Below are 66,569 nucleotides of genomic sequence, written 5' to 3'. Positions count from 1 at the left end.
TAAGCGTGTGTATGAGTTCAAAAAAGCGGTGGACGTGGGTAATAACTTCCCGATGTCGGTGCTGATTGCCGGGTGGGCGACTGCGGGCCGGCGCAGGGCGCGGCGGGTGTCTCGTGGCTGTTTGCGCTGATGGACCAGAGCGGTCTGCAGAGCCGCCCCCGCCCGGTCCGCTTGTCCTGAGACGTCGTGCGGGGAGATCAGGACGTGCTCGGCTCCTGCCCGTCCATTTCCAGGCGGCAGAGGCAGGACTCGGTTTCCCTTCAGGCCTGCGCGTGGCGACGTCTCCTTTGTCGAGCACCATGAGCCCGTGGGCTCCCGCACGCGCCCTGGCTGCCGTGGCCCCCCGCTTGCCCTGCTGGCAGCCCGCCCTCCTCGTCACCGCAGCGCCAAGCCCCTCCCTCTGGCCTCGCGGAGCCGGTGCAGGTGTGCCCGGGGTCGGCGCTGCCGTACCTCGCGTCCCATCTCCCGGGCCCTCTGGAAATGGTCATCCCCTGTGAGCCAGGTGACCGTAGCCTCTCCTTGCGCCGAGGCCACTGTCTGCACTTGGATCTCCTTCCACCAGCTCCTCCTGCTCTTTCTCTGTGTCCTTCCGCCCTGAGACCCTGGCTCCGGGTCTCCAGCATGACGGTGACTCCCTGTCTCCTCCCAGCCTCCTTCCTGAGGAGCAGGTCCCGCGCTCAGCTGCTCCTTGCCCTGGAGAGGCTCCAGGCATCGCAGACAGAGCGGGGCCCTCCTTCCTGTGGACCCCACTGCAGTCTCCCCCAGGGTCAGGATGAGCCCTCAGGGAGCCCCGCCTTCTGAGCAGAGTGAGGTTCTCAGCCCTTGCCTCGCCCACACGCCTCTGCTGTCCCCACGGCCCATCTGCTATCACACCCTGCAGGCAGGGGCCCGGCTCTTCCGCCGCCTGGGCCCCCTCCTGCGGGGTGCAGCAAGGATTCTGTCCCAGCCAGGCTGGGGGTCGGAGCCACCCCTTCGTGCAGTCGCTTGGGAGATAGGACCCTGCTGACCGGTGGCCTTGGTCAGTCTGGTGACACGTGTCCCCTTCCAGGGCCTTCAGCACGACTGGCCCCTGCAACGCCGGGGAGGTTTGGGACTCCTGGCCCACCAGACACCATTCTGCGGTTGGGGCGCCTCGTCTTGTGAGCTGTGACTTCGCTGCCTGGCCCTCGGCCCCTCCACAGCTCAGGGCCCCAAGGGCTTGTCTGTGTCTCTGGTGTCAGCCTTCTCTGTCCGTTTCAGCGGTGGTTCCAGCGGGAGTGATGTGGACCGGGCAGGCATTTGTGTTGGGTTACCTCTTCGGACCATGGTGGGGCTTCTGGAGCCCTGAGTGCCAGTGTCCTCGGGGGTGGTGCTGGCCCCAGAGGGCGGAGCAGGTTCTCCAAAGAGCAGAGCCAGGGGACGGCCTCACAGAGACTAGCGGCCTGTGCTGGGGCTCCTCCTCCTCGTGGCATCATCACGCCTGTTTCCTTGGGCGTCAGGTGGCCATCAACTTGGTGGGGGACACAGACACGGGAGCTCTGCCTCGTGCCACTGTTCCCATGTTTGTCTCCGTGCCACAGGAGTTCTCCACCCCGTCACCTTGTCGGGGGGCCAAAAAGAACATCCACCAGGATACTAAAAAGTATTTTCGCGTATCAGGCAAAAATTAAAAGTTCATTAAAAATACTTTCTAAGGGGTCGCCTGGGTGGCTCAGTGGGTTAAAGCCTCTGCCTTCGGCTCAGGTCATGATCTCAGGGTCCTGGGATCGAGCCCCGCATCGGGCTCTCTCCTTGGTGGGGAGCCTGCTTCCTCCTCTCTCTCTGCCTGCCTCTCTGCCTACTTGTGATCTCTCTCTCTGTCAAATAAATAATTAAAAAATCTTTAAAAAAAAATACTTTCTAAGAAAACTTTCTAGATGTTTTACTGGAAAAGCAACAATTGAATGAATTTTTGAATTCGTGATTTTGTTGGTACAGTATTTATATAAATTGCTGATTTGTGTGTGTAATTTGACACATTACAATTTACAAGAATAAATACATTCAAGGTTGCTCAACAAATATATACAAAACATTAGCAGTTTTTCAGTTTTTTAAGAAGATTTTATTTATTTATTTGACAGAGATCACAAGTAGGCAGAGGCAGGCAGAGAGAGGGGGGAAGCAGGCTCCCCGCCAAGCAGAGAGCCCCATGTGGGGCTCGATCCCAGGACCCTGAGATCATGACCGGAGCCGAAGGCAGAGGCTTCAGCTACTGAGCCCCCCCAGGCGCCCCTGAGAACCTTGCCGTGGCCGCGTGTTGACTGTTCGCACGGCTGTTTGCACGCCGAGCCCGAGTTGCTGTCCGGCGCGTGGGCTGACGGGCGCTGTCTGCAGACTGGGCGGGTGGGAGGAGAAATGAGCTGCTCGCTGCAGGCACAGCGATGACAGACGGGCCCAGAGGGCCACCTGCCCCAGCCGGTGCGTGGCTGACATTGTTTTGGAGTCAGTGTGCCCCCCTTGTAAGCATGAGCCAGGTGACGGTTGACAGTGTCCCTTACGTGTCTCTGACCAGGACTCATCGTTCTCTAGTCTCCGAGGCAGGATGACGCGCGTGTTTGGGCGTGACCGCTCAGCGTTTCTTCCGTCGTCGTCGGCAGAGGTCAGTTTGGGGGTTAGCCCTGAACTTCCGTGCGGGCGTAAGGCAGGTGCTCCCGACGACCTTCCCCGCTGGTCTCTGAAGCGGTCGGGCCTGTGTTGGCGCCCAGGCTCGTCCACGGTGTGTGCTGCGTGGACGGGCCTGTGTGGCGGCTCCCGGGGCAGCGGGCGCGGTGTTTCGTAAGAAGCCAAGCGCCATTTCCTTCCTTTCTGGTGAGGTTGACGTTTTCTCCTGGCCTCGCACGTTCCATGTACAGAGCGGCTGTGAGAGTGCGAGAGCTCTCACGTCTCTGCGTCTTGTGTGAGGTCCCCACGTCTGACGCCAGCAGGGCACGACTGTTGTCACCAGAGACTGGCTTTGCTGCGTGACCGCTTGCTCTGGGCTTTATTTGGATGCCATGGACCCTTAGTGGCCTGCTGTCTGGGCCCATCTCAGACTTGCCTTGTTCTGGGGATTTGGACTGTCTGAGGACTGCGGTCAGGGACGTTGTAGCCTGTCCCTCAGGCAGGAAGAAGCCTCAGGGCGTGGGGTCCTCCTCGTGGCTTTTCCGGAAGCTGGTGTCCCCCCTCCTGTCAGTGCTGGTGTTGGCGGGGGGCTCAACGTCTATCCCTTCCCATGTTTTGTTTGCACTGTTAATTTATGTTGTAAAAACCCTAGTTTCATGGCTATGGTTTCACAGTTGAAAAGTGGTTGAGAAGGAACATTAGATATTTGATCTTTTTTTTTTTTTTTTTTTTTTTAAGGTTTACTTATTTGAAAGCAAGCGAGCAGACACGAGCACAGCGGGCCGGGCAGGGGAGGGAGGGAGAATCCCAAGCAGATTGCGCACGAGCAAGGAGCCCATTGTGGGGCTCAGTCCCAGGACCCTGAGATCAGGACCTGAGACGAAATCAGGAGTCAGAGGCTGAGCCAGCTGCACCCCGGGCGCCCAATCTCTTACCTGTAGTACAGTTTTATCCGCACCTTCTAAAGGGGCGTATTCTCCCTGAAGAACACCCCGATGAGCACAGCAGAGAGGGAGCATCGTTCTGCAAGTCCCGGTCTGGGGATGGGATGACGGGAAGCAGCGGTAGAGCACACCCCGTCACCGCTGTCGCTGCCGACACCTGCGTGGCTGTCCCTGGTGTGTCCCCTCAGAGCTGCATTGTGTGGTGCGGAGGGAGTGGTTATTTGTCAGGATAACTGAGAATCTGATCTGTGTGCACTGATGTTTCGCGTTTGGTTAGCCTGAGTCCCTGTGCGCGCCAGGTCGCCCTCACGGGAGCGGGCAGAGCTCACCACGGCCGCTGCAGGCGGAGGCTGGGAGGCCAGTGGCCGGTTGGCAAGGCAGCATCCGGCCCCATGGACTGGGGAAGAGCTCTGGCTGGGAGTGTGGTTCGCATGTGCGCACGTGTACCCGTCGTGACCATGGGCGTCGGTCGGATAGCCGCCAGGCCAGCCGCAGCATCTCCGCCGTGCGGGAGGGCATGCGGCCTCCTTTCCAGGGCGAGCCCTGGGGTGAGCCGAGCGGCACGCTGGGGGAAGGGCACCTGCAAGGCCCTTTGGGAGCCAGGGCTGTCCTCACCTGGCAACCCTGGGCCTCCCAGGCCCCACTGCTTTTCCCTTGTGTCTGTAACGAGTACATGAGCCCCCCGGGCTGCCCATTGCAGACACAGAGGTGCGAGGGGCCCTCCTCCCCGGGTGCCTGAGACGGCCCGGCGTGGGGTGCAGCCAGCAGAAGGGGCGCTTGCTTTGCAGAGAGAAGCATTTGGAGCACCAGGCTGCTGGGTGCCGAGCTGGGGGCCGTGGGAAACCGGAGACAGGCGTCTGGGAGTGGCTTTCGTTCAGTTTCAACACCAGGCCCGAGACGGGGCCTCGAAGGACAGGGACCTAGAGCTTTCTGAGGACGTTTGAAGTGAAACAGCAGAGAAATGCTTTCCCATTGGTGCTTGTGACCTCAGTCTGGAATCCTGCGGGACCCAGTCTTCTGGGACCTCCGCAACACAGGCCTTAGTGTGCACGTGCGGTCCCTAGTGGCCACCGTCAGTAATGCAGTTCGCCACAACTCGCTGAGGCGCGGGGGCGTTTCCTGAAAATAACGCTCCTTCGAGGCTCTCCTGAATCCCTGGTGACGTCCCCAGGCTTGAGGAGGACCCGGGCCCCCTGCACTGTGGTCTGCTGCCCCCTCCCGCGGGGCTCTGTGGCCAGCAGCTGCGTCCACCGTGTTTCCCCGGGCCGTCCGTCCGTCCTTCCGCCCGGAGCCTCCAGACTCTGAGCCCGCCCTGGCTGGGAAGAGCGACGTGCAGGCCGCCCCCCATCGAATACCCCGCGGGGCCTCGCTCTGCTGTCTCCGCAGGGGAAGCCCCATCCGCGGTGGCCGCTGCCTCTTCCTGGAAGACAGGCTCCTGGGAACCCTTGGGGCCTCTGTGCAGTCCACCGTCTGGCGCATCCCCGGCCCCGTCTCTCCGAGGCAAGGCAGCCTCGTGGACAAAGGGATCAGCAAGAGGCCAAAAGGGGAGGTGTTTGGGGCTTTGTGGGGTCTTTTGGGCCATTGCTGGTTTGAGCTGTGGGTTTGCACACAAGTAGAAATCCAAGCTTCCGATTTTGTCTCACTGCTTGCTTTCAACTGGGGCCTCGCAGCTCACAGGCGTGGCTCATCCCGGTGGCTGCAGGGGAAGCCGACGGCGGACACGTGGGTTAGGGTGTGTGGCCCCCGACCACGGCCCCCGCAGAAGCCCGGTGTGCAGCTCCGTCCACTGCTCTGGCGATGACGTGGCTGGGCTCCTGCCCCACTAACGGTGTGCTCTCCCCGAAGGTGTACGTCGGCGAGCTGCCGCAGGACTTCCTCCGCATCACGCCCACGGCCGCGCAGCAGCAGCTACAGCTGGACGCGCAGGCGGCGCAGCAGCTGCAGTTCGGAGGCGCGGTGGGCGCGGTGGGCCGCCTCAGCATCACCGTGGTGCAGGTGCGCGCGGGGCTCCCAGGGCGGGGGGCCGGACCGCACTTTCCGTGGAGGCGGGGCGCCTCTGCTTTGTTCCGGAAGCGCATCTGGTAAAAGATGCAGGTGATTCCGCGGCTTCTGCCAGAAGCGGCAGGATCACCGGGGAGGGGTGCGGGCGCGCGTGCCATGTGCGGCCCTGCTCCTGCCGCTCACGCCTTTCCCGACCCCACGGCTGCTGGCGAGGTGGGGGCACGGACCCCCAGGAGAGCCAGAGGCACGGTCAGGGCCTAAAGTGGTTTGGGTGTCCGTGGCTTTCTGTGAAACCAGGGAGAAAGGGGAGTCCCTGGGACGCAGGCAGAGTCACAGTCCGGCCTCACGAATACCGTGGGTCTTACGGGAACTGCGTCCCAGACACCTGGCCACACTCTCGGGGTGACGGGGTCACCGCAGATCCTCAGGTGTTTCCGAAAGTTCGCCCTCTCGTGCGCCTACATGAGCAGCGGGTCTGCGCCCTGCTCACTGTCCCCCCAGCCCTGTGCAGCAGCTGGGCTGCTCGGCATGGCCCGTGGCTTCCCACTTCCTCCATGATAAGCCTTTCCCCCGTCTGCGGGGCCCCACTGTGCTTCTGGGCCACCCCACCGCCTGCTTTCCTGGTGGTTCCTGTCCATGGAGCGCCCCGCCTCTCCCCTTCCTGTCCCCGCGCCCGGCCTCCGCCCGGCTGCAGCTGGAAGCGTCCACGGCACGTCCTACGGGGCCTCCATGGGTGCCCAGCAGGTGTGTCCTCGGCCACCCGCGCGCGAGGCGTGGGTGCTGTGCGGCTCAGCACAGGGTCGGTCTGGCTGGGCTCGCTGGGGTTTGAGCTTATGTCCCCATGACGGCCGGCGGCCCGGAGCCAGCACGTCCCCCACGGGTCTTCGCCCACATTCCACTGGGCTGTGTTCTCGTCACTGAGGTTTGAGAGGCTCCTCTGTCCTGCGCATGGCGCTCCGTCCCACGTGTGTCTGCTCGTGCCCCTCTCGGCAGACACGTCCGGGCCTGAAGGGTCGGGGTCGGTGGGTGGCAGGCACCGCGCTCCTCTCCCAGGCTGCGGGGGCGCTGGAGTGGTGAGATCCACTGGGAAGGCTGTTTGCAGACAGAGACCCGGGCAGCCAAAGCCTTCGCTTTTCGTCAGTTCCTGCGCTTTCTTAGTGCCAAGGAGGCCTGTCCGGGTGACGGTCAGGCTCCTCAGGGTCCATGCCCGCAGCAGGGGACACAGACCAGAACGGGGAGCCTGGCGACAGCTGGCCCGTGGCCTGAAGTTGCGGCCCCACTGCTCCAGGCTGGCTCTCGGCTCTGGCCCAGGACAGCCCACCCATCACCCTGCCCTGCAGCCTCTTCTGAGGGGACGTTGGAGAAGGAGCTACCCCGTGTGGCACCATGGCTCCCTTGACCTGAGCAGGGACCGGGCACCCAGAGCACAGGAACACAGTGGTGGCCGTATCTTCGTCCCTGGGGAACGCCAGGGTTGGTGACTCGGAGTGGGTGGACAGCGTGGTGAGCACGTGTCCTCCACTCCGACACCGGCCGCCCTTCGGTCACGCTGGTGTGTTTCAGGCCAAGCTGGCGAAGAATTACGGCATGACCCGCATGGACCCCTACTGCCGCCTGCGCCTGGGCTACGCCGTGTACGAGACACCCACCGCCCACAACGGCGCCAAGAACCCCCGCTGGAATAAGGTTATCCAGTGCACGGTGCCCCCGGGCGTGGACTCCTTCTACCTGGAGATCTTCGACGAGGTGAGCGGGCCGCCCGTCGCTGGTCCGGGGATGTGGGCCGCCTGTGGCCTTCCTCCACGGAGGCCGCCCGGGAGCTGCAGGCCTGCCCAGACACAGGCCGTTATTGCCTTGTGATGGGCGTCCTGGTGTCCCTAGCAGCGCACAGGACACGGCCCCACACGGGTCTGTTGACCAGTTACGTGCAGAAACGGCGTCCCGGGGCCGGGGACCCGGCACTCTGGGGAGACAGTGTTGGTCACAGCCCCTTCTGTGAGCCCCAGGACACATCCCCAGGCCAAAGGCCCGCGGAGGCCAGCTCTTGCGATCAGGTTGGGTATAAAGTGGCTTAGACCCCACGCTGGGTGGAATGGGGTTCTTGGGCAAATTGCCAGCCCCCCAGGTGTCCCTGGGAGGGTCAGAGGGATGCCATGGGGCTCGTCCTGAGCCTGGTCCTCTGGGCATGTGCAAGGGGCCGCCCAGCCCGCTCTGGCTGGCCAGGGAGCCCCAGGGGCTTGGTTGGCAGGGGGAGAGGTCGGAGGCTGGGGGTTGGGCAGCAGGGCCTGAGGTGGGCCCCCACCTAGTATGGTGCCCTCTGCCCTCTCTTTTGCCTTCTAGGTTCCTCTCTCCTACTTCTTCTCTCCTTTTGCTCAGCACGGGGGATAGGAGGGGGGGCCTGCTTATTAGCAGGGAGAGGGACTTCTTCCCTCTGTCCGTGCCCACTAGGCTTTGGACCTGCAGGGGACCCCGAGGGGGCGGGCAGAGGCCCTCCTGGCTTCGTGGGGCTGAGGCTGGGGATCCTGTGTGTGTCGTGGTGGGGGGGACCAGGCGTTGGGGTGGGGTTGGGGGGTGACTTTTGGAGGAGGTGGGCCCCCAGGGCAGGGTGAGGGGTGGGGCTGTGGCGGGGCTCCGGGGCTGTGAGAGCGCCTGGAGAGGGGGCGGCAGGGGCGGGGCCTCGGGGCGGCAGCACGTGTGCCCCATGTCCCTCAGCGGGCCTTCTCCATGGACGACCGCATTGCCTGGACGCACGTCACCATTCCCGAGTCCCTGAAGCACGGCAAGGTGGAGGACGAGTGGTACAGCCTGAGCGGCCGGCAGGGTGACGACAAGGAGGGCATGATCAACCTGGTCATGTCCTACACGGTGAGGGCGGGGCAGGAAGGCGGGCGGAGGGGCAGCCTCAGCTCAGTGTGGCTGTTTGCTCCTGAGGGACTGGGACCGTGGTGCCTTCTGGTGGGGGGAGCAGCATGGCATGGTGGCCTGTCCCTCGGGGTATGGCCTCCCCCGTGGCCAGAGAGGGCCTGCCGTGTGGTCCGGGGTCGGGGGGGAGGGTCTCAGGACCACACGGGGTTTGAGGGAACTGCTTCTGGCCCTCTGGTCCTCGGGTCCCCTGGCTCGTGCCGGATCTGGTCTGCAGCCCACTGCTCTCGGGGTGGGTGGCATTCTGGGACCTTTGTGTCCCCGAGGCGGTGGTGGTGTCCCTGCTGTTGCATATCTGCTTGGACGAAGATCCCTGCAGGTGTCCCAGCCCGGCAGACCTTGGTTCTCCTCTTTACCCCGGGGCTGTTTGAAAGCAGGCCCTAGCGTTCGTGTCGTCTTACTCCCAGACGTCTCATGACACGACCGGTGTTTTCACGCGGACTCACAACCCCGACTGCGTTCCCTGAGCGGTGGCGTGCTAGAGGCAGTCGGGAGGCGTTACCCCATAGGGCCTGAAAGTACTTGTTTGCTTCCGGGGACCGCGTTCCCTTCTGATGGGTCCGTCGGCCACAACTCCGGAACAGCCCGTAGCCAAGGCCTTCCACCAGGTGTGTCCAATTCCCCGTGTGCTGTGTTCTCCTGTGACCCCGTGATCGTCTTCCGTGTGTTCCAGTCGCTGCCAGCCACCGTGATGGTGCCGCCCCAGCCCGTGGTCCTGATGCCCACCGTGTACCAGCAAGGCGTCGGCTACGTGCCCATCACAGGTGTGTGCCCGTCCCCTCGCCAGCGCTGTCCTCGGGGGCTCACGGTTCCGTGAGCTAAGTCCGTTCTGCGTCACAGGATCCTTCCAGACGCGAGGGTGTGGTTTTAGGCGTGAGTTATTTTTTACGTTTCTAGTCACCCCCAAACTGCGGGCAAGCTGCACTTCTGTGTAAGTTTAGAAACATGGTCTCTGAACGCGTTCACGTAGAGTTCCCATCACGAGAGACCCTGCCCCGAACGGTGAAGCGAGCCGGTGCCCTGACGTCCCCGCTGCCGCGCTCAGCGGTCTCTGCCGAGTAGCAGCTTGTGACGGCAGTGGGGCTGCTTTCGCGTCTTCCAGTCTCCAGATGTTAGCGCCAGTTTACTTCTGCTCTGGCCGGATGGTGACTGGGCTCAACCAGCTCCCGCCGTGAGCAGCCAGGAAACGGGCGGAACGGCTGAGGCAGAGCTGTGTGCGGGCGTCCGCAGACAGGCTCTGCGGGACCGTGAGCGCCGAGGGCCGGGAGACAGAGGAGCCGGGGTCTCTGCAGTCTCTGCCGGAGGCGGTGTGGTGGTCCCACTGTGCCGGAGGGGCCAGGCTGGGGTGGCGCGGGGTGCCCTGCCGTTTCCACTGAGCCAGGCGAGAGAGACCTCGTCACTGTGCACTTGTGGCCGGTGCAGGACCGGGGTGTCACCTTGGGCTGACCTTCACCTGGAGCCTAGATGTGCCCCACGAGGAAGTGGGCGGGGATGCTGCCTCTGCATCCAAGGTGCCCGCACGGGTTCGGGACGCGGAGGGAGAGCCGTGCACTCCGGTCTCCACAGGGGGCCGTCCCACAGACACGGGGGAAAGGGTCAGCCCTGGTCATGACAGAACCAGCCAGTAGGAAGTGGCCTTGGTGGCCCAGCAGTTCTGGAGCAGCCTGGACAGGTTCACAGAACGGAAGGACATCGTGCTGAGCCGGAGACAGGAGTCTCTGCGGGGACGCGGCAGCTCAGGAAGCCAAGGGCACGTCGTCGGCCTGGGAAGCTCCCTGAGTGGGAGAGCGCTCGCCCGTCCGTGAGCCGGCCTGTGGCTGGGCACCTCCCCCGCCTCGGGGGGCTCTGCGAGGTTAGCGGAGGACCTTCCCGTGGGCTCTCCCTGGGGCCCTCCCTGCCCCTTCCTGCGGGGGTTGCAGGGTCAGGGTGAGATCGGGGTTTCACCGCCCGCCCCTGGAGGTTTGAGGAGGAACAGGCGCCCGATGGGCCGAGGGGTGCATGCCCTGGGCATCTGAAAACAGCAGGAAGGTCTGCCCTCCCTTCTGGAGGCCAAAGTCCAGAATCAGGGTGTGGACGGGCAGTAGGCCCTAGAGGTGCAGGCGGGAGGGCCAGACCCTTCCAGACCTTTCTGCAGCACGGCTCAGCCCCGTGGCCCCCGCAGTCACGAGGGCCCCTCCTGGGGGTCTGTGCCTGTGCCCCAGGTGCCCCTTTCATCAGGACCCGGCCCTAGACGGCCTGGCTCTCCCCCAGTTTCCAGGTGAGGTGTCACCAGACGTCTTTCTAGGGGCACCGTAGCCACAGTGTCCTTGCTCTGGGACCCGTGTGGGTAACCAGAAGTCCACTCTGTCAGGACACGCACTATTCTGGTTCCTTAGCGCTCTCCGTAAACGCCTTTAGAGCTTGTCCTAAAACGTTTATTCTGGAAAAGGAGAGTTCTGCGTAAACAGGGACTTGGAAGTTCTCCTCAGTGCACTGGTGAGCTGTGGGACGCTCAGCTCCTCACAGGAGGTGACCAAGGAGAGGAAGGAGCTTTTTGCCTGGCCCCCAACGCCAAGCCGCCCACCGGCTCCGGTGCGTTTCCTACAAACGGGCTTGCGCTCGCTGCCGTGTTTTGTGAAGCTTGTACTGCAGAGTGACTTCCGCTGTGGACAACTTACATCCCACGTCCCCAGTCTTGTTGCGATGTGTGCGCGTGCTGAGTGGTGCGTGCGTGCGCGTGTGAGCGCAGTATGGGGGTGTGCGTGCATGTTCATGCGTGTGGTGCGTGTGCGTCTGTGGACCCCGCTCCTCTGGGGGGGGCTGCTTGCAGGTGCTGCCCCCCAGCAGGGGGAGGTCCCACAGTGGAGCTAACCCTGGGCTGAGGGGGAGAGCTCTTGCAAAGTGCGGCAGGATCTGTGCGCTGAGCTGTGCGTGGGCGGCACGGAGGCCACGGAGCCGGTGTGTGGCGGCGGCTGTGCCCACCGGACCGTGGCTGGGAAGCCTCCGTGCCGCCCTTCTGCCCCGCGGCTCCGCCCACCCTGCAGACCGTGGGTTGGAGAGTTGGGCTCTTGGCCTCTCACCGCCGTGGCCCGGAAGAGAGGCTCTGGGTGTGCGCCTCGCTCTCGGAGATCACGTGCTGGTTGGCGTTGGAGGGACCCACTGGCGGCACCACCTGGCCCACCGTCACCAGCCCGTGTGGGACAGTTAGGGCCTCTGTCCCGCGTGCTGGTCCTTCTCTGACGGAGAACTGCTTTGTGGCCTTCGGGCAGCGAACATTGGCCTCTGTGGTGTCATCCGGAGTTTGAAGGGACCACGGCGCGAGCAGCTGTCCAGGCTCTGAATGCGGAGCATGGCGGGTGCACCTGTAGGCTAGGACGCTGCAGGCCCGGACCCGTGCCTGCGGCCGCGGCGCAAGGCCCACATCTCTGCTTCCTGGGCCGGCACTCAGCGTGGACGCTGGTGCCGCCGTGGGTTCCCTAAACCACGTCTTGTGCTTGCAGGTGTGCCCGCGGTGTGCAGCCCCGGCGTGGTGCCTGTGGCCCTGCCCCCAGCAGCCGTGAGTGCCCAGGCCCGCTGCAGCGAGGAGGACCTGAGAGCCATCCAGGACATGTTCCCCAACATGGACCGGGAGGTGATCCGCTCCGTGCTGGAAGCCCAGAGAGGGGACAGGGACGCGGCCATCAACTCCCTGCTCCAGATGGGCGAGGAGTCCTAGAGCCTCCTCCCCCCACCCCCCGACGTGCCGGCCCAGCCCCTCCCCCCGTTCCTGCGACGGAGCCCCGCGTAGCCTTCGCTCGGACGCCTGTAGTCCCAGTCCTCCTCCTCGTGTGGGATGCATGTGGGTGGTTGGTCCCCGGCAGCCGAGCCCAGCGTCACTCAGGCGTGGGGGCTCTCCCCCTGGCTTCGTTGGGAGCAGAGCGGGCACGGGGGGCTTGTCCTCTGTACGCACGCTCGCCCTCCCGCCGCTTGGAGACGTGTGTCTTCGTGTGCGGCGTGCTGCTGCTCACACGCTGTCGCAAGCAGGCTCCCCGCGAGCTCCCGCCTCTGCCGGCGCTGTAGAAAGTGTCGCCGTCCTCCAGGCTGACTCGTGGCATGCAGTTAGTCTCCTTAGCCGGGCTAGACCGGTTCCTTCTGGCATGTAGAACATTAACAGCTGATCTGGGGTTATCTTCATAACTTGCAACTGTATAATTCCCGTCTTTCCATGGATGTTTCTTGTGTGTGGTTCTGGGCTGCTCACCCATGTCCTGGGCGGGCTGACTCCCGTCTCGCCGGTCCAGCGGCAGGCTCCGCACGGATGCAGAACACGCTGGGTCTGGGGTGCGCCGAGCCCGCAGCCTGCCTGGCCCCGCGCGCAGGCTCTGGAGCAGGGCCGTCTTGGGCCCTGGGGACCCCGTGATGCCTTTTCCTGCTGTGCGTCACGCCAGCTCTGTGGGCCGGGACTCCGAGGGGTTGCCGCTTCCCTCTGACCGACTCTTGGAACAGAGCCTTCAATCTGGGGGTAAAAGTGGTAGGTCCGGTCCTTTGTGCTCGTTTATTAAAGGGTGTTTAGGAACCTTTGGCTTCCTACTGACGTTGATTAAAGTAATCGCTGTACCAGTCCCGTGAATTCCCTTTGGGTGAAAGGAGTGGCTGCCCAGTGAATGTCCGAGTCCTCTCCGGAGGCAGGAGGTGCGTGTGCCGCGCCATGGGCTGCGTGGCAGCCGTGGCCCCTGGGCTGGGATGGGTAGGGGCTCCTCGTGGAAATCAGCAGCGTGAGCCGTTTTCTCGGGTGCTGCTCGTAGCCCACACACGCACGCTTGCCTTCAAAGATGGAGTCTCCGCCGTGGGCGTGAGGGGCTCCTATGGCGCGGACCTGCGCGGGCTCAGCATGAGGGTGAACCCCGTTCCGCCTTCCCCTGCACAGGGGTGTTTCCTATCAGCTGGAGGATGTTGCTGCTGCCGGCGGGCGCAGGACAATCAGGGATCCGCACGCAAAAGCCTGAAGGCGTGCGTGCCGGCTGCCCGATGACCGCAGCGGCCAGGCTTCTCGGTGAAGACTGCTGCCGGGGGATGGGCACCACCCGCTGGCTCGGACATGGGAGCCTTGCTTTCTCGCGGAGTGCCAGTTCCCGGCTTGGACAGCTTGGGGCCACACGGCGCATTTCTACCCAGGAGCACTGGGCAGGCCTGCAGCGCGCTCCTCTGGGGACGACCTCCACTGACGCGCAGCACGGGAACCCGTGTCCGAGAGGCCCCGGTGCCGCTTTCCGCCTCCCTGTTGCCGGGCCGTCTGGGCGCATCGGGGATATGCTCCTTGTGGGGACGCCCACAGAACCCAGCCAGCAGCCACAGTGGGCCTCGTGGGGCCTCGGTTGGCGGGAGAGACCCGACACCTGTCACTTGTGCTCCCCTTCCTCTGGCACTGACATCAGAGAGCCCACACTCTGCAAGGCCTTCCCTGGTTGCGTCAGGCCCTTTTTTCCTCCTTCGCACCCTGCTGTCCTGCCTACGGGTCGTGGCCTGTGGCTGCCTGCTGCTCTGGGGTGCGGGCGGGGGACCCGTCGCAGTTCCTCTGAAGCAGGCCTGGGACAGGCCGATGATGTGGCTGCAGCGTGGCCACCACGGACTCCCGGGCCTTGTGGCCACGCGCGCCAGGCGCAGACCCTGGGGCCTTCGTGAGCTGGCTGGTGGCCTTCCCTCCAGAGGCAGCCCCGCCATGCCGTCAGCCAGGACGGAACGTCGGTGTGTGCCAGGACTCCTCCCGCCTCCCCGTCAGCCTTCGGCAGGCGCCCCTCCCCATACCGGTGCCCTCTGGCCGCAGCCCTGCGTGCTGGTGGGAACGATTCTCAGAGCTCTGTGTTTCCGATGCTTCTCTCGGCTCCGGTGTCCGGATTTATCTTGGATTGTAAAGTATATTTTTGCTTTTTGGCCTTCTAATTTAATACGTGGTATCTATAAAAGTAGAGAATTAAACTTCTTCAACAAAACTTTACCGTTCTTGTTCCTGAGTGGTTTTTAACTCAGCTCAGGGCGTACTCACTCGCTAGCAGGGTGCGCGTGGTTGTGCGAGGAAGGGTGCTGTCTCCCGGCTGGATTCGGGGCGGAACCCGAAGTGTTTATACTAAGCATGAGTTTCATTTTTTCGACTAAAACGACAGAGACAGGTGCCTGGGTGTCTCAGTCGCTACGCGTCTGCCTTCGGCTCTGGTCATGACCCGGGGTCCTGGGATCGAGCCCCGCGTCGGACTCCTGCTCCGCGGGGACCTGCTTGTGCTTCTGCTCCCGTGTGCTCCGTGCCTCTCTGTCTCTCTCTCAGATAAAATCTTCCGTGAAGTGGGACAGGAGAGGCTCAGGCTGCTGGCGTGAGTCTGTCCGCATGTCCGCCTGGCATGCAGGCCCGAGGGCTGCGGGGACGAGTGTCGTGGCCCGGAGCCGGCAGGGGAGGTGGCTGCGAGCCCCCACCACCCCCGGGCCCAAAGTGGGGTTCTGCAGTGTGTTTCCTTCCCACGACTTGCTGCTGCTCGCTGTGTCACCACGAATGGGTTTTGGTGTTTTTTTACTACTTTTAAAAAACTGTATTTATTTAATTGACACAGAGAGATGCAGCGAGAGAAGGAACACAAGCAGGGGGAGCGGGAGAGGGAGAAGGTGGCTTCCCGCCGAGCAGGGAGCCCGATGCGGGACTCCATCCCAGGACTCTGGGCTCACGACCTGAGCGGAAAGCAGACGTGTCACTGACTGAGCCGCCCGGGCGCCCTGGACAGGACCGTCTTTCGCTCAGAGCAGCAGCACAAAGCACGCATGCTCGATGGGCGGAAACGGGGCCCTCCCGTTCTGCAGGTCCGGACCGAGGGCCCTGAATGCCGGGGTGGGGGAGCGAGCGCCTGGGCAGAGCCAAGCTCTGAGTTCCCCGGGCGGGTGCGGGGCTGCGCGGGACATCAGCGCGGTGCCGTGGCGGTCCATCGTGTGCTGTAAGACCCGCAGACGTGCAGGCGGCAGGTGCCAGGCCGTGTTGGCTAAGGTCCTGGGTGTCCGGGCGCGAGCTGACTTGGTTCTGTTCGCACAGTCTTGCGTGGCTCCCGGCCAGGGGCCGGCGTCCTGCTGGCGGGGATGAGCTCCAAGCAAAGCGCCCGCCGCAGAAGGAGGTGACAGGCTGGGGCCCAGGAAGCCCCGCAGGGGGAGAGCTGTCGGTGGTGGAAGCAAAAGCGCAGCCCGTGTCGGAGAGCGCTGTGTTGGGTCAGCCTCCGCGGCCCCGCGCGCACTTGGAGTGGACGTATCGTGCGGGCGGGGACTTAAAATGTGAGAACCCGACAGAACCTCCAGTGCGAGCAGAGACCGCGAGGCTGCACGACGGGTCAGAGCCCGACAGCTGCTGGCCATGAGGATGCGGCCCCCAGAGTGGGCGTCTGAACAGACAGATCGGTGTCAGACCGGGCACTGCCTGGGGTGGGGGGGATGCTTGACTCGCTTCAGCAGTCCCAGTGAGCCCCACGGGGTGTGGCGCTAGACGTCCATCCCCCTCGTGACACGCACCTGTACCGATGGGAACACGAGTGTGACGCAGGGCGCACGGGTTCTGGTTTGGGGACGGTGGTGATGGGGAGGGTGCGTGACGCCGGCTCGCTCTGGGTGAGTCTTCCTGTTCCCACGAGCCCAGTGGTCCCGTGGTCCTGGCGTGAGATGTGCAGGTCGCAGCCTGGGGTCAGGGCCTGCGCTCTGCCATGCCCTGGGGCCGTGGTTTGGCTCCCCCTTTGCCGCACTAGCAGCCACTGAACAGTGAGGGGAGCCCGGGTGGGCCTGTCCACCCTTGTCATGCGTCCCAGGCTTGGGGATGTGACTGCCATCAGGTCCCTGGCCCCATCATCTCTGATTCTTTTAATTTTTATTGTTTAAAGATTGATTGATTTGAGAGTGCATGCATGCGTGTGTGAGCGAGGGGAGCCAGAGGGAGAATCCCAAGCAGACGCCGCCCCACCACCACCACTGAGCACAGACCTGATGCGGGGCCCCATCCCAGGACCCTGAGGCCACGACCTGAGCCGGGATGAGGAGTCAGACACTCAACTGACTGAGCCGCCCCAGGCTCCCCCTAAACCCTGATTTGAAGGGGACGCTGGTGGCCCATCTCATCCCAGGGCACCTCTGGGAAGGATCGGGGTCATTTCCCCATGTTGGCACAGCACGGCAGGGCCATCCTCCAGCCAGCAGCTCAGGTCCGGACCCGGGGAGGCTGCTGGCCTTCCGTCAAGGAGGCCGCTCCGTGTGCTGTTCTGTGGGAGCACGCCGGGAGCCGCGGCGCCTGAAGCCGTCCCTGTGGGTTCCTGTCACTCCGGCCTCTGCTCTCTGGGCGCTGGTTTTGTCCCAGTGCCGGCAACTCCCAGCTTCCCGATGCGGATGCCCTCGTGTGCGCCGTCCTGGGAACACGGGCTCACCTTCCAGTTCCTCCCCCAGCACCACAGGGGTCCTTCGCCGTGACCCCGACTTCCCAGAGCCAAGCCAGTGACACGCGGTCATGCTCCAGCCCCGGCCTCCGTGCTGTTGCCCAGAACGCGTCCTCAGAGCTGTTTGGACACGTGGCGTTGGCTGTTGTCACCGCTTGTCGTCAGGGTTGCTGAAGGCCCCTGGCTCGCGGGCCACCGTCTGCCGTCTCCACTGTCTGCTTGGGCTCTTGCGTCGGTGGTTCTGGGTTTCCCGTGGTTGTGCTGATGTCCTCGGGCGCCGCCGCCTCACAGCTCCAGAGGCTGGCCATCCCCTCCGTGTCCTCATGTGGCAGGAGGAGCAAGGTGGTGCCCCGGGGCCTCTCTGCAGGGCACCTGTCCCTTCCTGGGGACTTCCTGGCCAACGGCCACGTGTCCAGACACCACCACACATGACCTTGGGGGACTGAGTCCAAGCAGAGGACTTTTGTCTTCCTTCCCGTGCCGCGCCCCTCGCACGTCCACACAAGTGAGAGAGAAGTCCGGAACAGACCCTCCCGCCCGGAGGCCAGAGCGAGGCCGGGCCCCCTGCTGAGCCGCTCGCGCCTCGTCCTGGTGCCCTGCAGGTGCACACCGTGGGGCTGAGGCAGCGATGCAGGAGGAGAGGGTGAGGCAGGGCGGGTGGGAGGACTCTCTAGGGGCCTGGGCAGCTCAGACACAGAACGCGAGCTGGGACGGGGACACGGAGCGTGTGACTGCAGCCCCCGCCCCCAGAGCATCGCCGTGTTGGACACGGCCTTAAGGGCCCAGGTTCCGGGGGGCAGAAGGTGCAGCTGGAGGGACAGCCAGGAGAGGAGGATGGGGGTGTGAGTGGGGAGCATGTGCCGAGGCGGGACTGAGGGTGCAGGGGCCGGGGAGGCCTGCTCTCCCCTCCGCAGCTCCCTTGTGTCTGCCTCACGTCTGCTCAGGCGAGATCCGTCCTACATGTGCTCAGAACGGCCCGTGGTCCCGTCCTGCTTGGATCAAGGCTGGAGCCCACCCACGTCCCCCCCCAGCCCCAGCCACTGTGGTGAGCCCCGCCCCAGGGACTTTGCACAGACGCTGTGCTCCGTCCAGCCTCTCCTAAATGTCCCCTCTTTGGGCAGCTTCCCTGGCCACCCCGGCAACTCCCTGCTCCTTCCCACACCTCCTGGACCCTCTGGACTGACACACATTGTCCGTGATCTTCTCACCATCTTGGCGCAGATGCTGACTTGCTCGGGGACTCTGGAGAGCAGGCTCTGTGGCTCATTTCCTCTGTGCCCGGTCTGCCTGTGGACACAGGGAGGGAGCGCTCGGGTCCCAGCCTCATGTCCCTGCTGTGACCCTGGCATAACTGGGAAGCCCCACCAGCCGCCTCTGGAATGCAAGTGCACGGGGTGCCCAGCATTTGGGGGCACACAGACCTCGGGCCTCGGCCTCTTCCTGGTGCTGAGGGAGCTGAGATGTCATGGATCTTCACTTTCGAGAATGACCCCAAACCTGTTTTGAACTGCTAGTTTCTGTCTTCACGGCAGAAAAGCCTCAGGTGGGTTTGGTGTGAGGCTAGAAGTGGTCAGCGCGGGGCTGTGCTGCTGCCCTCCCAGCACAGACTCCTGGGCCGGCTCTTAGATGAGTCGCAGCACGGTGGCCCCTTTGGGAAGAGGACAGAGTGTGGCCCTTCTTGAGAGAGAACAGGAATCAGCAAGTTGGGTTTATTGGGAACATCCCTACTGAAAACAGCCCCCAAAATGCTAATAACGTGTGTTTAAAAATTCTTTCTGAAATGTTTGAAAACACGACAAAGAAAAGGGAGCGCTCAGAGAGATGCTTCCAGCAAGTCTGAGCTGTTTGGGCAGCTCCGTGGGACAGAGGGCTGGACGGTGTGCATGGATCGAAGTGGTATGTGCCATTGGTTTGTCTCATGGTGATTTCCCTCGCCGTGACCTCCTTCCCCACGGGTCCTGCGTTTCGTTGTTCGTGAGACCAGGGAGGTTGATTCTAAGCACAGGGACGTCCAGAAGGCTAAGAAGAATCAAGGATCCTTGTCAAAGGAAGACGAGTGGAAGTCTTGCTCAGGTAGAAAGCAAGACTCAGCACTGTTGTCCGGGTGAAGATGACGGAAGGAGAGTGCAGTGCAGCCGAGCAGGGGCCAGAGTGCAGGGCAGCAGTGAGGCCAGTTAGCCAGGGCTAGACACGAAATAAGTGGAATCAGGCCCCTGCTTCGCGCCACTTCCAAACATCAATTCTGGGCAGACTCAAAACGCAAAGGCAGGAAGATTCCAGAAGGTGGCCGAGCAGGAAGGTCCTCAGAAGAGAAGCTGGTTCCCCACCTCAGCAGCTGCACGGGCAGACTCTGATAGACCTGTTGTGAACGCTGGAGTTGGTCCCAGGCGTGCAGCTTTCAGAGGGAGTGCTCGGAGAGCACGTTGCCATCTGTTTTGGCCAGTGTTAGCTTTCACAGCAGCAGCCACCCACCAGAGCCCCGGCCCCAGGCAGGCAGTCGTGCACATGTTCCTGGAGCAGCCCGCACACTACTTGTGGGAGCCAGGTGGGCAAGAGGGGCCCTGCCCTCCAAATTTCAGGGGTCTGCACTCTGATCACAGAGGGGCAAACAGCTAGGTATCTGTGTTGCACCCCACCCCTCCCATCACATGCCCCTCCCCCATAAGCGGAAGTGACTTCCAGAGGATTTAGAGGGTGAGTGCCCGTCTTTCCCTTCATTTTTCTCTTTTTGCCTTTTTGGGAGCCAGACATTAAAGACTAGGATATTCAAAAACAGCTACAGATAAGGGGAAAGTTAGAATCTTGGATGCCCGGGAAAAGGCTCAGAGAAGACCTGAGCAAGCATTACATTTGCAGGTCAGGTTGGTCCTCGCACAGAGATAGTGCAGAGCAATAACAAAAGTGAAATAAAACAATGTAAAAAGCCAGTCCTGGGGAAGGGGGTGAATTGGATTTCCAGAGTTACCACATTATTCAACTCAGATGTCCAGTGTCCATTAAGAAAATCACAAGGCTGGGGTACCTGGGTGACTCAGTTCTCTGCCTTCGGCTCAGGTCATGATCTCGGGTTCCTGGGATCAAGTCCCATTTCTCTGCTCACTGGGGAGTCTGCCTCTCCTTATCACTCTCCCTCTCACTCTCTCCCTACATCCCTCCCAAATAAATGAACTGAAAAAATCACAAGGCATACAAAGAAACCAGAAAGTGTGGTTTATAAAAAGGAAAAAGAAGTCAATGAAACTCTTTGAAAAAGACCTGATCTCAGATACACCAGACAAAGACCTGAAAACAACTAAAAGAAGTTGTGGAGAAAGTCAAGAAAACCCTGTCTGAACAAAATGAAGATATGATAAATGGATGGGAAACTGAAAAACCAAAAAGAAACTCTGGAGCTTAAAAAGTACAGTAACTGAAATGAAAAATTCACTAGAGGGGCTCTAAGACAGAATTGTGCAGACAAAAGAAAAAATTAGTGAACTTGAAGATAGGATGGGAAATTATCAAGCCCAGGGAGGACAAAGAGAAAAGCTGGAAGAAAATGGAACAGATCCTAAGGGACCTGTGGACATCAGCAGGAAGACCAATACACGCATTGTGGGAGTCCCAGAAGGCAAAGGGAGAGAAAGGGGCAAAGAGAAGACTTGAAGAAATAATGCCTGGAAACTTCCCCAGTTTGAGGAAAGACATGAATATAAACATTCAGGAATCTCAACAAACATCCAGGAAGATGAACCTAAAGATCCACACCAAGAAACATTGTAATCAAACTTCCAGGCCCAAAGACAAAGAATTTGAAAGCAGCAAGAGAGAAGAGAATCCTCACATACAAGGGATCCTCAATAAATTATTGACAGATTTTTCATGAAAAAACTTTAGAGGCCAGAAGGCAGTGGGTCAATACATTCAAATGCGAAAAGAAAACGCCTGTCAACCAAGAATCCTATATTCAGGAATACTGTCCTTCAAGAGTGAGGGACAAAATAAGACGTTCCCAGATAAACAGAAGAGGGTGTTCATGACCACTAGACCCGCCCCACAAGGAATACTCAAGTGAGTTCTGGAAACTGAAATAAAATGATGTTAGTCACTTTATATGGAGAGACAAAGATCTCAATAAAGGTAAACACATGGCCAGTCATAAAAGATAGTTTTGTGACAACGGTTGGTAACTGCAATTTTTGTTCCTGCATGATTTAAGAGGCTAGCTAATACATTGAAAGAAAAAATATTATCATAAAATCTAGCATCTGATAAACTCATAAATCTGAGTTTAGTTTGTAACTCCAAATCTTGCTTTCTACAACATTGAAGAAAGTAATTCATTCTAAGAGTTATTTTTGGCTGGGGGCACGTCTTGTATGAAGATGTAACTTTGTGACGTCCCCAACCAGAAGGAGATGGGGGTAGGGCTGCCAGGGAGAAGAGTTTTGTATGTTACTGAAGTGGCGCTAGTATAAACGCAGATTAGAGTGTGACAGCTGAAGCATGTTACATGCCTCCCCAGAGTCGCCACAAAGAAAATCACTATAGAATATACATGAAAGGAACTGAGGAGTTTACATGTTTCACTGCAAAGAATCAACTAAGCACAGAAGAGAGCGGTGCAGGAAACAAGGGACAAAAACAACAACAAAACAAGACCGACTATAGGGCAAACAGGAAGGAGATATCACAGTGACAGAAGGCGCACTTTACCGGAAAACACGTGTGCATGGTTGAAGCTTTTCAGAAGACAGAGATCGGCAGAATGGATAGAAACACACTGTCCAGCTATGTGCTGTCTATGAGAAACTCACTTTATTTTCTTTTCTTGAGAATCTTGCTTCAGAGACAGAGACATAAGCAGGTGGCAAGGGAAAGGATGGAAAACACCTTCCATGCAAAGAAAACAGGAATGACTTTACTAACATCAGACATAAGTAGACTTTAAATCTTAAAACTTTAAAAGACAGAGGAGGACATTATGTATTAACAAAGGATTCAGTACAGCAAAAACATACAACAATTGTGAACAGTTTTGTCCCAAGTGACAGACTATATGAAGCAAAAACTAACAAAATTGAAGGGAGACATAAACAGTTTTATAATAATAGTTGGAAACTGAGTGCCCCACTCACAACAGTAGACAGAACAACCTCACAGGAGATAAAGAGACGGAGGACTCGTGTAACACAATAAAGCAACTGGATCTAGCAACATGCGCAGAACACCCACCCGACAACACATTCTTCTCAAGTGCATGTGACACATTTGCCAGGATGGGCCATGTGTGAGGCAGCAGACTAAGTCCTGACAGATGTTAAAACTAGCAGTCATACAAGTATCTTCTCTGACCACAGTGGGATGAAGTTGAAAATCAGTAAGAGAAGGAAAACTGGAAGATTCACAACATTACGGAAATAGAGCAACATGTTTTTAAACAACAAATGGATCAAAGAAGGAATCCAAAAGAAATGAGAAAATACTTAGAGATGGACAGAAATGAAAACATAATATACCAAAACTTGAGGAACACAGGGAAAACAGTGCTAAGGGGGAAATTTATAGCCATACACATTTACATTAGAAAACAAGGAAGATCTCAAAACAGCAATCTAACTTTACAACTTTAGGAACTAGAAAAAGAAGAACTAACTAAAGCCTAAGGTAGCAGAAGGAAGGAAATCATACAGATTAGAGCTGAGATCAATAAAATAGAGAATGGAGAAACAATAGGAAAAAAAATCAAAACCAAAAGTTGGTTTTTTGAAAAGATCAACAAGTTTGACAAACCTTTAGCTTGATGGGCTAAGAAAAAGAGGAAAGATTCAAACTACTGAAATCATAATGAAAGAGGGACATTACTGCTCATTCTACAAAAACAAAAATGATGAGTACTGTGAACAATTATATGCCAACAAATTGGGTAACTAAGGTGAAATGGGCAAATTCCTGAAACACAGAATCTACCAGACTGGATTGCTATACCGTTAGTTAACTGCATGCTAACTAACTGGAATTTAAATAAAAACTAAAGAACGAAACAAACCTACCAAGACTAAATCACGAGGAAATGGGAAATCTTTTTTTTTTTCTTTTTATTTGACACACAGAGAGAGATCAAAAGTAGGCAGAGAGGCAGGCAGAGAGAGAGAGGAGGACGCAGGCTTCCTGCTGAGCAGAGAGCCCAATGCGGGGCTCTATCCCAGGACCCTGAGATCATGACCTGAGCCGAAGGCAGCGGCTTAACCCACTGAGCCACCCAGGCGCCCCGGAAATGGGAAATCTTAATAGATTTATAACTAGCAAGGAGATTGAACCAGTGATCAAAATTCTCCCAACAAAGAGAAACCATAGAGAAGAATCCCAGTGCTTCTTAAATTTTTCCAAAAAACTGAAGAAGAGGGAACACTTCCTAACTCATTCTGTGAGGCCAGCATTCCCCTGACAACAAAGCCAGACAAAGACACTGGAAGAAAAGAACCTCAGACCAGTATCTGTTATGAGCACTGGTGCAGAAGTCCTCAATAAAATACTAGCAAACCAGTTCGGAGCATGTCAAAAAATTATGTACCACGACCAAGTGCAGTTTATTCATGGAATGCAAGGATGGTTCAGCAAGTAGCTCATCGGGATGATACTCCACAGCAACAGCATAAAGGGGGGAAACACATGATCATCTCAACTGATGTAGAAAAAACATTTGGCAAAAGTCAACATGCTTTCATGATAAAGACATTCAACAAACCAGGAATAGATGGAAACTACCCCAACCTAAGTAAAGTCATTGCTAACCTTAAAATATAAAACTGCCAGTTATTTTACCAGCAAAAAATGGATTTCTTTGGGAGTAGCAGAGACCTGTAACCCGAGACAAGCAAGCCACAGGAAAACCAACCATTGGCGAGTCCTGAGAACAGAGGAGAAGGAGGCTTTTTTTATAGAGGAAGGGGAGAGCTGGGAGGGGCTTCTCATTGGCTGGGCTGCTGTCTCTACAGGAGGAAAATTTCCTTTGTCCTGATGGGTAGTAAAGCAGTATTTACCTGCAAGGAGCCTCTCTTCCTCCTGGATTTGCAGTTTATTCTCAGGACACCAAAGTGACAGGTTAGGGTTAGGGTTAGCAAAAGAAAAAAATAAATAAATTGAACTTCATAAACGGTTTAAAATTTTGTGCATCAAAAGACACTATCAGAATAAAAATCAAGCCACATAATGAGTGAAAATATATGTAAATCATATATCTGATAAGAGAACTTCCAGAAAATACTCCACAACAAAAATCCCCAAACAATCCAATTCAAAAATGGCCAAAGGACTTGAACAGACATTTTTCCGAAGACGATCTAAGATGGCCAACAGGAGCATGTAAAGATGCTCAACGTCACTGATTATCAGGAAAGTGCAAGTCGAAACCACAGTGAGGTACCGCCTCACACCCACTAGGCTGACTGTAGTAACACAAAGTGTGACGATAGCCAGCAAGGTGAGGTAGAAACGTTGGAACCACCGTTCACTGTTACGGATGTCAACTTATTCCGTCGCTGTGGAAAACAGTACGGCAGCTCCTCAAAAAATTAGAACTGCCATACAATACAGCCATTTGACCTCTGAGTATAACCCTAAAAGAATTGAAATCAGGGTCTTGATGAGACACGTGTGTTGGCAGCAGCGTTATTCACAGTAGCTAAAATGTGGGAGCAACCCCAGCGACCACGGGTAAGTGGAACGTGATCCACACATACCCTGGAATGAATGACACCCAGCTGTAGACAGAGGGAGACTCTGAAACCTGCTACGACTCGGATGGACCCCCCGGACATGTGGCCCGGTGAATAAGCCAGTCACCGTACGACAAATACTGTGGGATTCTACTCCTTTGAGCTACCTAGACTCACCAGAATCCTAGAGACTGAGAGTTGAGGGTGGTTTCCAGGAGCCATGGGGAGGGACAATGAGGAGTTACTGCCTCCCGGGTATAGAGTCTCCATCTTGCAAAGTTAAAGGGATCGTGGGGATGGATGGGTGGATGGACGGATGAGCGGACGATGGTGTGAATGTATTTTATACCACTAATCTGTGCACTCAAAGATGGCTTAGATGGTAAATTTTATGTTATGTATATTTTATACCGATAAAAAAAAAAAGTTAGGTGGAAGGCAAAATTGTCAAGCTTTTAGGAAATAACCCAGGAGACCGTATTTCTGATCCCAAGGTTTTGTGAAATAGGGCCGGGGAGCGTGAGCCGTGAAGGAGACACCGAGGGCTCCGGCCCGCTGGAGTTGCGAACGTATGCGTGCCGCGTGGTGTTGCCTGACAGGTGGCGCTGGCTTGCTGGTGTCTCTCGCACAGGGCCACGTGAGCCACGTTCTGAGTCCTCGCATGTTGAAAATGCCTTTTTTCTTCTTCTTCTTTTTTTAAGATTTTATTTATGTATTTGACAGGCAGAGATCACAAGTAGGCAGAGAGGCAGGCAGAGAGAGAGGAGGAAGCAGGCTCCCCGCTGAGCAGAGAGCCCGATGCGGGGCTCGATCCCAGGACCCCGGGATCACGACGCGAGCCGAAGGCAGAGGCTTAACCCACTGAACCACCCAGGCGCCCCTTCATTATCATTCTTAAGTGATAGTTTACGTGGGTGTGGAGTTCAGCGTTCAAGGTCTGTGCCCTCAGCACCACAGAGGTGCCCCGCTGCAGTCTCTGGGCACCCGTCCCCATCTCACCCTGGTGCAGGCGCACAGTCCCGTCACCCCGGCAGCTCCGAGTTTTTCTCGGCCTCGCTGCCCTCGGATCTCACCTCCAGACGCATGACCTCCTGTAGCTGCCCGGGTGCTCGCCGAGGACTCTCGGTCGGGGGCTCATGCCTTCAGCTCTGAGAGCTCGTTGTCACGCGTGGATCCAGGTGTCGCCCTGAGGCCACAGGCCCTGCTCGCCACTGGCGCCCCCCAAAACCCCCTTCTTCCGGCTTGTCTCTCGGGTTCACTTTCTTGTTTTTGCTCTTCTATTTTCAAATTTTTTCTATCTTTATCGTGGCGAATTCTGTGCCTGTGGGGGAGGACGTGCCCACTTTTCCATCTGGACACCAGAAATCTCTTTTTAAAAATATTGGAAGTTTAGTGACTGTTTTGTTTTTATGCCCCGCGTTGGTTTTTATAGTTACCTTCTCCAGGGCAACGGGGCCTGGCTTCACTCCCGGCTGACGCAGGGCTTTTCACCATGGCATGCCTCAGTTTCCCCTCTGTAAAGTGGGAGAAATAACGGCACACGTTGCCTGGGGTGCTGTCGGGGTCGGATGAGAGCTCCCCTGGGACACGGACCGCACGTGGTATGTGCACACCCTGGTCCGTGGCCCGAGACACTCGTGCTCCCAGGGCCATAGGGATGTACTTAAGCTGGTGAGAGCTGCCTGTGGGTGCAGAGCGGCTTGTGCCGGAAAATGGCAGGGAGGCTCGGGGAAGGCTGTTGTTCTGCACCTGGTTTCACGAGGACTCAGTGGGGGCGCGGCCACAGCCCCCAGGAAATCAGACTGGGAGGCCCAGGCTCATCTTCCGGAAGGCAGCCCTGGGAGGGGCGGCCAGCCGCGTTTGCAGGCCTGCCTCGCCAGCCCGGCCAGGTCCCAGGTGGCCTGTCCTGCCCAGACCTCGTGGGGTGGGTAGGAAAGGCAGGCGGTGGCCTGGAGAGAGCCCAGGCCCTCCGCGCCCAGCCCCTACAGCAGCCCCATGATGGGAACCACACTGAGAGCAGAGGCAGGTCATGGGACTCGGGGCGGGGGAGACCCCCCCACGTGCCCCCCACCCCCCGCCCCAGCAGCTTCCACCAACAAAGGCATTGCAGCCGCACCCGAAGCCACCCCTCCCCACTGGGGCCACGTCCCATCCTTCCCACCGTGAAGCCAAGAAGCCTTCCGCATCCGGGGGCTGTGGGGGGTGCTGTCGGCCACACCCCACACCTGCTCCCCACTTCTTCCCGCCCCTCAGCACGGGTGCGTAGAGCTCTCTGGCGAGAAATCCCCGCTTGGGGAGATGAGACAAGGCGGCCAGCCCTAGAGCGAGCTGAGGGGGGACGAGTGCGCTGCAGAAAATTCAGCGTGAGCTGCGGCGGGGAGAGCAGGCATGGCCGTGGCGGGCAGCCTCCCTGGGGCCCTCCTGTGCGCCCCCAGCCTGTGAGGCAGCGGCTTCCTGCATGGACACACCTGGGCCGTGGCCGTGCCTCCCATGGGGTTCCCAAACTTTCCACACCAGTGAACCCGCTTCCTTAGAAATCCCCGCGTGTGAAATCACAGAGAGGGTCGTTTCCGAGCCCCGGGCTCATCACCGGCCTCAGCCAGTGCCCCACAGCCCGAGACGGACCCTGAGGGCCTCCGGGCCCCTCCTCCCACCTGTCCCTCCCGGGGGAAGGGGCACACAGCCCTGGGGATGCCGCACAGCCTGATGGAGGAGAAGCCCAGGGAACTCCGTGGGCAGAAAAGACACCAGGACCAAGAAGTGTACACGATGCTCAGTGTTTATTTGCAGGACAGGGACAGGCTGGGCAGAGGGAGTTCTGGGGAGCACCGACCCCTCCCTGGCCTGCCTCCCAGCAGCCATGGTCACCCCAGGCCCAGGTTCAGACGTGGGCGTGGACAGCCAGCCCCCCGACCTGACGCTGCTCCCCGGAGGCAGCCGGCGGCCGCTGGACAAGCCCCAGCCCACGTCCCGCCGCAGGAGGTGGCCAGCAGGATCCTGCTGCAGCAGGGGCACGGGGCTCCAGGCATCCTCCGGGCACGAAGAAGGGGTGAGTCCAGGCGGTGCAGACACTTGTCTCGGGTGAGGGGCAGGTCCTGACAGCCAGACAGTGGCCAAGACGTGCTGGAGGGGCCCCTCCCGGAGCCCTTGTCAAGCAGGTCCTCACTGTGCCGTCACCCTCCGGGGGCACAGGTCCTGTGAGGTGGCAGGTGTGCCTGGGCTCCCGCAGCAGGCTGGCCGAGCTCTCCGTGGCTGGGCAGTATGTGTCCGGCTCCAGATTGGGGGGGCGGCTGGCAGGAGGGGGTCAGAATGGCAACGGACCTTGGGGGACCCCTAGGTCAGGAGGATAGGGGTGCTGTGCTCGGGCGCCTCGGGCGAGCGGACGCAGGCCGGGGCACAACTGCACCCGTCCACGTGAGTGTAGGAGCGGCGGATGGCCGTCCCGTCAGGACACCGCAGGGTCACCACCTCCTCGTGAACCCCCGTCTCCCGGCAGCAGGTGCACTGGCGCTCCATAGCCCGGGCCTCCATGGAGTACCTGCAGGCGCACGGCCGCCGTCAGGACCCGCCCGGCCCAGCCCCCAAGCTCCTGGCTTCCCGGGGGGGGCTAGGGCCGACGGCCCCCTCCTGCTCCGGGCAACCCTGAGCTCATCCTTGGAGCACTAGGGGCGTGTCTGACCTGGCCTGGGGCAGGGCTCGGGGTCACTGAGCTCCCACCTTCCCCCTCCGAGCTCCGTCTCATCTTGGAACCACTCGTGGAACTTGCTGACCCGGGCAGGACCCTCTTCCCCCCCGGTCTTGAGCCAGCCCCCCACGGTCCCCCCGCTCTCCGCGCCCACTGCTCACACCTGGCCGAAGCCAGGGCAGTGTGGGGTGGGGAGGGGCGTCCCAGAAGGGGCGCAGGGCTCGCTCACTTGGACAGTCCGGGGCATGAGCCCCCGCAGAACGTGACGTTGACCGGGGCCTGAGTGGCACAGCCCTGGTGTGTCAGGACGGTCCTGTTGATGCGGACCTGGCACTTTTCTGGGCGGACAGAGGAAAGGCAGGGGCGGTGCGGGAAGGCACCTCTGAGGACCCCGAGCCAGGGCCGCCCCCCGCGCCACCCTGCCGAGCCCCGCGCTCAGGGTGGGGTCCCCGGGGCCAGGGGCAGCTTGGAGCTTGGAGAGCAGGCAGGCCAGCCTCAACTTACCCACTTCTTCACAGGAGTAGCAGCAGCCCATTTTCCTGAGGATGCCCTGAAGGGGGCGGGGGAGAGAGAGAGCGGGCTGGGGGCCGGGCGGGGGCTCTGGGTGGGCGCGGCCTCCGAGGCGGTGGGGTGCCTGCGGGGGTGCGTCTGGGGAGGACGGGGCCTCCCAGGGGAGGCTGTGGGCACGGCCTCCGAGACGGTGGGGTCTCCGGCCGCAAATCTGGGGTCTGCTGTGGGGCACCGAGCGGCGGGACGCACCTGGCAGCTGGACACGTTGGCGCAGGGCGTGGCCCTCCCGACGAGCACGTGGAGCCCATTCCTGACCTCGCAGCGGTACTCGGTGCAGTTGTCCACCAGGCTGCTGACCCAGGTCTCGTTGGGCTGCAACACAGTGGGGGGGGGGGGCGGAGTCTCAAAGAGACGGGCCGAAGGGAAGGGGCACCGGGCTGAGGGGCTGAGAGCGAACCCCCTCTTACCTGGACCAGCTGGCCGTCCTCCGTGGGACAGGCCGTCTGCACACACTCCCCACAGCACCGTCCGTCCACCTTCCGGTACTCGGAGCCCTGAGGGCGGGGTTGGTTCCGTCATACCTGCGGCCCTGCCCCCCAGCCCCCTGCCCTCCCATCCACACCCTAGGAGCCCAGCGACCTCCTTGGCAGCCCCCCACCCCCGCGAAGCCGTGTCCCTGCCCAGGGCTGGGTGTGCCCAGGAGGGCTTACCTGGGGGCAGGTAGTGTTACAGGTGTCCTCCTCACACTGCACAACAGGGCCCTGGGTGTCCCCAGACAGGCAAGTGCACGTGTTGCAGGGAGTGAGCGATGGGAAGGTTGCCCCGATCTGCAGTGGACGGGGACAGTGGAGGTGACCCTGAGACAGTGGGGGGGCCCGAGGGCCAGGAGCCCTCCCTGCGGCTGGGTGGGCTAGGGGAAGGGGAGGCCTACAGAGAGCGGGTTCTTTCTTCTGCAGATGGAATTACGCTTGTGCCCCAGCCGAGCACAGACCAGGGCAGGGGCAGGACCCCGGGCCGGCTGGAGAGGCTGGAGGGCATGGTCTCACCCCAACACTCTGGTCTCGAGGGAGCTCCTGGGACACCCGAAGCTAACTTCTCAGGGGCAGCCAACAGTCCACCAGGCGCTCGATAGACAGAGCTGTCCCCGTGTCCCCCTCGCCTGTGTCCCCACGTGGCTGGAAAAGGCCTGGAGCCCCCGCCCGCTTCTCCACTGTCCTGGAGGAGGGCGCAGGTGGGGCCGGGCCTGTGCAGATGACGGTGCAGGTCCCTGTGGCTGAGCTGCGCCTGCCCCCCAATGGCCACCCGTCCCACTCGAGCCACCTGGCTGCTGAGCCCTTACCCCAAAGGCGGTTTGGTTGTAGTAACACAGCAGAGGTCCTGGAAGGAAAGAGGGGTGAGCACCCGGCCGGCTGGTGGGGAGGAAGGGCTCCGACCCTCCCGCAGCCCCGAGCTCCCGGCCACACTCACGGCAGGTGAAGCTGGGGCAGCAGTCCCCCTCCTTCTGGGTGCGAGTCAGCTCCTCTCCGGGCCTGCATCTGGGTGGGCTCTGGGGACACGTGCTTGTGTTGCAGACTGCGGGGGGATCGGGGTGCGTCAGGGCTTGAGGCTTCTGTGTCCCCGCTGGGTCCCCTCACTGTACCACAGCCCATCCTCGGCCCCGCAGGCCCATCCTCCTCCCCCGGTCACCCTCCGGCCGGGGGTGGGGGAGCCCAGGGCTCACCACACAGCGTCTCCAGACAGCAGGGGTTGTTGGCCAGCGGCCTGGTCTCGGTCACAAAGCCAGCCCGTCCGCACTGCAGGGGCCGCTCCTGGGGCTCGCACGGCATGGGGGCGCACTGCACCGACATGGAGCCCTCGTGGCACAGGCAGGCCTGGCAGTTGCTGACCCACCGCTCTCCAGGCTGCAACAGAGGGGGGGGAGGGTCCCTGGAGACTCCTGGACCCAGCCCTGGCCTCCGGGGCCACCCCCAGCATCGGGGAAGGCTCCCGCCCTCAGCGTGGCCTGGTCAGTTCTCGGCCTCCCACTCAAGCTGCCGTCGCTGGGGCAGCCCCTGTGACGGGAACGTGTTTCACACCGGGGTACCCCACCCCAGTCCCCCACAGGGGCTGCCCGGGCAGAGCAGGCTGCCCAGAGATAGCCCCCCCACCTCTGCTCAGGCCAGGGGGCAGAGAACTCACGGATCTGGGAAGCCCGTCGGGTCCCACACAGGCTGGAAGGGAAGAAGAAAGGGGGTCAGCGGGCAGAGACCACGCGCCCTGGGACCTGTCCTTGCAGGCCAGCCGCCCCCCGCCCCCCGGCCAGGGCCCTTCTTCCTGCCAAGGGCCCCATGTCGTGGCCACACAGCACCCTCAGGTTGGGCGCCGGGCCGGGAGTGCGAGCACCCGGGAGGGGCAGCTCCCGGCTCGGGCCTCCCCAACCCCAGCCGCCCGGCCCCGGCTCTGCAGCGGCTCCAGTGGGGCCTCCGCGGCTGGCGCTCACCGCATGCGCGCACGCAGATGTCCGTGTGCGTGTTGAAGAGGGTGTGCCCGTCGGGGCAGAAGCAGCCCTCCGCCAGCCCCTTGCCCCCTCCGCTCTGGCTCCTGCAAGGCAAGGTGGGCGTGCCTGGGACCCTCGATCCGTAGAAGTGGCCGTCCGAGGGGGAAGGGCAGAGGACATGGCAGAGGACTGGGGCTGACCCGCTGCCCAGGGCCCGGAGTCAGGGGGTGGGGGAGGAGCGGGCGTGGGGCAGAAAACCCCAAGGTCCTGAGGCTGGGGGGTCGCACGCCCTCCTGGCCTGCCCCAGACCCTCAGGCAGGCCTTACCTGGAGTCGCAGGACGCGGGTTGTGCGGGGCCACACGGCTGGTACACCTTGTCGGGCGGGCAGGTGAAGTCTGGGGACACACAGACAGGAGTCAGGTGGGCCAAGGAGGCCAAAGCCCCCGGGGCCGGCCCGACTCACCGCACAGCCCATTGGTGGCGTTCCGCCAGTCGCTGCACACGCCCCGGGTACGGCAGAGCGCCGCGTAGGCCTCCAGGCTCTGGCAGGGCACTCGGGGGCCGTCGGCCCGGCAGCCGTCACTGACGCAGGAGCTGACGAACGGGTCCGGGGGGATGAAGGCGCGGCACTCGGCAAAGAGCCTGCGGGAAGGCGTGGTCAGAGGCCGGGGCGGGGGCGGGCAGCCACCCCCCACACGCCAGACCCTCAGGGGCGACTCACGGGCTCCACAGCAGCTCGCAGAGGGGTGGAGGGGGGCACGGGGAGGAGGCGGGCGTGGTGGGCGCGGAGGGCGAGGTCCCGGCCGTTGGGGGCGGGCGGGTAGGCGCCGAGCAGCCCTCCCGGCCGCTCTCGGGGACCAGCCAGTGGTGGGCCATGTCTTGGCAGGTGGGGGCCATGGTGCCGTCTGGCCGGCGGCAGTCGTCCGTCTGGCTGTTGGTGCAGGTGCCTGGGTGGCGGGACAGCGGGGTCAACCCTCCGCCCCTGCCCCCGCCCCCCGCCCCGCGCCGAGCAGCTGTGGCCCAGGCGTCCGAGCACCGGCTCACCGCACTGGCCCTCCGTGTTGTGGCTGAATCGGCCGTAGGACAGCTGGATGTGGAAAACCTGCCCGTCGAAGGTGACGCTCACACCAGCCGCGGGGATGTCGATGCTCATCGTGGTCGCGCCCATCACCAACACCCGCACGCCGTCCTTGCTGAAGCCCGAGTCCACTTGCATTTGGTCGAACAGGATCTGGCGACGTGTTGGGGGATCTGTGACGCGGGGCTGGGGCCCCGGATCCTTGGCACCCCTCCCCCGAAGGGCAGACGCTCCCTTGGAGCCTGGGGTCCCAATCGGCCATGTTGGGGTCCCCGAGGCATCGCACGTGCCCTTGGCCCTGCCTGAGGGGCCTCTGGGAGCTTCCCTCGGCGCCCGCAGGCCCTCCCTGGTGATGCCGGGACAGGGCGGCTCACCAGGCTCTGCTCCTGCCCGCGGGCGCCGGTGCGGGTGGTGAGGATGACCTCCATGGACTTGTAGTGGACGCTGAGGGCGCGGGGGCAGGGCGTGGGGGCGGCGGCGGCCCCGCAGTAGTAGCTGTTCATGGAGATGCTGAGGTTCCCGTAGCGCGGGCGGATCTCCTTCATGAGCACGTGGGAGCAGTTGTCCGCGAAGGAGTAGGACGTGCCATCGAAGGTGGTGTAGCGGGAGCCCCCCCAGCCGCTGCAGGAGCCTGTGGGGTGTGGACGGTCCCGCACCCGGCGCCACCCCAACAGCCACCTCAGGGGAGCCCCCCAGCCGCCCTGGGCCCCGTTTGCCTTTTTTACAAAAGGGGCTGGAGTGGGTTGCACGGTGGCCAAAAAGGCCAGTCCCCGGCCCCACCCAGACCCTGAGACTGTGCCGTCGTCCGGGAAAAGACCTCCACGTCTGTCAGTAGGTTAAGGACGTCGGGATGACGCCATCTTGGGCGACCCAGGCGGCCCTAACCTAGTGACAGGTGCCCCTGCAGGAGCAGAGCGGCCACAAGCCCTGGGACGCCTGGAGCGCCAAAGCTGGGGAGGCAGGAAGGCGGCCCTACGGCCTCTGGAGGGAGAGTCGGTCCCTGCTGGTGTTTCGACCCCCGGGTGTGACCCTTGCTTCCTCGGGGAACCCGAGCCCCACACCATCCGGGGACTGGGCCAGAAGTTCTCCCCGCGGAAGCTCCAGGAGGGACGCTCAGGAATCCGGGGGGTCACAGCCCCCCGACCCAGCGTCCCCGTCCAGCCACAGAGGCTGCCGTGCACGTGGGCTCCGCAAACCTGCGCCGTCCCCCGGCTGTGGCGCGTGTCACCGTCTCCGGCCCCCGGCGAGTCCCCGTGCCCTCCGCCTGCAGCGACCGCCCTCACCGTGCCCGGACTCACACTCGCACTCAAAGTGGAAGTCACACGGCTCCTGGTCCTGCGACACTCTGACCGGCGGGCGTCCGTTCACGCAGCGGATGCTGGCCACCGGCTTCCGCCCCAGCAGCACCACATGGTTGTGGCCCTCGCACCGAGCCACCGTGCAGTCTGGTAGGGTCCAGGACTCGTTCACCTGGCGGAGAAGGGTGCGGTGCTCACCGGCTGGGACCACAGCCCTGCCACGGCCCCAGGGCCCTCCCTGCGCGGGGCGCGGCCCCGCATCCCGGCCGCCCTCGGGCCGTCCCGGCCGCAACCCAGAGCTACCCGGAGAGGGCTCAAGGGGGCCGCAAGGACCCGGGCCAGCCGGGCCACAGGCAGGAGGCGCACCTGCCGCGGAGGGATGATGAGGTCGCAGCCCTGAGGCTGCGAGGGCGAGGCCGCTGGGGTTGAGGAGGCCTCCAGGGGCGAGGATGTAGGGCAGGCATCCTGGAAGCGCTCAATGTCACAGTGCTGGTTGCAGATGGCGTAGAAGGAGCAGCCCGCACTGTCCGTCTTGTTGTAGATGACGTCCCCTGTGAGGAGACAGTCACCAAGACGACACAGCGGGGTCAGCTCCGGATAGCTCAGGAGGCACAGGGTGGACCCACAAGTCTCAGCAACGGAGTGCCCGGGGGGGGAGGAGGGGACTGCGGCTCCTGCACTCACCGGGGGAGAAGAGCCCCCCCAGTGCCCGGCAGAGGCAGCGGGTGGTGAGGGTCCGGCTGGGAGACACGGGCGACACAGGGGTGGTGAGGGTGGATGTGGACATGGTGCTCGCTGTCACTGGCCGCAGGGTGTGGGGTGCCGAGGCCCTGGAAGCGGCTGTGGACAAGCCCAAGGTGGTGCCGGGCGGAGAGCTGGTGGTCTCGGGCACGGGCGTCCCCGGGGACGGCGTGGCGGGCTCGGGGGCGGTGGGGCTGGCGCAGTGGCTGATGTCCTCGCAGCAGAGCACGCGCACGTGGTAATTGTCGCAGTAGCGCAGGGGGCCCGGCTGCTCCCGGTTGCGGCACGCCAGCCCGAAGCTCACGTCGCACTGCACCACCTGCCCCAGGTCCTCCAGACGCGCGTGTGGCGCCCGCTCCGAGCGGCATTGGATGTCCTGGGGGCGCTGGCAGAAGTCGTGGCCCGCGGAGCGGAGAACCGAGAAGGTCTCGAAGTCCCCGCCGTCCAGCCCCGGGATGGGGTAGTCCTCGTCGAACCAGTCTGTCCACGTGCACCGCGGGCTGCAGCCGGTGGAGGGCGAGGTGGCCGGGGTGTGCGTGCTGGAGCCGGGCGGCGGGGGCGTGGAGAGCAGCGTGGTCCCGAAGGTGGCCGTGCTGGGCGGGGACCCGGGGGAGGTCCTCGGGCTGGAGGTCACCTCGGGAACCGTGGTGGGTGCACGGGGTGAGGGGAGCTTGGTGGTGGTGGTGGTCGGGGTCCCCGGGGAGGCAGAGGGACCGGGGCTGGAGACTCTCTCTGTGGTCCTGGCAGGGGAAGAAAGGGTCTGGGTGGTGGAGAGAGGAGCCTCCTGGCTGGTCCCAGGGGAAGACGGTCCTGTCTGGGTGGTCTTGAGGGAGGAACGAGAGATCTGGGTGGTCGAGACAGGAACCCCATGGGTGGTCCCAGGGGAAGACGGGCCTGTCTGGGTGGTCGTGGGGGAGGAAGGAGAGATCTGGGTGGTCGAGACAGGAACCCCATGGGTGGTCCCAGGGGAAGACGGGCCTGTCTGGGTGGTCTTGAGGGAGGAACGAGAGATCTGGGTGGTCGAGACAGGAACCCCATGGGTGGTCCCAGGGGAAGACGGGCCTGTCTGGGTGGTCGTGGGGGAGGAAGGAGAGATCTGGGTGGTGGAGACAGTGTATCTCTGTGTGGTCTCAGGGGAGGTGGGGTGGGTGGTCGAGGTCCATAGACTAACGACTCCTGATGACGTTTGACCTATGCTGGTGCTGGTGGTAGAGACAGGAACCCCATGGGTGGTCGCAGGGGAAGACGGGCCTGGCTGGGAGGAGGGGCCAGTGACTCTCTGGGTAGTCGAGGGGGAAGACGGTCCTGTCTGGGTGGTTCTGGGGGAAGAAGGAGAGATCTGGGTGGTGGAGACAGGAACCCCATGGGAGGTCCCAGGGGAAGACGGGCCTGTCTGGGTGGTCGTGGGGGAGAAAGGAGAGATCTGGGTGGTGGAGACAGTGTATCTCTCTGTGGTCTCAGGGGAGGTGGGGTGGGTGGTCGAGGTCCGTAGACTAACGACTCCTGATGACATTTGGCCTATACTGGTGCTGGTGGTAGAGACAGGGACCCCATGGGTGGTCGCAGGGGAAGACGGGCCTGGCTGGGAGGAGGGGCCAGTGACTCTCTGGGTAGTCGAGGGGGAAAACGGTCCTGTCTGGGTGGTCCTGAGGGAGGAAGGAGAGATCTGGGTGGTGGAGACAGGAGCCCCATGGGTGGTCCCTGGGGAAGACGGGCCTGTCTGGGTGGTCCTGAGGGAGGAAGGAGAGATCTGGGTGGTCGAGACAAGAACCCCATGAGTGGTCTCAGGGGAAGATGGGCCTGTCTGGGTGGTCGAGGGCGAGGAAGGAGAGATCTGGGTGGTCGAGACAGGGACCCCATGGGTGGTCCCTGGGGAAGAGGGTCCTGTCTGGGTGGTCCTTGGGGAGGAAGCAGAGATCTGGGTGGTGGAGACAGGAACCCCATGGGTGGTCCCTGGGTAAGAGGGTCCTGTCTGGGTGGTCCTGGGGGAGGAAGGAGAGATCTGGGTGGTGGAGACAGGAACCCCATGGGTGGTCCCAAGGGAAGAGGGTCCTGTCTGGGTGGTTCTGGGGGAGGAAGGAAGGATTAAGGTGGTGGAGACAGGGACCCCATGGGTGGTCCCTGGGGAAGAGGGTCCTGTCTGGGTGGTTCTGGGGGAGGAAGGAAGGATCAGGGTGGTGGAAACAGGGACCCCATGGGTGGTCCCAGGGGAAGACAGGCCTGTCTGGGTGGTCCTGGGGGAGGAAGGAGAGATCTGGGTGGTGGAGACAGGAACCCCATGGGTGGTCCCTGGGGAAGAGGGTCCTGTCTGTGTGGTCCTGAAGGAGGAAGGAGAGATCTGGGTGGTGGAGACAGGAACCCCATGGGTGGTCCCAGGGGAGGACAGGCCTGTCTGGGTGGTCGTGGGGGAGAAAGGAGAGATCTGGGTGGTGGAGACAGTGTATCTCTGTGTGGTCTCAGGGGAGGTGGGGTGGGTGGTCGTGGTCCGTAGCCTAACGACTCCTGATGACGTTTGGCCTATACTGGTGCTGGTGGTAGAGACAGGGACCCCATGGGTGGTCGCAGGGGAAGACGGGCCTGGCTGGGAGGAGGGGCCAGTGACTCTCTGGGTAGTCGAGGGGGAAAACGGTCCTGTCTGGGTGGTCCTGAGGGAGGAAGGAGAGATCTGGGTGGTGGAGACAGGAACCCCATGGGTGGTCCCTGGGGAAGACGGGCCTGTCTGGGTGGTCCTGAGGGAGGAAGGAGAGATCTGGGTGGTCGAGACAAGAACCCCATGAGTGGTCTCAGGGGAAGATGGGCCTGTCTGGGTGGTCGAGGGCGAGGAAGGAGAGATCTGGGTGGTCGAGACAGGAAGCCCATGGGTGGTCCCAGGGGAAGACGGGCCTGTCTGGGTGGTTCTGGGGGAGGAAGGAAGGATTAAGGTGGTGGAGACAGGGACCCCATGGGTGGTCCCAGGGGAAGACGGGCCTGTCTGGGTGGTCCTCGGGGAGGAAGGAGAGATCTGGGTGGTGGAGACAGGAACCCCATGGGTGGTCCCAGGGGAAGACGGTCCTGTCTGGGTGGTCTTGAGGGAGGAACGAGAGATCTGGGTGGTAGAGACAGGAACCCCATGGGAGGTCCCAGGAGAAGACGGGCCTGTCTGGGTGGTCGTGGGGGAGGAAGGAGAGATCTGGGTGGTGGAGACAGTGTATCTCTGTGTGGTCTCAGGGGAGGTGAGGTGGGTGGTCGAGGTCCGTAGACTAACGACTCCTGATGACGTTTGGCCTATGCTGGTGCTGGTGGTAGAGACAGGGACCCCATGGGTGGTCGCAGGGGAAGACGGGCCTGGCTGGGAGGAGGGGCCAGTGACTCTCTGGGTAGTCGAGGGGGAAAACGGTCCTGTCTGGGTGGTCCTGAGGGAGGAAGGAGAGATCTGGGTGGTGGAGACAGGAACCCCATGGGTGGTCCCTGAGGAAGACGGGCCTGTCTGGGTGGTCGTGGAGGAGGAACGAGAGATCTGGGTGGTGGAGACAGGAACCCCATGGGAGGTCCCAGGAGAAAACGGTCCTGTCTGGGTGGTCCTGAGGGAGGAAGGAGAGATCTGGGTGGTTGAGACAAGAACCCCATGGGTGGTCCCAGGGGAAGACGGGCCTGTCTGGGTGGTTCTGGGGGAGGAAGGAAGGATTAAGGTGGTGGAGACAGGGACCCCATGGGTGGTCCCTGGGGAAGAGGGTCCTGTCTGGGTGGTTCTGGGGGAGGAAGGAAGGATCAGGGTGGTGGAAACAGGGACCCCATGGGTGGTCCCAGGGGAAGACAGGCCTGTCTGGGTGGTCCTGGGAGAGGAACGAGAGATCTGGGTGGTCGAGACAGGAACCCCATGGGTGGTCCCTGGGGAAGAGGGTCCTGTCTGGGTGGTCCTGGGGGAGGAAGGAGAGATCTGGGTGGTGGAGACAGTGTATCTCTGTGTGGTCTCAGGGGAGGTGGGGTGGGTGGTCGTGGTCCGTAGACTAACGACTCCTGATGACGTTTGGCCTATGCTGGTGCTGGTGGTAGAGACAGGGACCCCATGGGTGGTCGCAGGGGAAGACGGGCCTGCCTGGGAGGTGGGGCCAGTGACCCCCAGCGTGGTCTCGGGGGAAGACGGGTGGGTGGCCGTGGTCCGCAGCCCAGTGACCCCCGATGACCTCAGTCGTGTGCTGGTGGTGCTGGCGGCGGCCGGCTCCGTGGGGGGCTGCGTGGCACAGTGGCCCTCGCAGCACAGCACCCGCACGCGGTAGTTGAGGCAGCGGCGGCCCCGTGTCTGCCAGTTGTTCCTGCAGATGAGGCCGTAGCTCACGTCACAGCGCACGTCCTGCCCCAGCTGCCCCCATGGCACGTCTGGGTAGAGCACAGCCTGGCACTCGATGGCCTCGGGCTCCGCACAAAGCTGACCGCCCGCATCCCGGATGTGGTAGTAGGTCTCGATGTCACCCCCAAAGCGGCCGGGCCGGGGCCGGTCACTGTCCAGCCAGTCGGTCCAGCGGCACGTGGGCCGGCACGTTGCGGTGGCCGTGGTCCGGCCGGTGCTGGGGGCCGGAGGACTGGGGACCACGGTGCTCGTGGGCAGTGGGGGGGTCGGACCCGGGCTGGTGCCCCGCGAGCTGAGTGCGGTGGTGGCCGGGGCACTGGCGCAGCGGCCATCGTCCTCGCAGCAGAGCACGCGCACCTGGTAGTTGAGGCACATGCGGAACGGGCCGGCCTGGTCCTGGTTGCGGCACACCAGGCCGTCCTCCAGGCCACACCAAACCGCCTGGCCCAGCTCCTGCAGTGGAGTCTCTGGCTGCGCCTCCGCCCGGCACTGCAGTGCCCGCGGCTGCTGGCAGATGGCTTTGCCCGCGGCCCGGAGGTTGGCGTAGGTCTCGAAGTCCCCACCGGAGGCCCCTGGCACCGGGTAGCTCTCGTCCAGCCAGTCTGTCCAGGCACAGCGGGGCTCGCAGGCCGTGGACCTGGCCACGGGGGACGTGGGAGTCTGTGTGTGGCTGGAGGTCACAGGTAGGGACGTCTCGGTCTTGCCCACGGGCACTGTGGCCCTGGAGGCGGCTGTGGAGAGGCCCAAGGTGGTGCCGGGCGTAGAGCTGGTGGTCTCGGGCACGGGGGGCGACAGGGAGGCTCTGGGGCCTGCCCCCGTGCTGGTCATGACTCCTGGGAGTCCAGGCGAGGTCTCGGGCTGCCAAGGTGGGGACTCACTGCCATGTGGGCTGAGTGTGGAGGCCGTGGAGATGCGGATGACGGGCGCGGAGTGGAAGGCAGTGGTGGTCCTGGTGGCGGGCGTCCCCGGGGACGGCGTGGCAGGCTCGGGGGCGGTGGGGCTGGCACAGTGGCTGATGTCCTCACAGCAGAGCACGCGCACGTGGTAATTGTCGCAGTAGCGCAGGGGGCCCGGCTGCTCCCGGTTGCGGCACACCAGCCCGAAGCTCACGTCGCACTGCACCACCTGCCCCAGGTCCTCCAGACGCGCGTGTGGCGCCCGCTCCGAGCGGCATTGGATGTCCTGGGGACGCTGGCAGAAGTCGTGGCCCGCGGAGCGGAGAACCGAGAAGGTCTCGAAGTCCCCGCCGTCCAGGCCCGGCGTGGGGTAGTCCTCGTCGAACCAGTCTGTCCACGTGCACCGCGGGCTGCAGCCGGTGGAGGGCGAGGTGGCCGGGGTGTGCGTGCTGGAGCCGGGCGGCGGGGGCGTGGAGAGCAGCGTGGTCCCGAAGGTGGCCGTGCTGGGCGGGGACCCGGGGGAGGTCCTCGGGCTGGAGGTCACCTCGGGAACCGTGGTGGGTGCACGGGGTGAGGGGAGCTTGGTGGTGGTGGTGGTCGGGGTCCCCGGGGAGGCAGAGGGACCGGGGCTGGAGACTCTCTCTGTGGTCCTGGCAGGGGAAGGAGGGGTCTGGGTGGTGGAGAGAGGAGCCCCCTGGCTGGTCCCAGGGGAGGAGGCATGGGTCGGGGTGGACGCTGTGGCTGTGGCTTCTTGCTGCAGAGATGTGGAGCCCCCAGGGGCGGGGGTGCTGGGGCAGTGTGGGTCCGTGCGGCAGCAGAGGACACGGACGTTGTAGTTGAAGCACATGTTGAAAGGCCCCTTCTGGTCCTGGTTCTTGCACACCAGCCCCGTGCGCAGGTCACAGCTGAGCACCTGTCCGATCTGGTCGATGCTGACCTCGGGGTAGTTCTCTGCACGACACTCAATCTTCTGAGGCTCCTCGCACAGCGTGCCCCCGGCGGCCCTGATGTTGTCCAAGGTTTCCAGGTCCCCGCCCTCGACTCCTGAGGTTGGGAAGTCCACGTCGAACCAGTCTGTCCACTCACACTGGGGCTGACAGCCAGCCGTGCCCTGGCTGGGGGGGGCCGCCGTCGTGGCCGTTCCCAGGGTTCCCGGTGACATCCTCGCTGTGGTCGTGCGCGTCTCTGTGCGTGGGCTGGGCGGGGGGCCGGTGGGGACAGTGCCTGTTGTGGCCTCCACTCCGGTCACGGTGGGAGTCGTGTGTGTTTGTGGGGTCCCCCTGGAGGGGCCGCCTGTGGTCCGCACCGTGGCCAGGGTCTGCGTCCCGGGGGTGGGCTCCGCGCAGGGGTCTTGGCGGCAGCACAGCACGCGGATCCGGTAGTTGTAGCACATCTTGAACAGGCCGGCCTGCTCCTCGTTCCTGCACACCAGCCCGAAACTGGCGTCGCAGTGCACGCGCTGGCCCAGCTCCTCGGCACTCCTGCCCGGGAAGTTCTCGGCCTGGCACTCGATGTCCACAGGCTGCTCGCACACGGCCCCTCCTGCGCTCCTGATCTTGTCGTACGACTCGACGTCCCCCCCAGCCTCCTCAGACTTGGGGTAGTCCTCATCGAACCACTCCGTCCACAGACACCGGGGCTGGCAGGAGGTGGTGGCCAAGGCGGGGGGGCTGCTCGACGCCCAGGTCCCTGTCGCGCTGGTCTCCGTCGGCGGGGTCTCCGTGGCAGGGGTGGACCTGGCCGGTGGCTCCTGGGTGGTGGTTCGGGGATAGGTGGTGGCCCCGGAGACCGTGGTCGTGGTCCCCGAGGAGGTAGTGGTGGCCCCAGGGAAGGTGGTCGTGGTCCCCGAGGAGGTGGTGGTGGCCCCGGAGGCCGTGGTCGTGGTCCCCGAGGACGTGGTGGTGGCCCCAGAGGCCGTGGTCGTGGTCCCCGAGGAAGTAGTGGTGGCCCCAGGGAAGGCGGTCGTGGTCCCCGAGGAGGTGGTGGTGGCCCCGGAGGCCGTGGTCGTGGTCCCCGAGGACGAGGTGGTGGCCCCAGAGGCCGTGGTTGTGGTCCCCGAGGAGGTAGTGGTGGCCCCAGGAAAGGCGGTCGTGGTCCCCGAGGAGGTGGTGGTGGCCCCGGAGGCCGTGGTCGTGGTCCCCGAGGACGTGGTGGTGGCCCCAGAGGCCGTGGTCGTGGTCCCCGAGGAGGTAGTGGTGGCCCCAGGAAAGGCGGTCGTGGTCCCCGAGGACGTGGTGGTGGCCCCGGAGGCCGTGGTCGTGGTCCCCGAGGAGGTAGTGGTGGCCCCAGGGAAGGCGGTCGTGGTCCCCGAGGAGGTGGCGGTGGCCCCGGAGGCCGTGGTCGTGGTCCCCGAGGACGTGGTGGTGGCCCCGGAGGCCGTGGTCGTGGTCCCCGAGGAGGTGGCGGTGGCCCCGGGGGAGGTGGTGGTGCCGAGGGCCGTGGCCGTGGCCCCGGGGGTGGAGCCACAGGGCAGGTAGCTGCAGCAGAGCACCCGCAGCTCGTAGTCATGGCAGAGCCGGGGGCTCTGCTCGCTGTTGAAGCAGGTCAGCCCCCGGGCCACATCGCACTCCACCTTCTGGCCCAGCTGCAGTAGCGGGGTGTCAGGGAGTTGCCGTGCCCGGCACTCAACGCTCACCGGGGCCGGGCACACCTCGTAGCCCCTCTGCCTGAGGTTCACAAACATCTCGAAGTCTCCACCCGCCAGGCCGGGCTCCGGGGGGCCGCTGTCATACCAGTCAGACCAGAGGCAGAACTCGCGCACACACACGGTGGTGACGGTGGGGACTGAGCCTGTGGGCGCGGGGCAAGGACCTCGTCAGCATCCTCCGCAGCCCCGCCAGCCATGCCCAGGAGCAAGGGTGACGGGGCCATTGGTTGTGCTGAGGACGCCCGCTCTGACCTCCTGCTCAGCCCGGACTGTCGCCGGGGGTCTGGGCTGAAGGCTTCGGGAGTGGGCGGGACCAGCAGCGCGTCCGCCAGGCTCACCTGTCGTGGAGAGCGGGACCCCGGTGGTGGTGAAGGTGAAGGGCGTTGTGGACGGGGTTCCAGGACATTCCACAGCCTGACGGAGGATGGTTCCATTCTGTCCGCAGATGGCCACCAAGCAGGCGCCGAGCCCGTCGGTCGTGTTGTAGATGACGTCCTCGTAATGGTAGGTCCTGCCCTCGTAGACGCAGGTGCAGGCTGGGAGACAGGGCCGGCGTGGGGCTCACTCGCAGCCCTCAGCCCCGGCCCCGGCCCCAGGGGCCGCCCCTCTGCCTTACCTGTGAGGCTGTGTGTACACTGGAGGCCGCCGGCCGTGCACTCGCTGGGGAAGAGGAGAGGGGAGCGCTGAGGGCCCGCCAGGCCACGCCAGCACCCCTGCCCGGCTCCCTGCCTGCCAGCCTCCGCCCACTTACCAGCTCTGGCAGTTCTCTGCCGTGGGGACCCTCGTGCCCACGTCGTGGTAGTTCCCGTCCTCGTCGTAACAGCCGCACTGGGCCACGCACTTCATCTGGTCCTCGCTGAAGAACGGCTCGCTGGGCGGGCACCTCGGGTAGCAGCCTGGGCAGCCGCAGCGCGTGGAGGAGACTCACCCTCGTGGCCGGGAGCTGGGCACCGCGCGGGGCAGCCGCCCGCCACCTGTCCCCTTCCCTGCCCCTCACCTTCCAGGCCCGGCAGGTCGTGCAGACAGCGGCCGCCCGGGTTCCGGCAGGTCCGCATGCAGGGCGCCCCGCACGGCTGGTAGTGCCACTCGCAGTGGCCCTCGTGGTTGTAGTAGTCGCAGAACAGGGCTGCAGGCGGAGGGGGCGGCTGAGGGCGCACCCCTTGCTTCCCGCCCCGCCCTCAGCACACCGGTCCCGCCCCACGGCGGCCCGCCCAGACGCGGGCCTGCCGGTGGGCACCCGGGCCCCACCCCTGCCCGCCCTTCAGCCCCGCAGCAGAGCCCCACTCACGGCAGGTGTCCGGGGTGCGCCAGGACACGCACACGCCCACGTCGTGGCAGGCCTGCGCGTAGGCGGCCACGGCCGTGCAGAAACACTCACAGTCGCCCCCCGAGTCACAGGCGCACGCATCGCCCACACAGGCCTCGTAGTACTTGGCGGGGTCCACCTGGGGGGCGGGGAGGGGCCGCTCAGCAGTAGCTGGGGGACCTCCAGCCCTGCACGAGCACGGGAACGGGCCGCACACGCACCCCACGTCTGCAGTCCGAGGTCCGTGACTCCCGCCCTCCTGGCACCGTCACCCATGGTCACATCGTATCCGTGGTGGCAGACGACCCTCCCCACGGCCCGTCGTGACCCTGCCTGTCTCCTCAGGATGAGGGGACAGCCCCCTGACCACACCCCTCCCTCAAGCAGCAGAGCCCAGAGGGGACCCGAGACAAGTTTTCCACCAGCCTGTCCCTCCTAAGCCGCCCACACGTCAGCGGCAAGGCCTGCGCCATGAGACCATGCTTGTGTGCGGGCACCCGCGTCCTCTCGAAAGCCGCAGGAAGGACCCTAGGGAAGAGTCTCGGAGGAGAACCACCGGTCCCCGGAGCTCACGAGGCCCGGCTGCCGGAGAGCGTGGGTGGGACGGGGAGGCGGCACCGGGGGTCCGTGTGTCTCACAGCCTCCCTTGCAGGGGAGGGGCCCGCATGGTCAACGGAAGCCACGGGGATGCTCTGGCAGGTCCCCGGGTGTCCGGCCTCGTGACCGCTTGGACCTCCCACGCGCCAGCACCACGTCCAGTCCAAGCTCAGAGGCCCAGCCCAGACCACACCCAGTTCTGCCAGAAGTGGGGGGCGGCCCCAGCCCCCAGTCCGGGTCCTCAGCCCACCTGAGGGTGGCAGGCGGCGAAGGTCGCGCTGTTGATGACGCTGCACTGCTTCTGGGCCCAGGACTTGCGGTACGGGTTGGCGGTGCAGGGGTCCCTGGGGGCCGGGGCGTCGGGGCAGGACGGGGAGAATTTCCAGCTGTTGCCAAACTCCAGGGCGCTGCCCACCACGGACTGGCTCCGCGTGGTGAAGTCGTTGACGGCGTTGTCGTCGAAGTTCCCGCACAGCCCGCAGACCTGGCCCTGCAGACGGGGACGGCGGCGCGGGGGGCTCAGGGGGCAGCCTGAGGGCACAGCACCCAGCCCAGACCGGCAGGGGGACTCCGGGGCAGTGCCCTGTGAACTTGCAGGAGGACAGGCACACTGTGGGCCCTATGGCCAGTGGGCGGGCAGGTGGGCAGGGGGCAGGCAGGCCTGGTGGGCGTGTGGACACGCGGAGCAGGAGCGACGTTCTGACCAGGACTCAGCCTGTTGGGCAGTTTGGCCTCGACACGCACTTCAGAAGCCAGCGTGGAGAGCGGACTCGGCCCGGCCCTCAGTGGCTCGTCAGCTGCCGGCGGGCCCCTCGGGGCCAGATCTAGGAGTGGGGGCTCCGACCGTGCCCAGAGGGGCCCGCGGCCCGCCGGCCTCACCTTGTAGTCCTGCTTCAGCCGCACGAACACGCTTGTCCTCCGGTCCCAGGACAGCACGAGGCCGCTGCGCGTCTCCACGGTGAGGTAGTTGCCCGTGTGCCGGACCCTGTAGGGCGGCTCTCCGCCGGGCCCCCGCTGCACCACCCTGTAGCCGCCGTCCTGCAGGACCAGCTCGTAGCTCTGCGGGGGACGCACGGGGCAGCGGCTGCAGGGACTCAGGGGCTGGAGCCCACCGGAGGCCCGAGGCAAGGGCCCCACGGGTGGTCGGGGGCCCAAGGCTCGAGGCCGGGGTCAAGGAGGAGCGGGTCCCGACGCTGTCGGCGAACACAAGGCCGGACCTGCGCGGGGAGAGCTGGGGGCCCGGGAGGGGCCACGGGTCCGCAGGGGCGATGCCCCGGGACAGCAGTGTGGCTCTCCGCCTGGTGAACGCTGACCTCCCTCGGCTGGAACCGGGCGCCCCGATGTCGTGGGCTCAACACAGGCCCCACAACGTGTGTCCCCATCCCAGCCCTGGAGCCTGGGAACGTGGCCTTGTTTGGAAGAAGGGTCTGTGGGGGTCCGGGAGGGACGAGCTCACCCGGATTAGGGTGGACCTCAGTGCAAACACAGGTGTCCCTGGGACAGGAGGGAAGGGGCGGGCCCGTGGGGGAGGGGCGGGGGAGGCAGGAGGGAGCCCTGGAGGCTGGCAGGGGGCTCGGCCCTGGGACCCCTGCTGCCGTACTCCCGGCTCAGAACCGAGAGAGAATGCATTTCTCTGGCTTCAGGTGCCCCGACTGTGGCCATTCGTCCAGCCGGAGGACAGAGGGAAGGACAGGGCTCTTGGTGGCCCCCTCACCTCCAGGAAGAGCTTGATGGCCTTAGAGCAGGTGACGCCCGTGGTCCCGCAGGGGACATTCTCGGTGACGACACGGAAGGTCCCGTTGGTCGTGCCGTTGCCCCCGCAGTAGTCCTGGGGTGGGCAGGGGTCAGGGTGAGCTCAGGCTGCGGGAGCAGGCGGGCCGGGTCGGAATGGAGGGACCCCGCGCACCTGGACCAGCGTGTACTCGCAGGTCCCTTCGAAGCCGTAGCGCTCCCCGTCAAAGGTGATGAAGTGACCGTCCCCGTAGGCCACGCAGGTGCCCAGACAGGGCTCGTGGCTGCACACCCAGCGGCGGCTCCTGCACGTGCTGAGGACGGCAGACGCTGCTCAGCCCGCGCCCAGGACCAGCCCAGCCAGCCGCCCTCTGCAGACGGCAAGCAGAGGGTGCAGCGAGGCCATCGGCCAGCTGCCCGCCTCTCTCTGGCTTCCAAGCCCTCAGCGCCTGGTGAGGCAGGGACGGGGGTCCTGGTGGCAGTTCTGACCGGCTGGGCCCCGGGGGCACCTTCTAAGGACAGAGGGGACCGTCCCCGGCTTTCCCAGGGGTGGGGACAGCGCCAGGCCTCGGCTCCTCCCCCACCTCCCTCCCTCCCGCAGGGGGGCCCCGACCCACCAGGTGTTACAGTCCACCCGGATGGTGTCCCCCGGCTTGTAGACAGCCTCGTTGTGCAGGCAGGGACAGTCCTCCTCGGCCACGCAGCCCCCGCTGCCATCTGACACCAGCCCCAGGGGGCAGACGCAGCCGGACACGCAGTGGGTGCTGAACTGTGGACGGGCACAGCGTCAGCCCTCGTCCCCCCCATGCCCAGGGATGCTGGGGCGCAGCCCGCTCTCCCCGGCCACTCACACAGTCCACGTCCAGCGTGTGGCAGCTCCTGAGACACTCGGCCCCGGGTGTGCCCGCCGAGGCGTTGCTGCAGTCCAGGTACACCATGGGGGCCACACACCCTGCAGGGGGAGACCACTGGGCTAGGAGGGGCCGCAGCCCAGGCCCACAGAAGCCCCCGAACCCGGGCGCGACGGGAAGCCCTACCTGCGCTCCGCTGCTCCGCCGCTCCCAGGCAGCTCAGCCGCCCCGCCACACACGAGCTGCGAGAGACAGGCCGGCCTGCTGGGCCACTGCCCTCCCACCAGCCCTGCAGACCCCCCAGCGCTCTGCCCAGGGCCCCACACACACACCCCGCCTGGGCACCGGACCCTCAGAACGCTGCCCCTGGCCAGGGGCGGGGTCCCTGTGTACCGCACAGCGGAGGGGCGGAGGGCGGGCATCCCTCCTGGGGAGCCCCGCTGTGTTTCAGAACCGTCCCGGGAGGCCCAGAGACCGTCGGGTACGACATGGGGGGCCAGAGCGCTGTGGGCTCAGGACGGGGTGTCGGGGGGCACGGGACCAGCCGGCCGCTTACCACACCATGCCATCGTCGTGCACCACCTCCCCCGGGGCCAGCATGGAGCCACGGAAGTAGCAGGGACAGGCGTCGGCGGACACGCAGGCGCCCGCGTCATCCAGGAAGGTGCCCGCGGGGCAGACGCAGCCGTCCACAGGCAGGAAGGGGATGCCGCAGGTGACATCGACCTGGCTCCGCGCGCGGCAGGTGGGCTGGCAGCCGCCCACCACGTAGCTGTAGTTCTGGGACTGGGGGCAGCTGCTCACATACTTGGCTGGGGCGGGGGCAGCGCTCGGTCAGGGGCCAGAGGGTCCCCCCAGGCTGGGGTTTACACAGCCCAAGACAGGCCCCCCCGACACCAGGTCCTCGGTTGGCCCGGACGAGGAGGCGCGAAGCTCCGGCTGGGAACGTGGGAGTGGGAACGTCCGCCCGCCCCCCCCGGTGCCCGGAGCCCTCGCCCCCACCCCTGGCCTGGGGGACACTCACTGCACACGCCGTCCCTCCAGCCGCTGAGCAGCACCCCCTTGGCCGCGCAGGCGTGCACGTAGGAGGACAGGGCGGCGCACAGGCAGTCCTCGCTCTTTTCGCAGTTACAGGTGTCGAACATGCAGTTCTGGGGACGGGGCCGCGGGGCCATCAGGGACCCTCCTCCCCCTCCCTGTGCGTCCTTGGGACCCCCACCCGGGCTGGGCACTGCGCCACAAGCAGGGCCCTCAGCACCGCTGGACGGGAGCGGCGGGGTCCTTGTGGAGGGACCCCCAGGAGGGACCCCGAAGGGACCGCGCAGGCCAAGTGGGGGAGGGGCCAGAAAGAAGGCACGAGGCCAGGCTAAGGTCAGGGTCAGGAGGGGCCTCCACGGGACCGGGGATCCGGCCGCATTCCGCAGGCGTCACCGCTTCTGGGACGCCGCACGCGTGCAGAGAAGAGGGAACGACCAGCCCTCCACGTGCAGACAAGCCCTCCCGAGGCTGCGTTCGTGGGTGCTGTGGGCTTTGAGCTTCGGGGAAAGTGGCCCTCGAGCCAGCTGTGTGGGTTGGGTTGGGTCCCCCCAAAAGGCACGCAGAAGTCCTAACCTCCGGGGCCTCAGAAAATGACCCTACCGGAAACAGGGTCTTTGCAGATGCAATTAAGATGCGGTCATCAGGATGGGCTCTGAATTTGGACACCGACGCGGGGGGGGGGCACGGAGGCAAATGTTGGGTGATGTGGCCACAGCCTGGATGCTGGCTGGAGCCCCAAGGAGCGCGGAGACGCAGGAGGAAGGTCTAGAGCCTTAGGAGGGAGCGTGGCCTGGCCTTCCCCTTGCCTTCCGGACTGGGACAGAAGCTCCTTCTCTAGCTTTTGGCGACACCCAGAACCACAGCCCCGGTGCCCAGGGAGGACCGGCGACCTGCGCACATGCTGGAGGGGGAGCCCCGAGAGGAGGCTGGAGACAGCCCCACGTGGGGCCGGCTTCTCACCGAGTGGAAGGGCGCGGGGTTGAGCACAGAGTGGCAGCGGGAGAAGGCTCCGGCCGGGTCGGTGAGCAGGGAACACCAGTGCTGGGCGTAGTTCTCTGGGCAGGGAAGGCGAGCCGGCTGGCGGCCGTCCCCCGGCTCCTCCCCCGCGCCTCCCGCCCCGCAGCCTCCGCTCCTGCACCCACCGCCGGGAGGGCCGTGACGTGGGGGCCCACCCACGGTGCCGATGGGCCCCAGGCCCTGGCCCCACAAGCACACACGCCCCGATGGGGGTCCCCCAGCCCCCCCACCCAGGGCCAGGTGAGACAGTGAGACGGAAGCTCCAGCTCCCAGACCCAGCCCGGGAAAATGGGGGGGACCCACATACCGTTCTCCACGCTGAGGGAGCAGGGGTCCTCGAAGCTGTTCTTGACGTTGGGGCAGGCGGCCTGCGTCTTCCAGCTGTTGGCAAAGGCGGCGGCCGTGCCCTCCACCACGCCGCTGAGCGTCCGGAAGTCGTCGGCCTGGTTCTGGTTGAAGTTGCCGCACAGGCCTGGGGGCCGAGGCCCAGGGAGGGGGCGTTCATGGGGCATCCAGCCGGGCCGCGCTGGCCCTGCGTTCCCTCCAGAAACCCTGACAAGGAGACCAGCCAGAGAGCCCGGCCCCTAGATCTGGTTCCAGCACCATCGGCAGACACGCCATGGGGGGTCAGCCCGGGGCCACAGCCTGCCCCAGAAAGGACAGCCCGACTCACTCCCCACGCCCACCCCAGGTCCCGCGCCAGGACGCCCGCCGGGAGCAGCCCCCTCCCAGTCCCTACTTCCTGCCAGGCTCTAGCCCATCCCGCCTGCTGCGGAGCCCAGCGCCCTGGAGCGCGCCGGCGGGCCTCACCGCACGTCCGTCCGTGGTAGGAGGGGTCCAGCCTGAGGAGCACCTGCATGAGCGGCACCAGCTGGACCAGCAGCTGCAGCCCGAAGCCCGTGTGCGCCAGCACGAAGAAGGACGTGGGCCGGAAGATCGTGATGTTGGCTGCGGGGGCGGAGACGGCCGCCGAGTCAGGCGGAGGCCCTGGCCGTGGGGACAGCCCCGGTGGCGGGGAGGGTCCTCTGGGGATGGGCTGGGAGGAGACAAGTGTACGGCAGGCCCTGGGAGTGGGCGGTGTTGGGAGTGACCCGTCCTGGCCCCAGGAGTCCGGGCACCGAGTGCGCTCCACACTAGGCCCCCGCGAGTCAGACCACATGCCGCGTGCGGCGGGACATTGAAGAGCGGCCCCGGGCCGGGAAGAACGAGCAAGGGACCCAACTGGCCGCGTGCAGGCTCTGGGAGCAATTCACCTGGCTGCAGCCTGGCCGGCCGTCCTGGGCCACGTACCTGCGGACACGGGCAGCTGCGTGTAGATGGAGTTCACGAACACCCCGCCGTTGGCCTGAATCTGGATGACCTGCAGGGAGGAAGCGGCGGGGTCAGTGCAGGGAGGAAGCGGCGGGTCAGTGCAGGGAGGAAGCGGCCGGGTCAGTGCAGGGAGGAGCCCGCCTGCTTGGGGGTCCAGGGAGCACCCCCGGGGGCCAGCCCGGCAGACGCAGAGCCGGGCGGGGAGCTCTGGCCTCCAAACACCGGCTCCGTGGGACTCAGGAGCGGGGCTGGGCACGTAAGCAGGGAGCGGGAGTCAGTGTCCTCTGGGCCCACGTGTCCTGCCAGCTTCCCTGTGTCCCTGGGGGAGCCTCACCGTGTCCCCGCTGTTCACGCTGAGCGCCACGGACTTGAGGCAGTTCTCGTTGTCGGTCAGGCCGCACCTGCGCAGCTCGGCCAGCACGCTGAAGCTGTTTCCTGCACACGTCTGAGGGGCAAAGCCACCAGGACGCTGCTGCACGCGTGTGGGGCCTGTTCCCAGCACTGCCCGTGGGGGTGCAGATGGGCAGTGGCCCACCTCCAGGCAGCTCGTCTCGGGGCCTGGGAGCCCCTGGCCCAGTAAGTGTGAGCCCAGGGGCTTCCCTTGGGGATGGGACCCCAGGAGGAGGTCTGGGGGGCCTCACCCTTCCGATGGCATCATGGGACCCTGCATGGGCCAGCGGGGGCCCGGGAGGCCCTGAGCAGGTCTGCCCACCCCACCGGCACCGCACCTTGGACAGGACGTAGCTGCAGTCCCCGTGCACGTCGTAGAGCCTCTGGTCGTAGGTGGAGATGTGGGACCCGCCCCAGACAGAGCAGGTTCCGGGGCACGGGAGGTCCCCGCACTGCCACAGGCCCCCGGAGCAGGTGCTGGAGGGGGAGGGGCGTGAGTGGGGGGGACAGAGCCCGTCCCACGCGTTCACACCCTGGCCCGGGTAGAGGGGAGGCCCACCAGGCGCTGCAGCTGCTGTTGAAGGAGGCTCCCGGGGCGTAGGTGTGGCCCCCGTGCGTGCAGGGGCACCGCTCCAGGGGCAGGCAGCCCTGGTGGGTGACGTCATCCAGCACCGTGCCTGGAGATGGGGGGCGTAAGTGGGCCAGGTCAGGTGCTGGAACCTCGGTGACCAGGGGCAGCCGGGGGGGTGGGGCCGGTCCCCGGGGGCCAGGAGGACCTGCCTGGGGGGCAGAAGCAGCCGTCCACGCAGTGGTCCTCGCAGAGCTGGGAGCGCTGGGGGTTGGAGCAGGTGTCGGCGCAGGGCGAGCCGCACTCCCGGTGCTGCATGCTGGGGGGGCAGGTCTGGGCTGCGGGGGGAGGCAGCAGTCAGGCCCCAGGAAGCTGCCCACGCACGGGGCAGAAAGGCCCCTCCACTTCCGGCCGTTCGTGTGCTACAGCCGGGCCCGGGGAACCCCTCATCTTGGGAGGTCGGGCCCCTCCTGTCCTGGACCCCAGCTCTCCTCTGGGTGAGGCGGCAGGCAGAGGAGCCCAGACCACAGGGCCTCCCGGATAGCCCCTTTGGGCCCGCCTGGCTTCCGGCGTGAGCTCGGCTCGTGGCACCCAGCCTGGGCCCCCCAGGCGTGTCCCCTTCTGCTCTCCTCCTGCCCACCCTCCCGACCAACTCCCCCTGTCCTGGGTCCCTAGCCAGACGCCAGACGTCCTGCCCAGGGGTGTCGTCCCCGTCCCCAGGGACCCCTTGTGAGTGTGGGGGCCGGCCCTGTTGGGAGCCACTCACGGCAGAGGTCGGGGCCCCTCCAGTCCCGGGGCTGTCCCCCCGCATGGGCACACTGGCGAGAGTACTCCGCGAAGGTGGCACAGGGGCACGTGGGGCAGCGGCACAGGTCCTGGGTGCAGGCGGCCACGTACGCAGCGGGGTCCACCAGCTCGTTGCACTCCGAGAAGGCCGGGCCGAGCAGGGTTCGGCGGCAGACGCCCTCCTGGGGAGCACAGACGCTCGGCGCTGTCCACCCTCGGGCCCTGCAGACATTTCCAGGCCAGGGGACCCCCTTCCTCCCCTGAAGTTCCTTTTTCCCTTCATCCGTCTGTCTGTCTGTCCGTCTACCACACGTTCACCCACCGTCTGTCTCCTTCCATGCTCCCGTGCCTCTGTCCGCCCGGCTGGCGGCCCTCCCATCCTCCCCCACCGCGGGGACTTGCCTCCACCCGGCGCAGAGCTCTGCTTGGCTCTGGGGACGGAGCCATGACTGTGGACCCAGCCCCCGCCAGGGCTCCAGGACACGCCTGCTCGTGTGAGCACCCAGGAGGCCAGTCGGAGAAGGGGGAGGCCCTCAGGCAGCCCCCACAGAGCCAGAGCCAGCCCACCGGGGAACCCTTCCCCCGTCCCCAGCAGCCCCCGCCCCCTACCAGCTGGGGGTGGACTGAGCCTCCACATCCTGACTTAAAGCTCACAGATAGACCCGAAAAGTGGGGCTTCCCCGCTCCCCTCCCCAGGCAGGACTGTATATGTACTGAACGTATTTGTGCACGCGGAAGGGCACACACACTCAGAACGTGTGTGGTCAGTGGAGGTGAGTCGGAGACAGGGCGTGTCTCCAGACTGGAGGCCATGTCCTCGGCCGCCTGGAGGCTAGGAGACCCTCTCTCACCTGGACACCCCAGGCCCCAGCCCAGGAAGCCTGAGCCTGCGCCTCTGGCGGTCCCCATGCCCTTGGGGAAGCAGGGGCCATGGGCTCACCACGTCTGTGCAGTTGCTGGCCGGGGAAGTCAGGGGATCCTGGCACTGCTCTGTGGGCCCGTCCAGCTTCTGTAGGTTTCCGAACTGCAGAGGGGTCAGCCTAGCATCTGTGGACAGGAGGTGCTCTGTGTGGGGCGTGCTGAGGGCCCCTGGGGGCCATGCGGGCAGTGGCTGCCGGGGGACCCCCTACCCGTGCCTGGGGTGCCGGGAACTTCTCTCTGGGGCACCACTGGCTTGAGTACTGCCCGGTGTCTCAGTGAGGCCACCCCAGGCTGCCCCCTCCAGGCCTCCTTGGGGCCATCCAGTCCCCCGAGGGACCCACAGGCTTAGCTTCCTGCCATTCCCTGAGCCCACCCTGAGCCCAGGGGGGCACTCACTATGGGAGTAGAACTCGTTGACAGCCGGGAGCCCGTTGAAGTCCCCGCACAGACCACATGTCTGGTTGGCGTACTTGGGGTCCAGCTCCAGCTGGGGGCAGAGGAGGACAGGTCCAGCCTCAGCCCGGCCGCACCCTCACCTGCCCCGCCCCCAGGAAGGGCATGGGGGCAGGGCGTCCTTACCAGGGCACTGTCCTCTCTGTTCCACATGAAGGTCAGCAGCAGCCGGACAGTGACCTTGACGTAGACGCTGCTCTGCTCCACCAGCAGGCCCGCACGGCTGTAGGGCAGCTCCTCTCTGGGATGGAAAGTTCTGGTCGTCCCACGGCAGGTGTCCGGCAGGGTCCAGGGCCCTCCCGGCACATCCCGAGCCCGCCCCAGAGTCCCGGCTCCGCCGCAGCCCGCCCCAGGCTCACCGCCGCCCGTTGATGAGGATGGAGCCGTTGGAGGCCTCCAGCACCAGCCCCTGGGTCTTGAGGACGACATGAGTGATGGTGGGCCTGGAGCCGGCCAGGCCGCGGCGCAGCTGCACGTTGAAGTCCTCGTACGCGGCACCACAGTGCGCGGACAGGACGTAGTTGCACCGGCCGGGGAAGCGGAAGACGTCGCCGTCGAAGGTCTTGTAGTGGAAGTCGCCCCAGGTGCTGCAGACGCGCCCGTTGTGCGCGGGGTTCCGGGCTGCGGAGAGAGCGTGTGGGGTCCCAGCAGACGCCCCCGCCCTGCCAGCCACGTGCAGGTGGCCATCCCCGGGTCTGGAGGGGTGGGGAGCCAGGAGGGAGGCTGCTCGCCCGTCTCGCCGCGCTGAGCGCCCTTCCCCCTGCATCCAGCATCTGGGGTCAGCGCCCAGGAGAGCTGGCCGCAGGGAGGGCTCCCGGCTGGGACCGGGGCCATTCAGCTGCCCGCGCTGCTCCCCCCCAGATCTGAGTACGCCCACCCCCCACCAGCAGTGGGCAGCGTCCACTCACAGCTCATGGTGGGCCAGACAGTGATGGGCGGGATGACGGTCATGCTCCAAGCTGTAGAGGGAGGCCAGGTCACACTAGAAACACGGCCAGGCCGGAGACCCCCACCCTCCGCGCCGGCCTCCCTGACCCAGCCCATCGAGCCCCAGGACTGGGGCTGCCCCTCCCAGACCCGCCCCACCTGCCCAAGACACACTACTGCCCCGAGTGTGCGTGTGAACACGCATGGGCAAGGTGTGAGCCTTTCGGGCTCTCTGCTCTGCGCCTTAGCTTTCTGGGGCCCGTGCCCCCGCCGTCCCTTCTTGTGGGCAGGTGGGATCCAGAAGGATCTCTGTGGCATGCAGCCGATGTGGAAAGGGGTCTGTTCCCATCCCCCGTCCAGGTTGCCGGGCCACTTGGAGCCCAGCCCCTTCTGCCTGCCGAGGGCCACCCCCCAACCTCCGAGCCTGGGCCGCATACCGACGTCCACCCTCCGGCTGGGCTCTGCGGCTTGTCTGCTTGGCTGCCTGGGCTCCGCGCTGCTCTGGGTCTCTGCGGGGAAGAGGGTGGGGGTCCCTGAGCCGCTGGACATTCCCGTCCTTCCTGGGCAGGCCCCATGGACATGCGACAGGGTGGAAAGCGGGGCTCCATGGGGGTGGGAGGCCTCCGCTGGGCGCTCGTGCTGACCCCCACCCCCCCGTCCGCACACGCAGGTGGTGCCTCATCCCACCCGGACACGGCCGCTGGGCCTGCTGGCTCCAGGCAAGAGAATGGAATCAGGAAAAGGCGTTGGTCCCGCTGACCCTGGCCACCCCAGAAGAGGGTTCGGCCCCATCCCGCGCGTCCCTTGGAAAAGGACAAAGACCGGCTTTGTTGGGGAGAAGGACACACGCAGTTGGGGAGGCTGCTAGGCGTGACTTAGCAGAAACCCAAGACCGGAGCCAGAGCCAGATTCAAGTTAGGACGGCCCATTACGGCAGCAGGAGGCCCCAGGGCCCTGGAGCCAGGGTGGCCATCCCCAGGGGCCTGTGTGCCCCCCACCTCCAGACAGGGCCTCCTCTACCAGCCTAACTGCCCCAGTGGCCAGGTCCCCAGACCCCCTCGCTGCCGCGGCAGACAGCGGTGAGCCCCCCCAGGCGCCGCTGCTGAGCTCAGGCTGCAGCGTCCCCGTCACACGGCCCTGACCTCATCCCTTTGGTCCGCCAGGAGTGTCCACGCTCAGCCCAAGACGGAACCTCCTGGGGAGTGGGAGGTGGGGCCCTGATGTCCCCATATCCCCGGTGCAACCTGCTCGGCGAGGGGCACAGGGAGGCCGTGGGGACGGCCTCTGCTTCCTGTTTGACTCTCCCAGCAGGGACCTCGGACACAGAAACCACAGGGCCTGGTCTGGCATTGAACTCGCCTTTCAAGGGCCCCAGCTGACTGCGTTTCCTACAGGCACGGACGTTACCCCTTTCCACGCTGGACCCCAGACCAGCAGCTCCTCCCACGTGAGCCTGGCCAGGGCCAGCCACAGGCCGCACCCCACGGTCAAAAGCCAGAGAGAGTCGCAGGGGTGCGTGGCCTGCACGTCGCCTCCCCACCCAGGCCTGGTTTCGTCCCCATCCAGGCGCCGTCTCCACAGGAGTTGACTCAACGCGGGGCCCTCCTCAGGCAGAGTCGCTCGCCCAGCAAGACCAGGTCTCCATCACCGGGGCCGGGGGAGCGCCGGCTACCGACAGCCTTCGCAGTGCGGCCCATACGCACCCGGCGTGGGGCCCTCCTCTCAGACGGCCTTAGCCCACCCCAGCGGTGTTCGCCCCCCGGAGAGGAGCGGGCAGGGGTGAGGCGGCTCGCTGGAGAAGCCACCCTTCAGGCACGTGCTGCGAGGCCAGCACGGCCCAGAGGAGCCTGGAAGAGCCCGGCCGCGTGGGGGCCGGCCGTGCGAACCAGCAGAAGGGCACCTGAACAGCCCAGTGGGCTGGGGGCCCGGCACCCCGCTGGGAGTTGCTCTGGGGAGCTCTCCCACGCCCCAGCCCTGCCCCACGCCCAGGAAACGACTGACGGAGGGATGTCCCAGCATCCGTCTGCCCCGACCCCCCGAGCCCGGGCGACACACCGTGGGGAGCCCTCGCGGGAGCAGAGCTGACTCTGGGCGGGGCGGCCTGCGGTGGCCGGGGCTCCAGGCCAGCCCTGCTGGGTGTCACCCAGGCAGCCCCTGAGGCCATGTCCTTCATGTTGACAGTAAGTACTAGGGCCAGTGGTGCGTCCCCTAGATGCTAAGTGCCACGGGGCGACTGGGAGCCCCTGGGAGTCGGGGGGCTCGATGGGGCTCCCTGTCGACTGTTCCAACCCTAATCCGAGGACTTTCGGAGCCGCCACAGGGAGCTCCAGGGACCAGAGGGACAGCCAGCCTCGGCCTCCTCTCCCACCCCCACCCAACGCCCTCTCGGCGGCTCCCGGGGGCCGCAGCTTCTCCTGGCTGGAGGCTGAGAGCCTGAGGGCCCAGTGGGGACACACGGAGCGGGCTCTTGCCTGCCCGTTCTCAGGAGGAGGACCCCCGGCGCGTGGCCTGCGGGGCTCCCCTGCTGCGGAGAAAGAGCCGGGTCCTCCGCCTCACCTGTCTCCTGCACCAAGAGCAGGGCCATGAGCACCCAGGCCAGCACCAGGCACCCGCTCGGGGCACCCATCCTGGGGGCTGGCGCGGTGGCGGGCTGGTGGCCGGGAGGGAGTGGGCCCCAGTGCTCGCTCCCTGGGGGCCCCGGGGCTTATATAGCAAGAAGCCTTGGCCCGGCGCCCGGCTCCTGGGCCACGCGGGGCTCCGTCCTTTCCCTCAAGGCGGCCACGTGTGTTTGCTCTTGGGGAGGGGCTGAGGCAGGAAAGACGCCTAGAGGAGGAAGGATTTGCGGCTCTGGGCCCCAGATTCACAGGACCCTTGCCCCCATGCTCCCCCGCCCCTCCGTGGCGTCTGAGGATCAGAGGGACAGGGGTGACCGCCTGGTGCTAGCGGCCCATCCTGGGGGGGCCAGGCCCCTGCAAGCAGCTGCCTGAGCCGTGCGGGTTGTGTCTCGCTCACTCGGCAGGGAGGTGGTCAACGACCCCACGCGGAGCCCGTTCTTCGAGCTCCTCCCCAGAACCTGGCCGAGGCCTCAGCCATCGGGTAGCCTTGGGCGCTGGCCGGGGGATGTTCACCCCGGGGCCCTGAGGCTTCTGCTCAGCTGGGGGTGGTCAGCCATGTGTGCAGGTGGGGTTCCTGGGAGGGGGCTCCACACCCAGAGACCCTAACCATGCCGGCCAGTGCCCCTGAAGATCTCGGGGCTCCCCTCTGTCTCCAAGTGCAGATTTAAGGGGAAACTGAGGCCCTGGGAGTAGACACCCAGGCTGGCCTTCGTCCCACGCCTGCCCTGGCCGAGGCAGGACCAGTAGCGCCCAGCATGGCGTGTTTGACCATCCCCTTGCTTCTGAGGCTGGCTAGGTGGCCCGAGGCCGGGTTGCACAGAGGAAGCCCTGTCCCTCTGGTCCATGAGTCACCAGGGTCCTGGGTGGACGCAGGCCACACAGGGGCTGATGTGGCCACAGTGATGTGCTCCTGGGGCCCCCGGCAGGGCTGACGAGGTCACCTCAGGCTAGGGGTCTCAGGCTGGGGGTCTCAGGCTGGGGGGTCTCAGGCTGGGGGTCTCTCAACCCCAGTGCTGCCCTGAGTGGGAGCCACGAAATCCCCGCTCCCTGGCCGGCCTGGCCCGGTGGGGCCACATGGTAACCTTCTCCCAGTGTCCGGCTCCGCCTCACCCGCTGTCCCCCTCTGACCCACCCTGTAGGTGTCTCATTCTTTGGCTCCAGCAGCGACGCTGGGCACCCTCACCACAGGCCCGAGTGTGTCTGAGAGCGGCCCACGGGCGGGCCCGGCTGGGAGGTGCGGGAAGCCCCGTGGCTTCTCTACGGCGCGCACAGCCAGGCCCCCGCGTTTGTCTTTCCTGGGATTCATTCACATCAGCGGAACCGCTGGGGCCACACGCAAAACTTCCTCAAAGCTTTCGTGCCTCCTGCTTGGCGGTCACCCCTCTGCTTGGCAGAGGGCCCCTCCGGCCAGCGTCTGGGCCATGGCCATGCGTCTGGGGGTCCGGGTCTGCTGGCGGCTGGCCTCTTTAGTGCCCAGCCCCCCGGGAGCCGGCCCCGCTTCCTCGCCTCAGAGCTCCCGCCGACGGGCCTGGCGCGCTGCCCGCTCACGTCCAGAGATCTCTGGGCCTCCCTCAGGCCGAGACCTCGGACCCCCGCAGCTTCCCTGGGCTTCCCTGAGAGCTCCGGCTCTTGGTCCATGCCCTGCCCCGCTCCTGGCCACGCCCAGGCCCCCAGACTCGGCAAGCACCCCGCGGCCTCCAGGGCCCGCCAGCCCCCCACCCCTGCCCGTGTGAGCCTCGGACTCGGGACCTGAACCTGAGCTGTTTGGGGCTTTGGGTTTGCCGCCTCTCCCTCCCCGCCCCACCCCGGGGAGAAGAGCTTCCCGCGGCAGGGGCCTTGCCGGCTGCCCACCGCGGCACACAGTAGGCGCTCCAGGCCGCCCATCCCTGCACACCGCGCTCCGGGCCGAGGCCGGTGGGGGCCGCGGGCACAGCTCTTGAGACATCCCGGATGCGGCCCGGGCCCTGTTTGCTCAGCGAGTTTACCCCTTCACACTTGACGGAGCCGAGGACAGAGATAAAGGGAGGGAAGGGAACGGGCTGCCTGGAAGCGGCCGCCTCCTGGAGCTCGGGAAGTCTCTGCCAGGGACCGTGCCAGGAAGCCCGTGCGCCCTGGGTCCGCCCCTATCCTCGCACAGCCCACAGAGCCGGGCCACGCGGAGCCCAGAGGCGCACTGCCCCCGCTCAAGGGTTTTTGGAGGTGCTGAGCTCACCCCTCCCTGCATCCCTGCATCCTGGCAGCAAGGACGAGGCACCAAGGTTCAGGCCCTTACTGGGAGTGGCTGGGCGAGCTGCTTCACCTCGGGCGCCGTGGAGGGTGCGGGAGGACTGGGGCGCGGCCCTGGGGGCACAGGCTTGGCTGCTCAGAGCCCGTCCTGGACCGCCCTGGAATGGGGCCTTTCACACCTGCTGCCTCCTGTCTCCCCCGGACGGCGGTGTGGCCACAACCACAGGGATCCTGGCAGCCCTGGTCTACACCCCAGGGGCTTGTGCTGCCCCGAGCTAAGTGATTACTGGACTAGCCTGACCGTCCAGGCTGGTGACCCCAGTGGGGAGGGAAGGACCCCAGGTGACACGTGCGTAACGGGCCCCTCCCTCCTGGGCTTTGGGACGGCGAGTTCTCATTCCTCCCCCCAGCATGCTCAGGGTGTCTCCATCGGGACTCGGGGACCCCGCCTACTCCAGGAGAAACAGGTAGCGAGCACACATGGCCCGGGGGCCCCCAGTTTGTCCTTTGACCCACGTCCCTGAGCACCTTCACCCTGTGGGACGCTTGGGCTGTGGAGAGGAGCCCTTGACCTCCCACTGGAGGGGACAAGTCACCCTGGGGTGGGGTGAGGCTGTGGAGGGGGGCTGGACCCTGGAGCCATCCCCACGGTGAGACGGGCCTTTCCTCCCCCGCTGTCCTCCGGGCGGGCTGCAGGCACGTAGCGCGCCTCCCACAGGACACCCCTGCCCCAGGGGGGGACCACGAGCCCCCCAACCTCTTCACCCAGGTCCCTTTCTTCCCCCTCGTCCTCTGTCCCTGCTTCCTTCCTTCCTTCCTTCTAGCCAATTCTGAGCCCCAGGGTGGGACGGCCCTGGGCCCTGGATGCAACTTGGACAAAGAAAACAAAGATCCCACCCTGTGGAGCTCAGGACGTGCCGTTTGTGGCCACAAGAGGAGCTGTGGAGGGACCAAAGGGTGATGGTTCTGGGCGGCAGGAGGGGGGACCAACACTCGCTGCCGTCTGTCCAGATCCCCTTCACTCTGTCCAGAAAGACTCTGTCCACTCGAAACTCCTCGGGCTCTGGTGCCCGCCCATCCCTCTCCGTGTCCGGATCTGGTGGCCCTGGGGACCACAAGAGTGGCATCACAGAGTGCCTACCCCTTGGGTCTGGCTCACCCGCTCAGCACGGTGTCCCCGAGGTCTGGCAGCAGGGCTCAGAAGGCCCCCATTTCTTGGGCTCAGGAGGACGGCGCTGTGCGAACACACCAGATCCCGTTTCCCGTATCATCTGCTTCCAGCTGTTGGCTGCTGGGAGCGCGGCAAGCACAGGAACGTGACCGTGCAAGGATCCGCCTGGGTCCCTGCTTCCAGCATCGTCGGGGACGGACCCAGGAGTGGACTCGCTGAGTCGTGTCGTAATTCCGCGCTTCACTTTCTAGGGGACGGCCAAAGGGGTTGCCACAACACGGACAGCATTTTGTGCTCCCACCGGGAGTGAACAAAGGCCGGGCTGGGCTGAGGACGGCTCTCTCCTGGGTGCAGACTGCTGACCTACTGCAAAGCTGACAAGGGCCAGGGGCTCCGCAGGGGTCCCTTCCCAGTGGCCCTGTCCCCATCCACGCAGAGTCCACCTTCATGACCTGGTCACCCCCCCCCCGAGCCCCCACCCGCCAACACCGTCGCTGCGAGCGAGGACTTCAACGTGTGGATTTCGGGAGATCATACTCAGACCACAGGAAGCTTGAACGGTTTCTTCGGGAAGTTTCTAGAGTTTTCTACACGTTAAGACTGTGTCGTCTGTGCCTCTTTCCAGTCCAGGCCCCGCTACCTTGGGTTTCGTTTTGCTGCCGGATAGCTGTGGCCCACGTTTCCGGTGCTCTGCGGAATGGCAGTGCTGGGCATGGGCGTCTCGCTCTCATCCGTCACCGCTGGGAGCGACATCAGGGGTGGCCTTGTCATACGTCCCTTTACGATGACGGTTTCCTTCTCGTTCTGGTTTGTTGAGTGTTTTTATCATGAAAGGGCGAGGAGTTCCGGCAAATTCCATTTCTGCATCCACCGAGATGGTCAGGTTCTGTGAACGGGGGGCTGATCCGTGCGTGCGGGGCCGCTCCTGCGCTCCGGGGATGCGCCCGCTGGGTCGTGGTGAGTGATGTCGCTCTTCTGAGTTCGTTTGCTGGCACGTTGTTGAGCACTTGCACACCCGTGTTCATGGCGGGCACGGATCTGTGTGTGGCTTCGGTGTCAGGGACACGCTGGCTTCACGGAGCCAGGCGGGAGCGGGTCTGTCCTCCACGGTATTCCGGAGGAGTTTGGGAAGAAGCCGTTCAGCCCCGTGAGCAGGTTTTGTTTCTAGGAATTTGTCTGTTTCTTCCAGCTCTCAAGCCTGGTGAGACGGTCCGCGGGACCCCTTAGCACCGCGCGCCGCTGTCCCACCAGGCGCACCATCGGTTCTGTTTCCACCGCGGCACCGTTCGCCCGGGGACGCCGCTCGCCGGTGCTGCCTCTGGGGATGGGCTGTGGGGTGTGCTGGTTCTCGGGGGCTGCCTGTGTCTGCTGCCTTTTCCCTGCTCGGACCGTCGCCAGCGCCTTCCTGCCCCAAGCACGGGGCTCAGTTCCTGCGTCCCTTGCTGCTGCCTTAGGGGCTTCGGTGTGGCTCTCACTGGAGACCCTCCCTCATGGCGGTGCTCCTGGCTGTGCCGCGGCCCCTCACCACCCGCCCCGCTGGGCCTCCTAGGTCTGGGCGTGTGTGGTTCCGCTGTTTTCACTGACTTTACTGTCCCTAAGTCTCTTCTTCCCCCACTGCTGGTTGAGACTGTGCTGTTCCGGGCGCCTGGGGGCTCGGTTGGTTAAGCAACTGCCTTCAGCTCCTGGCATGACCCCGGAGTCCCGAGATCGAGTCCCGCATCAGGGGACTCTGCCGGGGAGTCTGCTTCTCCCTCTGGTCCTCTCCCCTCACATGCTCTCTCTCACTGTCGCTCTCTCAAGTAAATACATAAAATCTTAAAAAAAAAAAAAAAAAGACGGTGTTGTTCCGGGGCGCCTGGGGGGCTTAGCGGGTGACGTGTCTCTCTTCGGCTCGGGTCGTGATCCCAGGGTCCTGGGGTTGAGCCCCGTGTTAGGGGTCCCTGCCGGGGGGGGGTCTGCTTCTCCCTCTCCCTCTGCGGCTCTCTCTCTAGCTCTCACTCTCCCGCAAATAAAATCTTTAAAAATACTGTATTGTTTCATTTTCACACAGCTGTGAATTTCACACTTTTTCTTCTTTTTTTAAAATGTGTATGTATTTCAGAGAGTGAGAGCGGGAGCAAGGGGCAGCGCAGAGGGAGAAAGAGAATCTCAGAGTTTCCCCGCTGAGCCCGGAACCAGGACCCGGAGATGTGCCTCGGCCGGAACCGGCAGCCGGACGCACAGCCACTTGCCCCCCGCGCCCCACACTCTCCCTCCTGCGACCGACCCGCCGCTGCACCATGACTTTGGTATTCGTGAGTGTTTTCAAACCTGTTTCGGGGCCAAACACATAGTTTCTCGGAGAACATAGCACGTGCTTCAGGAGCTCCGGTCATCGTTGAGGGCGCTCGTGGGCCTGCAGGCGGGACAGGCGGACGCGTGTGCACACCCTGTTTCCTCGTGAGCCTTCGGCTGGCGCGTCCCGCCCATCGCTGGCCGCGTGGGACGGCAGCCTGTCCCCTCCGCTGTCCTGGGCACGTGCTGGCTGTGTCCGTGCGGCTGGGGCATGTGTTTGCCGGTCTGGGGAGCTGAGTCTTTGTCGGGACGTAGCCCCTCCTCTGTCTCTCCTAACCGTCTGGCGTTGGAGGTCCACCTCGTACGGCAGACGCGGCCGCCTCGCCTCTCCTGGTCACTGTGCGGGGGCCGCCTCTTCCTAAGCTTTAGACCTGAGCAACCCTAGTTCCAGCGCGAGTGTCTTGCTGACAGTGTAGACTCCGAGGGTGTTTCTTGAATCAGTCCTGACCATCTCTGACTGATAAGGACGGACTGGCCCTGCCAGTGACTGTCTGTCTCCTGCGCGTCCTCTGGCTCGTGTTCTCCATTCCCTCCGTCACTGCCGTCCTTCATGCTTGTTCGTTTCTGTAGTGACGAATTTTTACTCCCTTCTCATTCCCGTTTGTGTCTGTTGTGCAGCCCTCTCCGTGGGCTGGCCGCGGGGTCACCGAGCACCCCAGACTTCCACGGTCTGCTCCGAACCGGGCCGGCTGACTCCCGCTGTCCACGCCCCCGGGCAGCCCTGCCCTCCTTGTGTTGTGACACATCGCACCTGCTGCGGGGGGGAGTGCCCAGCAGCACAGACGCGTGCTTGTTTGGGGGCGTCTGTGTTTTAAGTCCTGGGCGAAGCTGCGAGCGGAGGACAAACCGAGGTCACGGTAATACTGACCTCTGCATCTGCCCACATGCTCAGCTTTGCCGAGACCTTCCCTTGTGCGCGCGGCGTTGGCTGGCAGTCTGGTGTCCTTCCTTTCAGCCCGAGGGGCTCCTCTCAGTCCCTCGTAGAGGACAGCTTGTCATAAATCACTCCCCCGCTTCCGTTTATCAGGAAATCGCTTAACCACCCCCTCATTTGTGGCCAATCCGCGACTGACGTGGCTTCTTGCAGGACGTTGAACTCCATCGTCCACGGCCATCTGTCTTCGCAGACCTCTGCCCCAAAGTCAGCGGACGGGGTCACTGGGGAGAACTCGCAGGTGACCAGACGCCCATCTTGAGGCGCCTTCAGGACCCGGGTCCCGGGGCGCCTGCCGCGGCCTGACTACGACGTGTTGGTGTCGATATCTCTGCGTTTACTGTCCTGGGAGTTTCCTGGGCTTCTTGGAGTTTCTGCTCCGATTCCTTCAAACGCCTCCGCCCCTTTCTCGTCTCTTCTGGGGCCGCGTCATGCGTGTGTCGGCCCCTCAGGGGCGTCCCCCCTGCTCCCTACCTCATTCCTTTCTTCGAGCAAAGTCCCCACTTCGGCTGTGGCACGTTCCAGCCTTAGAATTCCCGTCCGGTTTTCCTCGTGCTCGTTTCCATCTGTTTGCTGACATTCCCGTCCTGTGCATGCGTCAGTGTCCTCATTGTCTTCGGTGCCGTCCGGGCTTTGCTCTGGCCCTCAGCACGCTCCCAACCCAGGGGCTGCAACGTCCTCGTCGACCAACTCTGACACCTCGACCTCCTCGGGGGTGACGTCTGTCAGCTTATTTTGTTCCTTTTAATACGCGTGTTTCTTGTTTCTTTGTGAGCCTTGTGGTTTCTGTTGAAAACGGGGTTTGGCTGTCATAAACGGTAGCTCTGGACGTTAGATTCCCCCCTTCTCTGGTGTTGCCTGTTTCTTTCTTTTCTTTTCCTCCTTCCTTTCATTGTTGTCAAAGACTGAAGTGCCCCCTTTGTTTTGAAACTTTCCCAGATGATGTTGACTACGACTCTCCCTTGCCTGGTGAGATCACTGACGTCTCTGTTCCTTTAGCTCATGTCCTGCTAATGCTGAGCAGAGTGTCCTCGACTCTCAGGAGCTCCCCAGTCTTGCAGCGTGGCCAGGAGGAGACCTCTGGGATGGTCCTTCAGCACTCGGGTAGGCTTGCTCTGAGCCTGGGGTCCTGCCTGAGCTTGGTCCTGGCTTTCCAAATCCCCGAGTGCACGTACCTGCTTTCAGATGTCATAATTCCTCCCGACGGCCCTACCTCAACCCGTGTAGGCCATAGCGGGATGATTGCGTGTCCCCACCTGTGACCGCTTGCCCCAGGAGTCTGTGGTTCTGAAGTCCCCCAGTAGCTTGCGTGAGCAGAGCCTGCTTCTTCCGCCACCCAAGTGCCAAGGTGAGCCGAACCCTGGGGAGCTCCTTGTGTCAGCCTCTGGGGACCCACCAGGCAGCTTAGAGCAGACGAGCACAGCGGTCTGCAGACCTGACCATCTCTGCTCCTTCTGGTTTGGGGGTAGGAAGGGGAACTGGGCTGCCAATCCAAGGACACGGCCACCACTGCCCTGGGCTTGGAGGTGGGAGCAAGGACGAGAGCAGATTACTGCGGAATTCCCGACCATTCTGAAGACGGCCTTTCCTCGTGTGGACACTAGCTTGGTTTCTGTAAACCTCTGACCGCAAGTTGGCTCAGACCACTTGTCCTTGTTTTTTCAGTTTCTGTGGGGAGCAAGCACTCGGAGCTTCCCACGCCACTAATTTCCTGATTGGTTTATATTTTTAAGAAGATTTGTACTGAAAATAGAAGTCCGTGGGCCTGTTCTGCTATCAATGAATAAGTGAAAAATAAATAAATGGGAAAGAAGCATGAGCTCCTCCCGCAGGAGACCGCCGACCGGCAGAGTGGAAGGGGCTCGCAGGGCACGGGGCACGGCGACAGCCTGAGGGCGAGGCCCTGCGGGGCCCCCAGATGGTTCCCACAGCCCCTGCCTGGCTCCGAGCAGAGACGGTGGGTTCCCGGTGGGGAGATCTGGCCGACACACCCAGAGTGACGCGGGCAGGCAGCGGTCCCAGCAGTGGGTCCAGTCGACGTCAGCTCCAGGTGCAGTGCACAGAGACACACGCGTGCCCTGTGGCACCTCTCCAGGCTAAGCCGAGGAGCTGCACACAGACCCGGACTCGGGTGCTGCACCACCTGACCAGCCTGCACCCCTTGGAAAGGTCAAGGGACACAGCGAAAGGCTGAGGACAGGTCCCAGACTAAAGGGGAAAAGGGATGGCAGGTCCTGGGGTCCTGGAACCTGGGCTGGGGAATGTGCAGCTCTGGCCGTCACGATCGGTCAGGACGACCGAGGACCATGGTTTACGGGTGCTGTGTGTCGCGGCCAACTCCGCCGAGGGTGACCCCTGCCCCGTTTCTAGGGGACACACACCCACCTACGCTGGGGTGCGGGGCCTCTTAAACCCACGTGGGTACGGAGGCGAGCAGGTGCACCCACACACGTGAAGCCAAGGCAGCGAGCAGCCGACACCCGTGTGTCGGGATAAAGGGCAGACAGGAGCTCTTCATGCCATCTCTGCGATTTACCCATAAACTTGAAGTACATCATAATAAAAGGTTCTCTGGAACGCTCCGTTCTGGCTGCCATCTGGGGAACGGACTTGAGGGAGGCCGGCCACATCGAGCAGCAGCGGGGAGAAGACAAGCCCTGGAGTGAGGCGGAAGTGGGGAGGGGAGCCGGTCCACCTCGGGGACAGAGCCAGCCACGGAGGCAGCAGGTGGGCACCCTGGGGGGTCCTCGGGGTCTCGGGGCCCCGCCCTGCGGCAGGTCCTACAGCAAGTGCACCAGGGCCACCTCCTCCCTGCCTCCCCCTCCTCCCCCCAGCCCTGGTGAAGCCTGGAGAAGCAGCACCCACACGCAGGGTCTCGTCTTGGGAAGTCTCGGAGCCCGGTCGGGGGGGGGCAGGCATGGCCCAGCTTGGGCAGGGCCAGTGTGACAGAGGAGAAGTTCAGAGGCAAACCACTGAGCCTGGTTTGCTGAGGATTACCACGGCGGAGGGAGAGCAAACAGCAGGAGGGCAGCAGCGTCCTGGTGGAAGGCAGAGATTACCAAGTGTCAGTCGGCAAACAGACCCTCCCTTCCCTCCAGGAACCCCAGTGTTGACTCAGTGCCCACAAGATTGGCCGAGGGGCCCAC

General features: G+C 64.1%; 2 protein-coding genes across 3 annotated transcripts in view; one reads left to right on the top strand and one right to left on the bottom strand.

Moving 5' to 3' along the window:
- LOC123948463 (toll interacting protein) overlaps nucleotides 1–14,442 on the top strand; it is a 17,160-nt gene extending 2,718 nt beyond the window's left edge. Inside the window, exons 2-6 of one of the 2 annotated variants that reach the window (XM_046015603.1) lie at nucleotides 5,412–5,561; nucleotides 7,131–7,313; nucleotides 8,280–8,432; nucleotides 9,163–9,253; nucleotides 11,969–14,442. In XM_046015603.1, coding sequence (XP_045871559.1) covers nucleotides 5,412–5,561; nucleotides 7,131–7,313; nucleotides 8,280–8,432; nucleotides 9,163–9,253; nucleotides 11,969–12,183 — 792 coding nt within the window. In that variant the 3' untranslated portion in view covers nucleotides 12,184–14,442. The remainder of the gene's footprint in view (nucleotides 1–5,411; nucleotides 5,562–7,130; nucleotides 7,314–8,279; nucleotides 8,433–9,162; nucleotides 9,254–11,968) is intronic. The other variant, XM_046015604.1, reaches the window with a different exon arrangement.
- Nucleotides 14,443–27,400: 12,958 nt separating this feature from the next.
- Nucleotides 27,401–54,167, bottom strand: MUC5B (mucin 5B, oligomeric mucus/gel-forming). The gene is made up of 49 exons (XM_046014619.1): nucleotides 54,125–54,167; nucleotides 53,576–53,837; nucleotides 53,343–53,457; nucleotides 53,160–53,250; nucleotides 52,783–52,889; nucleotides 51,823–52,024; nucleotides 51,269–51,394; nucleotides 51,048–51,165; nucleotides 50,827–50,965; nucleotides 50,433–50,543; nucleotides 50,078–50,147; nucleotides 49,598–49,735; nucleotides 49,095–49,259; nucleotides 48,731–48,825; nucleotides 47,757–47,883; nucleotides 47,289–47,544; nucleotides 46,919–46,974; nucleotides 46,733–46,833; nucleotides 46,499–46,650; nucleotides 46,057–46,195; nucleotides 45,865–45,978; nucleotides 45,030–45,209; nucleotides 44,401–44,640; nucleotides 43,536–43,692; nucleotides 43,245–43,373; nucleotides 42,999–43,143; nucleotides 42,864–42,907; nucleotides 42,586–42,783; nucleotides 41,832–42,390; nucleotides 37,920–41,273; nucleotides 34,321–35,696; nucleotides 34,003–34,187; nucleotides 33,637–33,808; nucleotides 32,713–32,969; nucleotides 32,305–32,491; nucleotides 31,982–32,207; nucleotides 31,724–31,902; nucleotides 31,586–31,655; nucleotides 31,263–31,363; nucleotides 30,962–30,993; nucleotides 30,504–30,684; nucleotides 30,251–30,355; nucleotides 30,123–30,160; nucleotides 29,494–29,610; nucleotides 29,251–29,337; nucleotides 29,033–29,155; nucleotides 28,778–28,823; nucleotides 28,503–28,611; nucleotides 27,401–28,126 (listed from the first exon to the last, which is right to left on the bottom strand). Exons 1-49 carry the CDS (start codon nucleotides 54,165–54,167, stop codon nucleotides 27,922–27,924), a joined length of 11,529 nt encoding a protein of 3,842 aa, XP_045870575.1. The 3' UTR covers nucleotides 27,401–27,921.
- Nucleotides 54,168–66,569: the final 12,402 nt, after the last annotated feature.

The sequence above is a fragment of the Meles meles genome, chromosome 8, assembly GCF_922984935.1.
Source record: "Meles meles chromosome 8, mMelMel3.1 paternal haplotype, whole genome shotgun sequence".
Taxonomy (NCBI): domain Eukaryota; kingdom Metazoa; phylum Chordata; class Mammalia; order Carnivora; family Mustelidae; genus Meles; species Meles meles.
Note: the sequence above shows the minus strand (reverse complement) of the source record. Positions and strands in the feature narration are given on the sequence as shown.

Bases quoted from the DNA above. Each gene is read 5' to 3' on its own strand.
- MUC5B (XM_046014619.1), bottom strand. From the start codon at position 54,167: ATGACCGTCATCCCGCCCATCACTGTCTGGCCCACCATGAGCT. The intron at 44,641-45,029 runs GTGAGGCCGGCG...CCCCGTCTGCAG, and splicing joins GGCTGAAGCAGGACTACAAG to GGCCAGGTCTGCGGGCTGTG. The intron at 28,127-28,502 runs GTGAGCGAGCCC...GTGCGCCTGCAG, and splicing joins TCATGCCCCGGACTGTCCAA to GTACTCCATGGAGGCCCGGG.